The sequence below is a fragment of the Oenanthe melanoleuca genome, chromosome 1, assembly GCF_029582105.1.
Source record: "Oenanthe melanoleuca isolate GR-GAL-2019-014 chromosome 1, OMel1.0, whole genome shotgun sequence".
NCBI lineage: Eukaryota > Metazoa > Chordata > Aves > Passeriformes > Muscicapidae > Oenanthe > Oenanthe melanoleuca.
The window spans coordinates 29033988-29094935 of NC_079333.1; the positions used below are offsets into that span (position 1 = coordinate 29033988).

At 46.0% G+C, this 60948-nt stretch overlaps 4 protein-coding genes across 5 annotated transcripts in view; 3 read left to right on the forward strand and 1 right to left on the reverse strand.

Moving 5' to 3' along the window:
• The window catches only part of PHC1 (polyhomeotic homolog 1), an 18458-nt gene extending 8626 nt beyond the window's left edge, over positions 1-9832 (forward strand). For both annotated transcript variants that reach the window (XM_056508924.1, XM_056508847.1), the window contains 9 exons: positions 885-1383; positions 1731-2491; positions 3970-4117; positions 4210-4418; positions 5007-5121; positions 5710-5818; positions 6484-6634; positions 7134-7365; positions 7690-9832. In XM_056508924.1, the coding sequence (XP_056364899.1) occupies positions 885-1383; positions 1731-2491; positions 3970-4117; positions 4210-4418; positions 5007-5121; positions 5710-5818; positions 6484-6634; positions 7134-7365; positions 7690-7844 (2379 nt within the window). In that variant the 3' untranslated portion in view covers positions 7845-9832. The remainder of the gene's footprint in view (positions 1-884; positions 1384-1730; positions 2492-3969; positions 4118-4209; positions 4419-5006; positions 5122-5709; positions 5819-6483; positions 6635-7133; positions 7366-7689) is intronic.
• A 354-nt stretch (positions 9833-10186) lies between these two features.
• Positions 10187-15901, reverse strand: M6PR (mannose-6-phosphate receptor, cation dependent). Its single transcript, XM_056509270.1, has 7 exons — positions 15602-15901; positions 14015-14185; positions 13650-13822; positions 13450-13559; positions 13121-13251; positions 12446-12572; positions 10187-11923 (listed from the first exon to the last, which is right to left on the reverse strand). Exons 1-7 carry the CDS (start codon positions 15664-15666, stop codon positions 11801-11803), a joined length of 900 nt encoding a protein of 299 aa, XP_056365245.1. The 5' UTR covers positions 15667-15901; the 3' UTR covers positions 10187-11800.
• A 3244-nt stretch (positions 15902-19145) lies between these two features.
• LOC130262323 (killer cell lectin-like receptor subfamily G member 1) lies at positions 19146-28373 on the forward strand. Its single transcript, XM_056509395.1, has 5 exons — positions 19146-19483; positions 23845-23937; positions 24693-24844; positions 26655-26758; positions 27698-28373. Exons 1-5 carry the CDS (start codon positions 19366-19368, stop codon positions 27804-27806), a joined length of 576 nt encoding a protein of 191 aa, XP_056365370.1. The 5' UTR covers positions 19146-19365; the 3' UTR covers positions 27807-28373.
• Positions 28374-30932: 2559 nt separating this feature from the next.
• On the forward strand, positions 30933-60327 carry A2M (alpha-2-macroglobulin). The gene is made up of 36 exons (XM_056507443.1): positions 30933-31228; positions 32887-33070; positions 34111-34270; positions 35150-35202; positions 35347-35367; positions 35711-35879; positions 37086-37170; positions 37929-38052; positions 39515-39629; positions 39870-39979; positions 40460-40618; positions 42003-42230; positions 42566-42629; positions 43114-43256; positions 43914-44063; positions 44731-44913; positions 45501-45651; positions 47302-47410; positions 47725-47953; positions 48237-48363; positions 48978-49099; positions 50361-50412; positions 50916-50999; positions 51381-51557; positions 52091-52175; positions 53343-53499; positions 53774-53848; positions 54129-54294; positions 55239-55462; positions 55828-56046; positions 56403-56530; positions 56886-56976; positions 58206-58274; positions 58683-58785; positions 59329-59370; positions 60152-60327. Exons 1-36 carry the CDS (start codon positions 31143-31145, stop codon positions 60175-60177), a joined length of 4470 nt encoding a protein of 1489 aa, XP_056363418.1. The 5' UTR covers positions 30933-31142; the 3' UTR covers positions 60178-60327.
• Positions 60328-60948: the final 621 nt, after the last annotated feature.

Consider the following 60948-nt stretch of genomic DNA (forward strand, 5'->3'; position numbering starts at 1 on the left):
AGTTGAGGATGATGTATGTCCTGGTTTGAAGGACAGGTATCTGCCAATAAAGACAGAAGCTTCTCTTTGAAATGGAGCATGTGAACCCCCTCCCTCCAAATTATTATAATTTTGAAATTAAGGGGCTCTCAGGCAAAGATATGGGAATTAGGAATAACAGTTCTTTACTAGGAAAATAGTATATACAGCATATACAGTATTACAAAGAACAATCCCAACCCTGACAGAGTCAGAATACAACCTGACACCCTGTCAGTCAGGGTGTTGGTAGCAGTCAGATTAAATGGTGGCTACAGTCCTCCTGCAGTGGCAGGTGTCGTTCAGCTGAAGCAGTGCTCCTGTAGAAGGGTGCAGTTTTCCTCTGAAGGTCTAGGGATGATGTGGAAAAGGTCCAGCTTTTCTTCTGGAATCCAGTGGAAAGAAAGTAACTTGCTGTCCAAAATCTCAGTTTTTTATCTAGGTAGGAAAGGTTTGGCTCCTCCCCCTGGCTGGAGCATCTCTCAATGGGAAGATGTAATTTTATCAGTCATACAGTGGGACTTAATGGGTCAGCAGCAGATGATATCTTCCTGGAGGGAGGATGGGTTGTGGAAAAGATAAAGATGATTGCCCTATCTTGTCTTAAAGATGGACCATTAGCAGATAATATGTCCCACGGAGATAAGGATCACTGTCCTACCCGGCTTCCACAGATGGTGATAGAATACACATTTCTGGCCACATCAACCCAACACAATGTGGTTCCTGGTGAGGTGCTGAGCTTTGCCCTGCAGTGTTAGCAGCTCTTCACACGAGCAGAGCACGTTGCTTGCACAACTCTGTCACACTCCCGGCAAGGAGCGTGTATAAAGCGAGTGGATTCTGTTTGGTGTGTGTGTCTCTAGGTGCAGAACCTGGCAGTGAGGAGCCAGCAGACCTCGGCCACCAACGCCCAGCTCCAAGGCTCTGCCCAGAAGACAGCGCTGCCAGGGAGCTCCCAGGCCTCGGGCTTGCCGCAGGCCACCAGCACGGGCCAGACCATGGCAGTGGCCCCGGCCTCCTCCAGCGGGGCGGGCCAGTCCCTCAACCTGAGCCAGGCAGCAGCGGGCAGCAATGGTGTCTCCGGGGCTGTGGTGGCCACTGGTGGGAGCCAGCCCTCGCTGGGACTGAGCCAGAGCTCCTCAGTGGGTGCTGCTGGCAGCTGCCAGAGGAAGGGCACCGGGGTGGTTCAGCCGTTGCCGGTGGCGGCTGCCCAGGCCGTGACTGTCAGCCAGGGGAGCCAGACAGAGACGGAGAGTGCAGCTGCAAAGAAGGGTGACACAGACAGTGGTGGACAGCAAACGGTGGGCATGAACCTCACCAGGACCGCTACACCAGCACCCAGCCAGACGCTGATCAGCTCAGGTAAGCACTCACCTGGATTTTTCCCTCTTCAAAATCATCGGGCCTTCACAAGAATGGCATTTGGAAGCCTGGTGATAAAAGCTTTTCCAACACATCTCCCAGCTTCTGTCCTCCCAGAGACTTGTCTCAAGAGGCTCTCCCTTTCTGTTAGCACAAGAAGTTGATTTAATCCCTTGTGTTCTCTGCAAGTAAGCTGTCAGTCATTTTGGACTTTAACATCTCAAACCAGTGCAGTGGCTACCTTATTTTTGTTGTTGTTGTTCCCACCTTATTTTTGTTGTTGTTGTTCCCAGCTGCACCGTTGCTAACTTTTGTGCTCTCTTTTTTCTTACTCTGTTTTTGTATAGCAACGTATACGCAGATCCAGCCACACTCACTGATCCAGCAGCAGCAGCAGATCCATCTGCAGAAGCAGGTGGTGATCCAGCAGCAGATAGCCATCCATCACCAGCAGCAGTTCCAGCACCGCCAGTCCCAGCTCCTCCACACGGCCACCCATCTCCAACTGGCTCAACAGCAGCAACAGCAGCAAGCAGCATCTCTGACCCAGCAGCAGCAGCAAGCTCAGCCTCCACAGCAGCAGGCTCCCCCTCCAAACCAGCAGCAGGCACAGACCCTTGTGGTGCAACCTATGTTGCAGTCCCAGCCACAGCATTTACAGCTCCAGCAGGACAGTCCGTGCCAGCCAGCCACCAAGTCACCTGTTCCTATTCAGTCAAAATCTCTGGTCACCCCCATCAAACCCCCTCAGCTTGGGCCTGCCAAAATGTCAGCAACACAGCAGCCTCCACCACACATCCCAGTGCAGGTAGTGGGCACTCGGCAGCAGGGCTCAGGCCAGGCCCAAGCACTGGGCTTGGCTCAGATTGCTGCAGCAGTGCCCACATCCCGGGGAATGCCAGCTGTAGTCCAGCCTGTTTCCCAAACCCATGCTGCTTCCCCATCATCATCTTCAGCTCCAGCATCCTCACAAGAAGCTCCCCCTCTCACCACAGGGGTGAATTTGGCACAAGTTCAAGGCACAGCCCACATGGTGAAGAGCCCAGCTTCCTCTCCAGTTGTGGCTCAGATGCCAGCAGCATTCTACATGCAGTCTGTCCAGTTGCCAGTAAGTGATACCATTGAGAAGGAGAATAGCATATGGATTCTCTTTGTTCATTCCTAGGACACCAATCGCAGTCCAGGCCCAGGTCAGTGGGATGGGATGGGTAAGGGGTTTGGGGAAAGGGATGTGGAGACTTTTTTACCTTCAAAAACACTTAATTCCAATCCAGCCCCTGGGGTTACTGACTACAAGCATTGCTCTTCCAGATTATCATTCAAGGCTTGCATGAAGTTAATAGGTGAGACCCAGAGCCTGCCTGAGTTGGGGTGGGTGTCCACATCACATACTGAGTATCCCATTTAAAGGTGGGGTTTGGTTGACCTTGGCTGGCTGCTGGATGACCACCAAGTTGGTGCTCCATCACTCCCCCTTCACAACACAACAGGAGGAGAAAAATACAGTGAAAAGCTTGTCAATTGAGATAAGGATATGGAGATCACATTGCCAATGACCACCATGGGCAAAACAAACTCAGTTTATGGAATACATTTATTTTACTGCCCATTTAGCATAAGATAATTGGAAATAAGAAAAATGCAAAAAACACCTCCTCCCTTCTTCACAGGTTCAACTTCACTCCTGATTCTTCTACTACCTCTTTCCCCTGAATGGTTCAGGAGGACAAGAAATGGGATTTGTGGTCAGCTCATAAAGTTTTGTCTTCCTCTCATAATTTTCCCTTGCTTTAGCATGGGGGAATCTCTCCCATGGGATACAGTCCTTCACAAAGGATACAGTCCTTCATAAAATTCTTCTCCAGTGTGGGTCTTTCCCACAGGCTGCAGCTTTTCATTAACTGCTCCAGTGCAGATATTTCTGGGTTACAGATCCCTTGGTATGTGGTACCAGCCATTGACTCTAGGCCTTAAAGGATCCCCTAGCAACAGGGTATGCAGAGGAGAACTCAAATTCCATAGGTCTTGTCCATGCTGTTGTGAATTGTCCAGCTAGGGCCTACCTAGATCCCTGAGACAACAGCACTTTGCCAGCTCAGATCATGGAATCATAAATAATTGGAATTAAAAGAGCCCTAAAGATCATATGATTCCAACATCCCTGCCATTGGAAGGGACACCTTTGAGTGGACTAGGTTGCTTCATCCAACCTTGCATTGAATACCTCCAGTTCTGCTCCTGGTGAATGTGTGTGTTCTTCTCTTTCAACTCTCCATTGAAACTGGTCTGCTTTATCCAAAAAACCTGTTTGGAAATTGCTGGGTGAATGCCATTCTGTTTCTTCCTGCAATAATCCTTTGAGGTTCACACAGTGTCTTGGTTTTAAACCAGTGTATCAACATGACTTGGGACACCAGATCCTAGTTGGTGGCTTCTCAAGCTTTGTTCCTTGCTAGGCAAGTGCTCCCAAGTCGAGGTAGGTACTGAGGGAGCAAGAGGCATCTTTTTTGGGTTTTTTTGTTTTGATCTTTCTTGTTTGCTTTGGAGCTTTTCTATCTGCTTGTGTGTTCCTCTTTATTCATGCAGGGCAAATCTCAGACCCTGGCAGTAAAGCGCAAGGCAGAATCAGAGGAGGAGAAGGAGGAGCCTCCCAGTGTCACCGCACTCCTGCCTGCCAGGTCCTCTCCCGTAACAGACAGCCCCAAAAACATGGAGGAGAAGAGTGGCCTTGGAGGTGAGGTACAAAGGAGCACTCTGCTTGTTTGTGCCAATGACCTGAAGTAGGTGCAGCAAAGGTAACTGACTCCTGTGCTGTTAACTTTCCAGATAATTCTGATACTGCTGCCACTGCAGCCCCAAATGCCGCATCAAGTGAAGGAGCCTCAGCCACCCCCACCTCTGCTTCCACCCCAAACCTGGCATTGGTGTCACGTCAGATGGGAGACTCCAAACCTCCTCAAGCCATTGTCAAGCCCCAGATCCTCACACACATCATTGAAGGCTTTGTCATCCAGGAGGGAGCAGAGCCCTTTCCAGTAGGGATTTTTTTTTTTGTTGTGGGGGAAGGAGGTGTAGCACTTTCTTGGGAGGGCTTCCATTTTTGCATAGGAGTATCTTTCCCTATAGTCCAATTCAGCATTTTTAGCCTGAGATATGGACAGTAAAGAGGAAGGGAAGGGGGGAGGTAGGTGTCATGAATGAATGAAGCAAGGCATTCAGAGGTGTTATTAAAGAGAAGGGGGTTGAAGGAATAAAACAAGTATTGCAGCAACTGCTTACTCCAGTAGTCACCAAAGCAATAATTAACACAGGAATTGTAAGGAGGCTCTCCTCTTTGTGGGGGAAAGATGCATTTTGAACAGGCAGCAAGTGAAGTTGAAGTAAGTAAGGGGAAAGTTACATGGAATTGGATATTATTCAAGGCAGATAGTGCTTGGGGGTCTTTAATGAGCAACCAAGCCTGTGAGTCAGGAAGCAGCAATGAGTTTTTTCAGCATCTCTCCTTCCTTATTAGGCAGAGAGATTCTTCTGAGTTGAATTTTGAGCTGCATATACCTTGGCAGAGGGTGGTGGACACAGGGAATCCTTTACTGGTGGGTCCAACTCATTCTCTCCTTACCCAGGTGGGTTGTTCTCAGCTGCTGAAAGAATCTGAGAAACCACTACAGGGAGAGGCTCCTTCTGGCCAGAATGAAAATCTGTCCAGCAATTCTCTGGGAGAGGATAGTGCTTCCATGGGTGAGTTTCAGGACCAGGAAGACTAGCTAGTGTTACTGGAAGTTTCTGCTCTGTATTATTAACTTAATGCCTTATGGACTTGTATCACTTCCTGACTTAGAGACTTGAGCTGTGGAAATAAGATCTCACTTTTTTTGAGTGCCAGAAGACTGACAATGCATTTTTTGTTTTTGCAAATATGATCTAACACATCCTGTGTCAGTAGTAAGCAGGAGATTCTGAACTGTACCTGTTTTTAATGACTATAGGCTGCAAAGGCTGTGTGGACAGAGCAGAGAGTGTAGTGATGGAGATTTCCTCCACAGCCTTGTAGGATGTGAGGAATATGCTATTTTTTACTTGTTCCATGAAGTGTTACTGACCAGGAGAAAAATACTGCTCTGTTCAATATCCTGGGGTCCTAATTAGTGGAGCTTGTGCTTCTCTTTTCCCCATTGCTTCCCCAAGCTAACGACTTAGTAGATTCAGTAAAAAATAGTGTTTGGAATTTGTCTGCTCAGAAGAAGAGCAGTGGAATGAGGAATCATTGGGTCTGTGATGTGCTTCAGTTCAGATCACCAACTGGTGTATGTCTCTGTATCTCACTAGAGCTTGACAAGAAGGCAAACTTGCTGAAGTGTGAATATTGTGGGAAGTATGCCCCAGCAACCCAGTTCCGTGGCTCCAAGAGGTTTTGTTCCATGACCTGTGCTAAAAGGTAATAACAGCAAGATGTAATATTCTTTATCTCTGACTACACATTTGCTGGAACTGGGCATGTGCCCCTTCTCCAAATCATGTCCCGCCTTTCAGTATATCTGATCCTTCCTCTGTGGCATGTACTGGTCACAGAGATCCTTTAGCACTCAAAATGATTTATAAATGCTTCTAGGTCTGGAGAGGTGGATGTGATGCTGAGTATAAACAGGATGTCTGGCTTGCTCAGAAAATGGAGGGAAGGGGGAAATTCTGGGGCTATAAAGAACCTCTCTTCAGAGAAATGTACATTTGATTAAAATGCATACTGGTAGCTGTGTGATGCATTGGTATTAGATGAAGACACAAGGGAGCATTGGGGAGAAAACTGGGGAGAAGTTAGACTAGTCATTGCTGCCTCCTGTTGATAGCAGAGTGCTTGTTATGGGTCTTTTTTCCCTTAGGGGAATGACTTAATTGACCCTTCAGATGTAAGATCGAGACCCTGGTGTCCAAATATTGCTTGTGTCAGAAGTCTGGACTGGTTTCTTCCCAGGGGAAATCTTAGAAGGAGGAGGAACAGAACTTGATGGTAAAGAGTAGTCTTACCCCATCTAGAGCAAGGAGAAGTAGTAGGTTTAGATAGCTGCTGCTTTCTAACTGCTGCTCTGCTTCTGCTTACTTGAGGTACAATGTCAGCTGCAGCCATCAGTTTCGGCTGCAGAGGAAGAAGATGAAGGAATTCCAGGAAGCCAACTATGCCCGCGTGCGCCGGCGGGGACCACGGCGCAGCAGCTCGGAAATCGCTCGAACAAAGATCCAGGGCAAGCGCCACAGGGTAAGGACACGCACCTGTCAAGGCAGGTCCGTGCAGAATTTGGCCCTGCTGGCTGTGCCACTTTGTCACAGTGGATGCAGTCGTGCAGGGTGTGCCAAGGACATGCTGACACACTTGTTACACAAGGCACAGGGAGCTGTTCTGTGTGTGCACGTTTGGACTTGTTCTGTGCGCTCTGTGTTTGCTCCCGTGTGCATCTTGGAGGTCTCAGCGAGTGAGACAAACTGACAGCCTGGGCAGAAAACAATCCACTCTTCCCATTTAATTAGCAGTCTTTCACATTAATGACTTGAATTGGGCTATAGAAGAATCAAGAGCCTCAGGTCTGATGTGAGGAAGAGAGGGAGCTCTTGTGTCAGCTGTCCCTAGACCAACAGCCTGAGACACTTGTTCCAGACTGTTGGAATGGCTGCTGTTCCCAGTGTCTTGTTTTGCAGCTTGAAATTGTGAATTTCTTATAAAACCCCTTTTCTTTTCCTTCTTTCCTATGGGCTTGTAGGGCCAGGAAGACTCAAGTCGAGGCTCTGATAACTCCAGCTATGATGAAGCTTTGTCCCCTACATCTTCAGGACCCCTGTCAGTAAGGGCCAGTCATGGAGAGAGGGACCTGGCAAACTCTAATATGGCCCCTCCTACCCCAGATCTACATGGCATCAACCCAGTCTTCCTGTCCAGCAATCCTAGTCGTTGGAGTGTGGAGGAAGTGTATGAGTTCATTGCATCATTGCAAGGTGAAGTTAAGATCCTTTCCTGCACTCCTGTGATCGAGTAGCATGGGGAGATGGGGCTCTCTTTCTGGAAAGAAAATGGCGTTAGTGGTGCCTACTGCTTTTGAACATGTTTCCGAATTGGAGTAGATCATAGAGATGGATTCTCAAGATTTATTTCTCAAGTAGCCTGTGTGCTCAAGGAGACTGTGGACTAGAGTGGGGAAAGGGGTTGGTTAGATTCCTAGCTTGTTTTCCTGTCCCTGCCGGAGGTGCAGAGAAGGAATGAGGGGAGTGCCCAATGCACACGTGTTTCTCACTGCTTTGTTTTGTTTGTTTGCTTCACAGGGTGCCAGGAAATTGCTGAGGAATTTCGGTCGCAGGAAATTGATGGTCAGGCCCTGTTGCTTCTGAAGGAGGAACATCTCATGAGTGCCATGAACATCAAGCTGGGACCAGCTCTCAAGATCTGTGCCAAGATCAATGTCCTCAAGGAGACCTAAGAACTCTGAAGCCAAAGGTCTCACTTTTGCTCTGACCCCAGGGCAGCTGCCAGTTTTGGAGCATCCTGCTGGGGCAGGGAAGAATGGGACAGTCCCCTGTGGTCTTGCATTCAAGAAGAATGAGAAGGAATTTGACTGATTGAAACTGCCGTGCACAAGCCCATCTCTTGGTCTCTTAATGGTGCTACAAGGTTGAGGAAAACTGTCACCTGGGGCCTTTAAACAACTTTCCTTCTTCCTGATTTTGAATATGCCTCCCCTGTATACACCACATAAAGATGTTAAGGGGACCTCTTTCTGTCTTAAAAGATTTCTGAAAGAAAACTGCCCTCAACCCTTTTTGCCACAGCAGGTCTGCTAGATCTTACTTTGAGTATCATTGCCAGAATTCAAGGCATAGGAAGAGCTGGCCCCACATGGATCTTGGGAGCACCTGTGCTTGGGGCTTTTATGAATGGGAACTAGCAAATTGCAAGTGACAGAGGTGAAAAACAAGAATTTGAGCAAAAGGGGCTGCTGCTTTTTCACTTTGAAAAATACCTAGGCTGCTCATGAACTGGGTTTAATAGCCATTCCAGCATGCATACCAAACTTGAAGGCCTGTGGCAATAGGAGCTGTCTTGTCTTCACTGCATGTCTACAGGAGACAGTAAAGCCGAAGTGTTGTGGCAGCTATTCACTCCAGGTGCTCCTCTCAGAACCAGTCAGAGGAATTTTCCTGAGTACTTACGACAAAGTGATGGGAAACGCAAAGGGGAGAGGATTGTTTAACATTGGGGGAACCTTCCAGCACTAGGTTTGTCTTCCCATTGTGCTAGAGCATAATTTACAGATCCAAAGCAGTCTCCAAAAGCACCAAGGCTCTTCTTGAAATGGGCTGGGGTTTTGTTTTGTGTGTTTTCTTACCAGTTTGTATTCTTTTCCTTTTGTGTCTGTCTTCGTTATCCTCAGGAGAGCTTATGGGACAAAATTTAGGCTGGCAGGATAGTACTGCTTGCCTCAGGCCTTTTTTTTTTTTTTTTTTTGTGTTGTAAAACAAGTATATCTCAGTTACAAGAAACCAAACACACACCCTACAAGAACTAATGCTAATCTTTTAATGTGACTGCTCATTGCTAAAGGGTAGAATTTATGTTATAGGCTGATTTTTCTCCTACTCAGCCCCTGCAGGTTTGGTTAGGAGTTCTTTGGTTGTTGTTTTTTTAAGGGCCAAATGTGGTATATTCTGCAGTTTTGTAGCCAAATTGTCAAAGGTGAAAACCTGGGCAGAGTTATTCTCTTCCACAAGTATCTCTGCTTCAAACAGGCAAAATACCTGAAGGAGTTACACAAACTGTGAAGAGGTAAGTGCCCTCTAGAGCCAAATACCTGAAAGCAAGATGGTGTTATAAACCATGTATCTCAGCTTTTCTGTTTGCAGAAGTTTCACGTGAATATTTGAGTGAAACAACTGTTCTGTGTTAAGAACCTACTGTTGTAGGAAACCTGTAGTGGCATAGGTAGGAAAACACTAGAGATCTTTGAAATGGGCTCTTTATTGACCCGTGTTAGAAAAAGAGGAAGGAAGGTGCTTAGATGGATAAAATGTGGCAGCAGCTTCCTAGTCTTAACTGTGCTGCTGAATCTCACTTCTGTGACATCCTTGTTTATGTGAGACTTCTGAGGCTTTCTGAATGCAGATAGGCCCAAAGGAAGCTGCCTATGCTTGCTGGCACCCTGGTACCACAGTTTGGTCTGATGTAATCTCGGGGAGGGGGAGGTTAGAATCACCAGTGAGCAGAGGAAGGCTGCCCTTAAATCATTTCCTTCTTAGCAGGCTGGGTGTGATAAAACTCCTGTTTGGTTTGACCCTTGGAAGGGGAGGCAGGCATGTAGCCTGCCACTGTTACCAGCTACTCCTGAGGACTGGACTTTATTTCAGTCAAATGGGAAGGCTTCACTTCTTCATTTCATGTTCAATGTTCTTAATAAAAAATGCTTGATCAGGCTTTGCAGGTCTGGCTCCTTTTAAACTCCCAAGTGTTTGGAAAGTACAAACTTCATCACTAAGTTATTTTTTACTGTCATTTCTGTAGAAAAATACAGAGCATAATCCATCTATCCATAACTACCTGAGCCTCTAAAGTTTCAGTTTTGAAAGATGTAGATAACCTTCTCTTGAAGGCCTGAGAGAACCTGGAGTGGAGTAATGGAGGTGGCAGCAAAAACCATGAACCTAACAAGAACATGTTCATTACCAGCAAGAGTTCAGGCACAAGGCACCATACACTAAGGACCCTTTACTTTTGGGTGAGAAAGATACTCTGGCACCAAAGTGAGCTCTTGCTACATCAGCACAACACTTTACCAGGTTTTTTGGTCACTTTATTTTTCAAAGTTGTGTTTTGTACAAAAAAAAATTACCTTAGACACCACCATGAAAACAGTAACAGACTTACTGATGTCCTATTTTTCCCATATTATGAGAGACTGAGACTGTAACCAAAGTCAAAGAAAGCAGGAATTGTTTGCCCACTCCAAACCCAGAAAGAAAGCAGGGTCACTCGTTTTCTCTCAATGTCTTAAAAATACACAAACCTTGTCTGAATTCTGCTGTTAACACAGTGGTGGCTTGCTTATTCAGTCTCTGCCCCCAGACTGAGGGCAGTTCTTTGCCAGTCCACAGAAGGGTAGAATGGGATTGCTCAGTCTAGCCTCTCAAATAAAAAGCAATTTAGAATCAAGGTGCGAAGTTCCTGAAGGTTCCCATTAAGTCTACAACTCAACTGTACCTGCTTTTCACCAGGGCCCAAAGAGGTCTTTCTCACTCCCAGCCAGTGGCAGTATGTTAAGTACCATTTGCACAGGGCATGTGTCTTAAGACTGGCCTGCACCATGCCTAATGGGACAGTGATCTATGAAAGCTGACCGTGTAAAGAGTCCCCTATGCAGTTCTCAGTGTGTTAGCATTCTTAGCCCAGGCTGCCATGGTTCCTTTGATACAAAAATAAATACTGACTGCTTCATAGGAAAACCCTCTACAAAACAAGGAACTTCTGGGGAGCATGAAATCACAATGCTGACAGTGACTGAGGTGTGTGGGCAGTCACCTCAGGAAGCTTGTGTCAGAAGTCAAGTGGCAGCTACCTGTCTCATTTTGTCTTGATGTCACTTTCAGTTACAGCAAAAGTTCCTTTTTCTTAGCAGCACATCTTTTCCTTTTGCTTCTCACTGACTGAGAAGACTGAGTCAATATTTTGACTGAAGTCATGAGACTCCATTTAACTCCTATGTTTTTTTTAGCATTGCCCCTCTCCAGTCTGGCAGGGTGGCAAGCATCCCTTTACAGCTGTTGAAGGAAACTGTTGAGAAGTACACACCACTGCCATTAGGGAAAACAAAAGATTGCAGAGGTGCTAATGCCTCTTCACCCCCAGAGTCTGGCATAGAGCACTCTGTGCCAGTTATGCTGGCAGAAATTGTTTAACAGCGCAGAAGCTAGAAAAGCTGAAAATGCATTCAAAGAAAAATAATTCCAGTGTCTTACAGATCCCGTAAACCCTAGGGAAAAAATAAAAAGACACAAAATATCCCTTTTACAGTGTCAGCTGTTTTAACCCATAGCCTTTTTCCCTTTCTGCACCCATCCATGCCTCTTTTTTCCTTAGTAGTGATTCATCTCCCATTCCTGCTCAGTGCTGAACACTCATATTGCTGTTTTCTGCTCAACTGTCAACACTTCTCCCCTGAGCTCTGTTGCACTTTTAAAACCTAAGTCAGCATTATATTTATAAGACATGCCATTAGGAACCAGTGCTGTTCACATCAGAGGCATCCATGGGACTTGACACACTGGAGACAGTGGAAGCAAACAGTGTAAAGAAAATCAGAAGTGAGAGAAGAAGAACTGGCTGGGAGGCACCGGCTAAAGAAGCACTGGGGAGATGGGGAGAAAAGATCTTGGTGTGGAAAGCCTATCACATGGGCAGCAAGTGGTCATCCCGTTCTTCTGACTCCTCTCCCAGCTGGTCGTCCCCCACGCCGCGGTAGGCGGCTGGCGCGTTCCGAGGCTTGGAGCGGCACACAAAGTCACAGCCATCCTACGGCACAGGACACAGCACCAGCGTCAGACTGTCTGCAGTTCACTCAGCATCCAAACCACAGCAGCTCCTCAGATTTCTCTTTTCCTGAGGGATTGTGCCTCTCCCTGTGCTACCTGAAACATCTCCCCAAAATTGACATAAGAAAGCTCTGGACAGTTAGGCAGCAACATCAGGCCAAGGCAAGTGTGAAGGATAAATAGCACTGCCTACAATGACCAAGGAATTTCACCAAGTCAGAAGTATGCATTTCACAGTCCCCAGGTGAACATTTCTACCTGGAAGGTGTAAACTCCTAAGGAGCAGATGTTCTAGCCTGTTATGCAGCAGTTGCAGGACAGAGACAGGGAACTGGTCTCAGCAATCACTAAAAAATGGCATACTCAAGAAAAAGGAAACACATACCCCCCTCTTCTGCTTCAAGGTACTCCACCCTGGTGGTAGGTCTACCCAAAACACAGAGTCAATGTTATTTTCTCCTAACATGGGCCAGGCTGAGAATACATAAGAATTTTTACTCACTGCCACCAAATTGCCCAGATCTTGCCAGAAGGCAAAGTGAGGAATCTGCTCCATGCCCTTTGCTCCCACAACGAGGCGCTGGTAGAGGAACCCACCAGTGATGTAGACTGCAATCAGTGACACAAACCTAAAAGGCAGAATTTAAAAAAAAAAAGGAAAATCAAAGCTGAGGAAATCCTGCAGAAAATCTCTTCTGAGCCAGCTACCTGCCTCACATTAGCATTGGAACAATTGGAACACCACTCAAGAACAGAACTGTAAACAGAAACCAGACCATAAAAGGTCCTCAAGTTATCAATTTGCTTGTATAAATCTTTTAGCAGCATTACATGAAGTATTACCTCGAAGCACAAACACAGAAAATGAGTCAAGACTCCTGGTCTGGGTTCCCAGCTCTGGCAAAGAGCCATCAAAAAATTTTAGGAAGTCAAATCTCCCATGTTTCAGTGAACATGTCTGTAAGCTATGAAGGAAAATGTTTACTGGGAACAGACCAGCCCTGCATCATACCTTGAGCAAGATCTTTTGTCCAAAATGCTCAGAGGCTTAGTAAGATCAAATGGTGGCTGTGGGAAAGTATACTGAAGTAATTTAGTCTTACTATAGCATTTGCTATGTTTCTAAATAGCACTGGAGATTATGACTCAGGCACAAACAGCTCTTCAAATGACTCACGTGATCAGCAGAATGGAGCCAACGCTGAGGTGGGAATTCTCAGCTGGACAAGCCACACTGCTGTCCATTTCAAAGAGGTAGAAACACTCCTGCTCCTTTTCCCGCTCTTCAGAAATAATGCTGAATGAACTCTGCAATTTGGGAAAAGTGAAGTCATGTGAAAACATGCCCACACACACTGAACTTTACCAGGAGACAGTTTTATTACTGTTGGTGCAGCTGGGCACCAGACACTGGAGGCCAGCTCACTGTCCCCTCAAAACCCCTCTGCTCACAACCAACCATTGGTCTGGCAGCCTCCTGATGCTCTCACCCCAGGTGCCACTCACCGCTGTAACTCCTCGCTTGCAAGAAATCATTATCACAGCTCGCCTCTTCTCACCGCTGCAGTGCCTGCCATATGAATCACCTCCTTTATAAATCAGCATGATCCAGTCACCTGCCAGGAGAGAAACAATACAGGCTACAAATCCAGATCAGGAGGTGAAAGACAGCTACTGAATAAGCAAAGTACTGAGTGGAATCATACTTCCATTGAAGACCTGGGTTTCATTGATTCTTCCTATCACCGTGGTCTTTCCATTCTGTCTGTCTACCTGCACCAGGCCACCAAAGTCGTGCGAGGTGCTGTTGACCTCCCTGCACACCCTGAAATGGTAGATGTAGTTTTCTGTTTTGCCTTTCTCCACAGTCACGTTAAACCTACAGCAGGGAGAGGACAGAAGAGACAGCCTGTTGGATAACAAAGAACACTCAGAGCAGCGGGCACTTCAGACCTGGGAGACAATCAGAGGCCATACTAACAGGGGGAGTCCATTCTGCAGTCTGACCCAAATCCTCCCTTCCCCTTGGCCCACTGTGCAGCCCCAAGGCCTGCAAGGTGCTGTGCTGTACCTCATGTGGCTCAGGGGCTCCAGTTTCTTCAGCAGGGCTCTCTCCATCTGCGACTCACTGCTCTCATCCCCAATCACATCGCAGCTCCTCTCTTCTGACTGCTCGGCCCCCGCTACAGCCAGGGCCATAAAGACCAGCAGCAAGGCAGAGGTATGGCAAGGTGGTGACATCCTGCACACAAGCCACAGAGAACACAGAGGATTCACTTTGCAAAGGATTAGTTTCAGCCCCTTGCAAACTAACTTCAGGGTCATGGAGTCAATGATTAGCCACTTCCTCAGTCCTGACTGCAAAAAGGAGAAGCTGAAATCTAGAAACAACTCACAGTTCACAAGTGACACTAAATCTGAATCTCTTGTGCAGCCAAAGATAATGCACTGGGCTGATTTGGGGCTCTTTTCTGAGTTTGCCTTGAGACCACAAAAAGTTTTGCTGCTGAGCACATTAATTAGCTGCCAGAGCAGAGTCCAGCAGGCTGAACGCTGGAGTAAATTTCAGGCATAATCCACTATTTGTTATGGCATTGCATTGAGAAGCCAGTCGGCAGAAAATTATTTATGAGGCCTCAAATCAATCATCTTCACAGCTCTCGTGTAAAAAGCTCACAGGGAAGAGCCACTGTGATTAGTCAGGCTCTGTTTGTTCAAGTGCCTTAATCTTTATAATGATCTTTCCAGTACTCCTTTAGCTGAAAATCTGAAAGACATTAATAATGTTAAACTGCAACTTCACAGAACAGTTTCTTTCTTCCTTTCCTTCCCAGTTTATGCTAGGGAAGGAGGAAAGCGAGGCATCCTATGTAAGAACCAATCAAGGAGGCAGTAATTAAGATAATAGTAGTAATAAAAATAATAGCAGTAATCATAATAGCAACAACAATAATAATTATCTACAAGATCTGGCTTTCAGGTTCATGCTAAAATCACGTATGAAACATTCAATGATGGCACCAGCCAAACAAAGCAGTGCCACATATTCCCTCCTCTGCTTCTTGTGCCGCAGATTTTGGTAAAGCTCCAGTCGCGGGTGGAGAGCAGACCCTCCATTTGCTAAGACCTGGCTGCAGCGGACACCGAGCCCTGACTGACCCTAGTGATTTCCCCACAGAGGCCGCCGCGACAGCTCAGGGCTGCTGGGCGGGGGCTCTGCTCGCCACGGGCCACCAGAAGGTTGGGAAGGCAGAAATCACTGAATGGCTACGGCTGGAAGGGACCCCAGTGGGTCACTTGGTCCAGCTTTCCAGCTCAAGCAGGGTCATCCCACAGCACACGGCACAGGATTGCGGCCAGACGGTTCTGGAACATCTCCAGTGAGGCAGACTCCACAACCTCCACGGGCAATCTGTTCCAGTGCGCGGTCACCGAAATGAGGAAGCCCGTGACACGAGGGCTCGTGACTGCTCCCTGCCGCGGCCAAAGGCAGGGCCTGCCCTCGCAGACACGGCTTCTCCCGGGAACCTGCCGCGCGGCCCTGGGAGCGGCCCGGCCGGGCTCCTCCAGCCGGGGCCGTGCCCCGGACCGCCCGGGACGGAGCGCGGCTTCGCCCCGCGGCCTCGCTGCGCGCCGCTGCCCAGCCCCGCGCACCCACCTGCGGCCGCCCCGGCACCAGGCGCCGCCGCCCGTAGGGAAGAGAGGCCCGCCGCTCACGCGCATGCCATGCTGGGCGGCCGGGCAACCACAGGCGCGGGCGGCACCGGCCTCCTCCGCGTCCCGACCGGCTCCCTCGCCCGCCCCGCGAGCCGGAAGCCGGGAAGAGCGTGGCGGAACTAGCGCCCGGCGCCAATGGGAGCGGGGGAGCGGCCGGGATCGCCCGCCCAGGAGCGCTCCGGAGCGAATGGTGCGCGGCGGGGCAAAGGCGGGCAGGGCCGGCGGAGGCCCGGGCCACGCCCACTTCCTCTCCGGCAGCCAATGGGCGATGGGCCTCAGCGCAGGGGCACCGCCCCCGCTCGCCTTTCCGCCAATGAGCGGCGAGGGCGGGCACAGGGGCGGAGCCCTCACAGCGCGGAGTCACCGCGATGCCACAGGGAGCCGCGATTCCAATGCCGAGGCGGCGGGGATCAGCCCGCGGGATGGGGATCGGCCCGCGGGATGGGGATCGGCCCGCGGGATGGGGATCGCTGGGCTCCTGGCTGCACGTCAGCTCACCCGACTGCTCTGTGACTGTCCCTCGCTGAAGCCGCGCTCTGCCCTCTGCTGTGCCCCGCACAGGTTCGGAGCAGCCGCTGGCCGCACCAGCAGGAGTGAAAGGCTTCTCGGCTGCCCCGTTCCCCTCGCTGCCCCTTTCCCCTCGCTCCCGCTGCCGGAGGCGGGAGCACTCCCTCCGTCCTTGGGCTTTGCCGTCCCCACCCGCTGCCTCCAGAGTGACTTGTGTTGCACGAGCAAGGCGTCTCGACCACTTCACAAAACTGCACTGTGGCCTTGATCCTTCTGGTTTTGTCCCCACTTTGTGTCTCTGGTGAATTCTCTCGATGTTTTGTTACACTTTGGAATAAAGGTGCATCCCCCAGCTCCTGCAGGTTTTGTGACTGTGGAGGAATTCCAGGTCACAAGGTTAGTGTGCTTGAGCACCTTGGATGCCATTAATAGAGCTATAAATGTGAAACTGGCCTGTTGAAAGGACATCTCTCTCTTTATGATGTGCTCCCAGAGCACATCCACTTTCAAGGAATCTGTTATTGGAAAGATGCTTTTTGCCGGAGTTCTGGGACTTCTGCATCCTCTAGTTAACAAACAAATGCTGCATATAGTGAACGTACCAACATGCTGGAAAAGGTACTTGTTTCAGAGAAATTTGCTGCTTCAATAGTGAAGAACTGGGGAAGAAGTGCTGCTGGCTCCTGGAAAACTGATTGGTTTAGTCCTGCTGTGATTCCATACTGATGGTATGGCACAGCTGCAGAAGTCAGATTTATTTATTCACACTTAGGTAATAACAGAGTTACCCTCACACCTTCTACAGTGTGATTCCTCCCTCTACTTGTCCAAAGAACTCAACTCGCTACTGTTATTAGAAAAAAAAAAAGAAAAAGAAAAAAAAAAAGGCAAACCACATTAAAACAGAGCTTTCTGTTCTTTCCCACTAGCTTTCACTTCTCCAGTTCTTCACAAATAGTGCTGCCTTTGTGGTTACTCTAGGCCAGCAGGCAGCCTGAGCACTTAAAAAGTGACAAAACCAGTAGGAGTTGGGAGAGATGCCTTTATTCCAAAGTATGACAGAACATGGACATACTGGAGAGAATCTACCAAAGAAACACTAAGTGGGGACAAAATCAGATCTGGACACTTAGGCTGTGTCTGAATCCTGTTAGTTACTTTTCAGATAGACAGATTATATTCCCAGATAAACTCTCCCTTGTGAGTATAGTAAATTCTGTCTGAACTTGAAAGCTCTCTTTAGACTTGTCTATTATTCATTTGAAGCATTTAGGAGAGACTTTCTGCCTCTTGTCTTGCTCTGCTGTCTTACATCTTCCCCTTCCTTTCAAGCACACACTCCCTATCTTGCTGTCCACAGGCCCTACTTAGAATTGGAAGGAATTTTGTGGGTGGGAATTTTGTGGGTGCAAAATGCCACCTTTATGGGCAAGTGGAAAAATTTGCAAAAATATCCAATCCCTTCCCCAACTTGTGCATTGTAACAAATTGGCCACTCTGTGTCAGGTAAGCATCCTCCCGTGCAATAATTTCTCGAAGTTAGAACATGTCACCAGAAGGGGGAACAGTCATCTCTGCTGGAGGGAGCAATCATCCCAACTCCTTTGTTGAGCATGCCCGAACAATTACTGGAAATTAACTGTAGGGCACTGTGTTAAAGAAGTGCAGCCTGAGCCTGACCAATATCCCCATTCTGAGCATGAAACGGAAAGGATCAGAATGTGGATTAAAACAATAACCGGCCAACCGTGCAGCTAAGAGATTTCTCAGGATACTGGAAGCATCTGTACTCGCCACCACAGAGTCACAGAATCTTTTAGTTTGGAAAAGACCCTGAAGATCATTGAGTTCAACCATGACACTGGCAAGCCCAGCACTGAACCATGTCCCTAAGCTCCACATCTGCATCTTTTTAAAATACTTTCATGCACGGTGACTCAACCACCTTCCTTTACAGCCTGTCCCAGGGCTTGATAACCCTTTTGGTGAAGAAATTTTTGTCAATATCCAATCTAAACCTCCCATGGCACAACTTGAACTCTTCTCATTCAATGGTCAATACTTCCAAAGAAAAGTAGCCTTTCTTGTTCTTGATGACCACAGAATCACTAAATGATTGAGTTGGGAAGGGACCTTTCAATGTCATTTGGTCCAAGCCCCTGCTCAAGCTAAGCCACCTAGAACCTGATCCACCTACAGCCCAGGACTGTGTGCATGCCACTCTCCATTGAGGGACACACCACAGCCTCTCTGGCCAACCTCTATCAGTTTTCAGGCACCCTCACAGTAAAAAGGTGTATCCTGATGTTCAGAGGCAACACCTTTTGTCTTTCAGTTTGTGCCCATGCCTCTTGTCCTGTCACTGGGTGCCACTGAAGAGTTTGTACCCTCCCTTCAGGTACTTATATACATTAATTGGGTCCCAACCAAGAAGTCTTTTCTCCAGGCCAAACAATCCCAGACCTCTCAGTCTTTCCTCCCAGGACAAGTCTGATCCCTTTATCCTCTTTGTGCCCCTTTGGTAGAGTCTCCTCTGTATGTCGCTGTCTACCTTCTACTGATGCTGTTGAGATGCTGACTTGAGGAATGCCAGCTCTCAGTGCTTGCCTTGTGTCTCAAGCACAGTCACACCAGTATTGGGTGTAGACAGAGATCCCAGTCCAAAGTGGAACTGTCCAAAACTCACAGGCTTCCTTTTCAAAACCATGCTGTCCACCTCTACTTCCTTTTTGACAGCAGTTGGACTGCCAGCTTGCCGTAGCCATTGCTTTTTCCACTTTTCACCTTGTACTCTCACTATTCACCTTTTTCACCTTGTGCTGTCACCATCCCGCTGCTTCTGCCCCGAAGGGAGCTCCTCAGAGCAGCAGGAATCCTTCCAATTGCTGCATCGGTGTGACCACGCCCTCTTGCATTGGCAACAATTAGAATACCTTGAACTTTGCGATTAATCACCTTTTCCATTAGCAGCTCTTCTTGAGGCATCCTCCATCAGGTTAGAAAATGAAAGCAGCTGCAGTTCCACTGCTCTCCATTCCGTTGTAAATTTGGTTTTCTTGAGCAGCTGAAGATAGAGGTAGCCGCTACATATTTCTTGGCTTCTGAATATAGCCTCAGGTTTCCTGTTTCACAGACGTTGAGCCCTGTTGTTCAACAGCCTAATCGAAACATCTTTTTGTGCACACTCCTTGCTTTGGCATGGAGGCAAGCAGATCAGAAATTTCTGCAGCTGAAGAGAGTGAGGAAGTAACGTATACCTCTGTCAAATTCTCTCAGACTCCTCCGCCAAGGGCCAAAGCTCCACAGGAAAAAAAAGGTGAGGAAAGATGGATGAGGTAGGTCAACCAAAAATTATACTTTGAGTGAAAGCAATATTTAACAGAAATACTTTGAACTGGCCACTGATTCTGAGTGCCAGCTTAGAGATCTGTTGCTTTGGTTCTAAAATTACAATGGATATTTTAATATAATAAGAGCTGATGAGTTAGACACCCAGCATTTTCCCCTCCCTCTCACCAACCTCCCTCAGTGTCTACTCCTGGGCATTCAACCCAGGCATCCTTTTCTTCAAAACTGGTTTAAAGTTTTCGGCTTGTCAGCAGCAAGAGGTTGTGAGCGATAGTTCTTTAAAGGGCAGACAAGATGCGAATACAGATAAATTAGAGGTGCATGCTAATCAGAGATCAGAGACAGAGAAAGCACATGAGATCATCCAGCCTCTCCTCTGTGGGGCTATACAGGATTCTTTTGTGCTTTTTTTCCTTTTTTCTGTGTTCTAGTGTTACATACCTCCCAGTGAGCAAATTTTCAGCTTTTGCCACAAGACAGTTCTTCAGAGCACTTTACTATCAACAAGATTTTCTTAGTGCTTCCCTTACATTTTTTTCTTTCCTTATTTCCTCTCCATTACTCCTGATTAGACCTGCAGATGTCACACTGAACAATTCCTCTGACTACTTAATTGCGAAATACCACCTTCAAAGAGTCAAACTTTGCATTGATGATCATTCTTTGTAAACACTTCCTCTATGCAAAATGGTGGAGGGGTAGGAACTAGATGAGCTTTAGGGTCCTTTCCAACTCAAATCATTCTATGATTCTATGAAATGTGAGTGTGCTTTAGATGAGTTGCATTTGCATTTAGATGTTGCATTGGCTGCAACACTAGTGGTTGACCTTACATTTTCAGAGGTGTTACAGCAAAAGGAACTCTCACTGTGGTATGCAAGATTTCTATACCCTGATCAGAATAATTCTGTATACCTGAAGTGTTTACTGCTGCCTGGTCACTTGCTTCACTATGGAAACAAAGCCAGCACAGAAACTCCCCAATTCCTATCTGGTACTCACACTCCATCTGTTTGAAAGGCAGTCGTGCTTTTGTTTTGTTTGTTTTGCATGTGTTTTCACCAGAAATTATGTTTTCTGTTGCATCAGAAAACACAGTAACATCCTTTCATTCCGTACCATTCCTGTTCACCCCCACCCTGTTGAAAGGAGATTGACCTATGCCCTCTTGAGATGTTTGCATTTTTCTTTTTAACATCTCTCCACATTCTTTTATGGAACCTCATCTTTTTGAGCTATGGTCAGACAGCCAAAAATAAGGAAGCTGATAGCTGAACACATTTTTTGTGCATATTATTTGATTATTTCTCAGCTCTCTTCAGCATGGAAGAGATCCATAAGGAGCTCAGTTTAAGTACCTTTCTTTTGAAGGACTTTATGGTCAACTCTGTCCCTGCCTCCATCACTTCTGAATGATGTGCTCTCAGGTATTGCCCTAGATGAGTTGAATTGTCAAATGCTAACAGCTTTCCGTTTTTGATCTGAATCTGGACTCCCAAGCCTAAAATATTGGGTCATGTTGCTTGCAAATGAATGGAGAGTATCACAGTCATTTCTCCAGAGCACTGAGAGACCTATTGGGTGTTTTGTACACAAAAGTGATAACACTGGATATTTACATTAAATGTCCACCATTCCACTTCTCCCCTTGGATAGACTCTTCCACAGTTCATCAGACAAATACATGGAAATATTTCTGAATGCTCCATTCAGATTTTCCTCCTGTTTCAAACTCATTTTAGGTACTTCTCCCATCTAGTCCTACAAAAGCTTCACATGTAGTTCAGGGGCTGAGGGTAAAACAGAAGCCCTTGAACCTGTTTTAAAAGTGTGAACTGCAGGGACTCCTTTTTGCAGCAGGTAAAAATCCTGATTTGTGAAGCACTTTATTCCACTTCTCTGGATTAATCTCTGCATTTCAAGTGCTGTTTAAATTCACCTCAAACACTTCCTGTTTTCCATTTCACTTTAGTCTTTTTTCCCTTCCAAAATTATCTAATGCCATATTTTTTTCATTTTTATGAACTTTAGTGACTCTCCCACTGCTGGGGTTGTGGAGGTGCCCTGGGATTTTGTTTTGATGATGAATCATTCCCTTTTTTCTGCAGTTGGTTTGAAACAATAGAGAGTAAACTTCTCTATTTATTGCTAGGAGGCACCAGCTCCGTGCCTGGTGCTGACATTTAAGGATTAACCATTTTGAAGGCTGCCATCCTGATTGCCTTGTCCTGGCAGTTTTCCCTAAAATGTAACAGTGATCTGAAGGATGCAGGAGACAGCTTCTTTGGAGAGGCAAGAGAGGAAGGAAAACAAATATACAGATGTGATCTCAGAACTAGGAGTTATGTTTCATCAGATGTTTATTCCCTTTTGCTAACTTTTCAGTTGTAATCTGCAGAGAAAAACCTCCACCCTACCCCTTAACCTTGGGCTGACTTCATTCTCTTGAGGCCTAATCTGATGACAAAACCCAAGCTGCCAGTGATACAAACAAGAGGAACAGAGAGCAGAGTCAAGTTTAAGTTCCAGACCCAGTTGAAGTCCTTCAGTTTTCCCACTGTCCCTTTGTGTGCAGCCAAGGAGCAGATTGTAGCTGAAAAGTCGTTTTCCGTAATTTGTCTCTGAAAAGAGATGGAGTTTTTCTATGTAATAATGATTTAAAAAAATAAGAAATGTCACTATTTTTAAATTATGTTCGGGACAGCTAAAAGATCCTACAAGCTTCAGGAAACGTGAGAAAACCTCTATCTTAGAAAAGATCTTTCTACCAGAAGAATGATGCTTACAACAACACTCCCTCATGATCTCCCTTTGTTACCTTAGAAACTTCTAGGTAAAACCACAGGCCTAAGTGTGTTGCTATAGATGAGAAACTGGCCTTAACATAAGTAAGTCTGCAAAAGCCTCAAGGTCAAAATTAATTAGTTTTTATTAATTTACGATCCGGTCTACTTTCTGTATTTGGACAAAGCTTGCAATGTTTAAAGGATGTGTTCTTGCTCTTAAGTGGAGTCCCTACACATTCTGTTTTAGCACTGGCTTTCTTTGTCTTATAATATTCTTCATATGTGATTTGCATTTGTTTTCAACTTCCACCAAGAGATGAAATGTGTTTCTTTGGGTCTCGTGACATGACCAAGAGAGAAGCACCTCAAATTTCATTAGATCATGGGGATTTTGTTGCTAGATTTGGGTAGAAGGCTCTGGAACATCACGAGAGCAGGATGTGGTACATAAGTTAGCTGCAGATTTACTGCTTCTTAGGAAGAGCTGTTGTCTGTGCAGCTATCATACTGAGATTAATAAAACAAGCAAACCAAACTCCCCTGGAGCTCATCCATTCCAGTAAGTGTCATCCTCTCTTCTGTCTGGGAGAGAGGAGAATTTAGTGCTGAGATTTCAAATGTTTTATGCAAAGTGAATGCCTCTCAGGTCAAACACGGCTGCAGGAGATGGCAATGGAAAGGCAACATGTAGCCTGGAGGTTAACATGTCGTGCTGTACATAAGCAGACCTCTACAGGCCAGTCCTGACCTGACCTTTGAAAGTAAGCTCTGTTGGGCTACAGTGGAAATTGCCCCAAGGACTCACTCTCTGCCACTGGCAGCCAGTGAACAGCAAACAGTGGTGGTGAAAGTGTAAAGGGGGAGACGTCCCAAAGTCTTCAAGGCTGGTTTTCCCATCCTGCCACCCCACCATGAAAGTTGAAAATGTAGAACTGCTGTGGGACTATCTTGGGAATACATAGCATGACCATGCACCTAAGCATGTGGACAGGATGATGAGATTAATCCTGTTGCTGTTCCTGAGTGAGCTGGGGGAAAACTTTGTATTTCTTTTTACATGTGAGCTGGAGCATGGTGGCTGTATCAATGCAGCTCTGTAGTTTCCACCCCAAGCTTCAATGCTGAGTCAGGAGTGGATTTGTTGGGAGGCTTCTGCCAGCATGAGGTCTCTTGTGGTGCCTAGGTGGCTCCAGCTCACTTGTGGTAGGTGCTTCCTCTGCTGGGGTCAGCCAGCACAAAGGCTGGACCAGCAGGCCCTGTGGCCAGGCAGGGCAGTGCTGTGGCTGATGTGGAGAAAGATACTGGGAACTGGTGGCCTCAAACCCAGCTGAAATGGGGCTGGTCTGATAGGCAGGGGCATGGGGAGGCCCTGGTTTAGCTGGGCAGGGACAATGATGTGCACCATGTGCAGAGTGTATACAGACACAGTGCTCTAAATAGTGCAGTTCCCTGTGGAAATGCCCAGGACACAAGCAAACTGTGTAAAACCACAATCAGTTTTCATATGGCTTCTGTTCATTATGGTTTATTTTCTCTTTTACAGCTCCCTGTCTGTGGTCAGCAGTTCTGAAGGGCTTGGCCATAGGCTTTGGGACACTGAGCATCTCCCTAGCAATTGCTTTGATTTGGAAGATGAGTAAGTGCACAAAGGGCTGCTGAGCATGAGCAACCAACAGCAAAGGACCAGTGACACATCTACCACATTAACTCCATTATATGGAGTTAAAACCAGAAGCTGTTCTAGGTTTTTACCAGCCTTATGTACCCACTGCTTATCCAGAATATTTTGAAGAATATATTCCTCATGCAGATTCCAGGAAACCTGTTGGGGAAGTGTTGGGGAGAGGGAAGATGTTACAGGAAAGCCTTCCCTCTCCCCAACACTTCCCCAACAGAAACCCATTTCAGATCCTGTGGCAAAGAACAGTTAAACATATTGAAAAGTCTTTGTAGACTTGCCTGGCAAATGTAGTGGTAAACTGCAGAACAAATAGGTCTGTAATGTATTTGCATGCATGAAGATGGGGCTAGACCATGTGGAGGAGCTTACTGTTAGTTGCTTAAAATCCATCCACCTAAGGTAGGGTGTGATCACACCATACCCACAGAGTGTGATCTGTTTTCTGATAGCCACTTGGGTATTATTGGGCATCTGAATGGTTCAGTGGAAACCTGAGGGTGGGGTAAGTGTGCATGCTTGCCACCAGCATCAGAGTGCATGTAACTATTGTAAGGCTTTGAAATTACACTGTTATTTTCAGAATCTTATCCTGATTTCAGTTTTCTGCATTTTAGCTATCCAAATGAGTTGTTTCTCAGTAGGTCCTTGCTGACAACTGTTTCTGTTGGTTAATGGTAGAGAAGAGTACGAGTATTTTGACTTCTTTACAGGTGACTGCCACCCACAGTGCCCTCAACAGTGGGTGGCCTACAGAGGGAGCTGCTACTACTTTTCTACAGAGAAGAAAGACTGGAATTCCAGCCAGGAATCCTGCAGGGCACAGGGAGCTCACCTCCTGGTGATCAATGATACCTGGGAGATGGTAATGGTTACCTTTGGCTTTGAAGATCTCCCATTTCCTTGCAAATACATAAGTGACTGACATACATTGCTGTCACTTCAGCAATATTTTGGTTTTAAAGGAGAGGAAGGATTTACAACATGAAGTTTGCAGGAAGCAGAGAAGCAAAGGGGAGAAGGGAGAGATGAGGGGCGCTGTCCAGTACTCAGAATTATCCTATGAAGGATGGTCAGAGACAGCCTTCTCCACTGCTCCTCTCCACTTTCTCTCCTATTCCCAATAAGGCTGATATGAATGATTACAGGAAATGACCGTGGCACTGAGCACTCGTACTCATTGCCTCCAAACTAATACATCCCCACTCTCAAGGAATGCTTCCTTTGCAACAGCAATACTTCTCCTCCCTGTACTGCTCCATCTCCTCCTGCTCAGTGACCCATGCCATTCCCTGTGTTCATGCTTAGGTATTTCTTTCTCAGTCTCTTTTCAATGCTTACTTCCTCTCTCTGCCGAAGTCCCTCAGCTGTGCTGGTGAAATAAGGAACCACGTGTTCCTCTGCAGGTGCTCTCTGGGGGCAGGGGCATGCATGGTCACTAGAGAAATGAGTAGTGCTGGTTACTGGGGCGCTGAGGCACAACTGCTTTAGTAGAGCAGAAACCTTGATCCGGGCTTGATCAGGGCTTATTAGCTCAGGTCCAATGAACGTGGACAGCTTCCAGTCCCTGGACAGAAGTTGCATTGTGTGATGTTCTCTGGAGGATTACAAAGCCAGGTCTCTGCTTGACTAGGAGTATGTACAGGCTCTCACATTTGCTTAGACAAATCCTGAGTCCTTGAGAAATAGGTATCTTCCCAAGACTACCCATTTCTCAGCATGAAGAAAGCCTTCCTGTTCCTGCTGCTTTCTTACTACCATCCCTGCTCAAACTCACCCATTTAAACAAGACTTTCGTAGCTGTCATTGCCTTGTACTGCAAGGTCTGTGATTGCTTGACCTCCAAGTGCTAGGGAAGCACAGTCATCTCCAAACCACCAGCAACACTCCAGTGATTCCTCAAGCTTCTTCTATTCCCACAACTTTACCAAGCCAGCTTTGTTAATGCTTCTCTCTGAAGATGTCTTCTCTGAAGATTTGTTTATGGCAGCAGGAGATAAGGATGGAGCCCAGCCATACCCCTGAAAAGTTGCTCTTCTTTGGTTGCAAAGGTGGACAAGACAAACTTCCCTCTCCTGGCTTTGTCTGTCTTTTTTGTGGGGAGGAGGGTTGGGGATGGGGACTTTACTTCAGATCAGAATTTCTGTTGCAGGTTTCACATTTTAGTAATAATCAGAGCTTAAAACTTAGCTAAAAGGAAATGAACATTGAAAACACATAGGAGGAAAATGTGTATGAAATTTGAAGAGCTTTCGTACTGGGTTTGTTACACATATCTGTCAGTGCCTGCACTTCCTGCCCTACCCTGCCCTGATTTTACCTTTGTTAATACTTCATAGCTTGCTAGTTAGCTATATGGTAAGGTGTTAATATTAATAATAATAGCATACCTTCCTACATAAAGCTCTGTGCAGGAAACTCCAGGAGACTGGGGTGCAGTTCATAGAATCATAGTCATAGAATCACAGGATATGCAGAATAGAAGGGACCCATCAGGATCATTGAGTCCAACTCCTGGGCCTGTCATTAGAAGGTGTGGGGAAGCAGTATTGTCAGTCACTTAAGGAACAGTGAGGTGAGGGGATGTATCTTGCTCCCTGTTCTCTTTACTTATCCTTACCTCCATTTTCAGGCTGGCTTTCATTAGTCACTTTGTGATTCATTGTCATTTCTAGGATCTGTTCAAGCGTATTCAAGCAGAATGTTTCTGGATTGGACTGAGGAACAGTACAAGCTCTGGGTGGATTTGGGAGGATGGCTCTGTATTTGATGATGCCAAGTGAGTTCCATTCTGTTTTAAAAACAATAGTACTTATTCAAGTTGCCTGGTGTTCCAGAACAGCCAGAGTTCCTCCTCCAGATGTCAGGAGTTTTTTTCCTGGGTAGATTTTCTCCTTCCTGTCACCTGTACTGCACTAAGCTCAACAGGGTTTACTTTTTACTGCCCTGCACTTTGTAAGGGCATCTACCTGTGAAAAGCAGGTCAAGTGTATCTCACTCTCTACTTCCCTCCAGCTGCTCAGACCAAGGACTTTTTTACCTGCACCAGCACACAGATGCTTGGTCAGAAAGGCATTTGGCTTTACTGGGTTTAACCACCTTGCACCCATTCTGTTGAACTCTGGTGTCACTAGGTCATTTCCTGCTCTACTGTGTCAACCTAATCAGAACCTTAATTTCATCTCAGTCTTTACTTGGACTAAACTCAGTGTTTTCCATGAGGGAAAACATGTTTTTATCCAGTGACTTTGCCTGGCCCTTTCATTTTTATGGCAGTTAAGGCAATGAGTTAGTTTCTAAAGCCTCTCCAACATGGAAAGTTTGTCCAAGATCTCACTGTCAACAGGTCAGTACTCTGAGCACTTGGCTTAGTTCCCTGAATAAATCCAGCTTTCTGTTCCTACAAACTCCTTGAAGGCAGTGATCATTCCATGAAACTTTCACCATTGCCACTCACATGCTGGTGAATATCTGCCTGAACCCTGCCACTGCAGGCCTGTATTGTTCTGATTTAGGTTCTATGATGGCAAAATTACTTAGCTGTGGCGGGTAGAAATGTTCTTTGGAGTACATTTTAGTTTCTAACAGCTGCCTTTTGGAGGTTGTTTCTCTTCCTCTGGGCTACACCCTTCAAAATCAGATGTTTTTAATTTCTTGTCTCCAGGAGACAATCTCAGTATTTTCTTTTGTTCTCACTACTGTTTCATGTCTCTTGCAGGGTCCACTCTAACAGCCCTGTGCAAAATTGTGCTGTCCTGATGAAAGATCAGTTTCATGCCTCCAGCTGTGAATTTTTGGCTCCACGGATCTGTGAGAAAAACCCTTAGATAAATCTCATGTGCTTTTTCATCTCACAACAACCTCATCAGTGGTATGAGTTGATCATTGTCCTGCAAACTGAAGCTTCACACAAGAGCAAGGACTTGCCTTTTCCATACCCTCACTAAAGTGTTTTACAAGGACAGGTTTTTTGCCCATAGCGGTGAGTTACTCTTAGCAATAGATCTATTCTCAGTCCACAAGTGTTGGATTGCTGCTGTTTGTGACCAGATGAGACCTGGGACATACTCCCTGGCCTAGTATTTCTCTTATTTGTCCTATAAGGGCAAATAAAAGCTTTGTCACAACAGGTGTCTTCAGATCACTGAGGGGGGACCTAGTAATTTTCCTTTATTTTTGACCATCAGATTTGTTTTCCATTCCCTGCATCTCCATTGATATCAGAAGGACTGGGAAAATGAAGCCTGCTGTTCATTGACAAAAACATATAAACATATTTCTTCCAGTGGCAGCTTCTCCTTTTGCATCCCAGTAGTATGAGTGGGAGAGAAGAGGGTGAAATGAAACTACAGCTTCTGTAAATCCTGCAATGAAAATAAATCTCCAGGACTGAATTGGACCAAAAGTGTGTACCTGTGCCATTTCTTCTCTCTGTTGGAAGGAATTAGGCAGGTTTAACCAAGCTAGTCAAGAGACTGGAGTTCTAGAATCAAAGGAATACTGCTAATTCTGTGTAATTATTTAATCCAGCAAGAATCTGTTTTCCTCCCCACCTCTGCCTTTTCATACTGCAGATAGAGGAAGCAGTGGATAGACCCTTAATGCAATGATCTTTCAATTCAAATAGAGCAGAGACAGGCTTAGAATTTGAATGCCATAAAAACACAGTGAATATTTGGGAGCACTGTCTTCAATTCTGGGCTGCTTAGCACCAGAGAGACATGGACATACTGACTGGAGAGTCCAACACAGGGCCACAAATATGATGAAAGGACTGGAGCATCTCCCTTATCTGGTGAGGCTGAGACAGCTGGGATGGTCTATTCTAAAGCAGAGAAAGTTGAGGAGAGATCTTATTCCTACAGTCATAGAAGTACAATAACCAACTTCAGCATTTCAATTCAGACTACATATATTTGCTTCAAATTGTTATTATAATTGCAGGAAATCCTTACCAGCTACCAGAGGCATTATCTTCCATCTGTTTAGCAGGATGCTACACATGAAGATGTCAAGGTGGATAAAGACAAAATTACAGACCTTAGCATGCTTAGCTAAGTGGATGTCTACTGAGCCTCATATAGAGTTCACTGAGATGAATGTCTCGGGTGAGAACGTTTCACAGCAAGGGTGGGTCTGCTTTTCAGTAACTGTGACTGCAACAGGCAGACCTGGGGAAACTGCAGTGTGGTAGGAGGTCAAAACTTTAGAGTTTTCATCTTGGGTTGTCTAGGTTATTTTGGGTGAGTCATTTTATCTGTGCCAGAGTTCACTCAACTATCAGAAGTTAGTTGTTCTACTAGAAACTCCTAGAAAGTTGACAGACACTATGAAATAATGCTGAACACTTTGCTTGCTTTGTCAAAATGGTGGTAGCATCTGTAGAAGGGAACCTACTAGTTACCACTGAAGAAACAGCTTTTTATATTATCATGGTATGTAGGTGGGATGAGCATGGTGTCTCTGAGGTTGCCTAGTTTACCTTGTCTGGATGGATTGAGAACATTTCAGTTTTTGGCTACAGGGCACATTTTGGACCAAGGTCCTGGTGATCAGGAGCTGGCTTGGGAGCCCTGTGAGCTGTTTGGCTATTTGACAAAAAGGGTAGATCTAGCTTCCTCTGCCACGTGCAGTTCTGCATCTCATCCTGTTGGGTTTGTGTTCCATCGGTCCAGCTCCTGACTTTTACCACTGTAAATTGTCATCTTCCAAAAGGCTTTGACAGCCCATATGTACAAATTCTCTTCTCTGTGGGTGAGGCAGACTTTCCTGGGTGACATTTCTTCTGGGCAAGCAAAGCCATCTTTAGGTATCAGATGCAGAAGGAAGAGCACAAATCTGGGCTGTCTTTTGTGCAGTCCCCAAGGAAATTGCACATGCACTATTATCCTCTTTTTTTCTATGCAGGTCACTGCAGGGCAGAATGAGGTCTGTAATGAAGGCTTGGGTACTGCACTTGGATTTCTTAACTCCAGAGCTGCTGAGCTCACAAAAGTTTTGATGATTATAGTAGGAGAAGAGTAGGACAGACAGAAAATAATTTTATACTGCACACTTTTTAATCTGAAAATTATGTTTTACATCCTCTAACATAGATCTGCATTCTTTGGAGTTTGCATTAGAACTATAAGTAAGACAGATATTCTACTTCCACTTGCAAGGGTAATTATTACCAGAGCTATTGATCCTCCTGCTTCAGACCAAGTAGAGACAGTGGTCTAAAAACCCCATTTCCGTCTGTGGTACAACATTGCCCATCACAGTGCACTACATTAATTTGCAGTTAATTAAATCAGGATGTCTCCATCAAACAGCAATAATTTGATCTAGATGTACCAATAACTCGACCTGGAACAAGAACCAGTAGAAGGAAGGTAAGACCCAGGCCACATATGTTCTGCTGTGTGAGGGCAGCTGCTGCTCTGGGCAGCTGGTTAATGTGTTACATGCTGTTAATGGGTTGAACTTTTGGCAGCTTCCCGTCATGTCACTGTCCCTGTTTCTGTCAGGGTGAAGGCCAGATCATTTTAGATGACTTGACTTTCCAGGCATTTCCAGGCCTCTTTTCCCGGTATTAGCTTTGATGGGATCAGGAACAGTGAGCAAAAGGGAACAGTGTGGGTGGAGATGGAAGGTTTTTTGAGTTTTCATTCCCTGTTTTCACAACCTGTAATGGGAGTTAGACATATCCACTCTTGTTTCCCAAATCCTGGCTCAATCTCCTGCTCCCAGTTTGAAGGGAATCAAACAGCTCTTGCTCTTCCAGCAACCTCCATGACCCGTGCTATGTCCAGCTCCATACAGAGAGCCCTGCCAGAAATGGAGGCTTCTCCCTCATGCTCTGCTGTTAGCCCTTCTTGCCTCTTCCATTGCCTCTGTCCTGCCCCAGAAGAGACACAGCTCTGGCCTGCCAGGAACCCTCCCCTCCCTCTCTCCCCCAGCACTGGCCTTCTGCCCAGACTTGGAGCTGCTAGTTCCAGCTCCTCCTTGCTGCCTCTCCCTGTTTCCGGATGGGCCCTGGCCCCCAGCCCTTATCTCCTCCAGCCCCCGGGCTGTTTGCAGAGGAGGGTATAAAGGGGTTGTCTGGGAGAGCAGAGGGGGAGTAAAAGCAGCACTGGACCACACTGAGTGTCTGCTTGACTCACCACGTCCTGCTGTGTACCATGGAGAAGAATGGGCTGCTTATCAAATCAAGCATCTTCCTCCTCCTCTTCTTCCTTCCAGGAGACACCTCACCCATCACAGAGCCGTAAGCTATGCTGGGGGGTCTCTGGGCAGGCAGGAGACCTTGGCTGTATTCCTGTGTCTATTTCTTTGTCCCTTGTCCTCTAACTAACTTCTTTTATCCAGGTATAATGACACCAGGGCTGGGTAAAGTGCCTTCTACAAACAGGAACTCTAGTGCTTGAGAGAGATGCAAAACAAGCTGAGAAACTGAGTAAAACTTCAGGGGATTAACTGGGTTTCAACAAAAATTTATGTACAAAATTGGTTCTTTTGAAAGACAACTTTTCATAAATGTTTGTTCAGTGAGGTCTTCTTAAGAGACAAACTGTTTTGAAAGGACAACGAAAGGTTTAATTTTGGGTTGACTGTCCTACTCCCAGGTTCAAATGCCCAGGAGTTGGAAGTGGCTTTTTTAGATTATAATGAGAAGAAAAGAACAAATAGCTCATCTGGCATGCTCAGAAATGGCTTTGTTTTTTAATTCACATTTTTTAGCTCAGCCAATGGAAGGAAAATTCCCTTCTCACTCAGGGTAATGTGACAGTGTAAGACTGTGACTGTCCAGGTCTGTGAGAGTATATTGTCGTGCCTCCTTCTTCACCCTCTTTTGCCCCGTTTGTATGTGAAGGACATTTGTTTTGTGTGCATGTGTGTACGTGAGTGGTAGGAGCAGCACATGAAGGGTCCTCACATCCCAAAGACTTTCTCTTTTGGCTTTTTGGCAATGTCTCTTCCTCCCCTGCAAAGCACAAGGCACCTCACCCATGACAGAGCTGCACAGGGTGCAGGGGAATTTCTGAGCAAGGCTGTGCTGTAGTGCTTTCACCAAATGTAGGGGAAACAGACAATGGGGTCTGAGGGCCCAGAGCTTGATTCCTGCAGACCAACTAATGGGCAAAAAGGTGCCAGAGCCTCTGCTACTGCTAAAGGGAATGCCTTGCCTTACTGCTGTGGTATTGAGGGCTCTTCTCCCATCTGCTCGCTGCTCTGAGTATGCCCACTGGAGGCCAGTCCTCATCCACAAAAATGGGAGCATGGTTAGCATTAGGTGGAGTGGGCTTGATTCCCAGATGCAGTGCTGGGCACCGGGACACCACTGGTAAGTTGCCACGCTGGGAAGGACAGAGGCTGTGCAGGGCTGAGCAGGGATCCCCTGTTGAGCTGAGACAGTGGGGCTTGCTTCCCTGAAAACCTGAAACTTGTTTGTGTTTTTGCTTAAGATCTGGCACCACACTGTGGCAGTTTTGAATCTCTGCGAGGAATGAGGGATGCTACAGACACTTTGTAGTGTGTAGTCAGTGGAATTTATTCACTGGGTACTGGCATTTGTGTGGCTCCTGAGTGCTACTAACAGTGTCTAGCAAAGGTGACAATTGAGTTCCCCCCGCCTTTATTCAGGATCCCAGGAAGAAGTGCTGCTGTTGTGCCAGAACTTAGAAAAACATATCTTTTCCAGATTTTGTGTGGAGGATTTTCTCTGGTATTTTACATTTGAGACCAGCCTCTCTGCTTTCCCCTGCTCCTACAGACATCCTGGAAATCTTGTTGCACTCTTAGAAAATGCACCCTTCTCCCTGTGCAGCAAAAGCTGTAGTCATCAGATTGGTTTGTTTGTTCTTTATACACAGCTCCTGTTACCTGTTCCTCCTTCTCTGACCTATCATTCTCCCTTGTTCCTAGGCAGTACATGGTGCTGGTGCCCTTTCTGATACACACGGATTCTCAAGAGAAAGTCTGTGTTCAGCTGACCCACCTGAACGAGTCTGTGACACTGAGTGCCACACTCGAGTACCTTGGGGAGAACAGGAGCTTGATTGATGACGTGGTGTCCGAGAAAGATGTGTTCACCTGCATCCCTTTCTCCGTGAGTATCTCATCCCTGTGGGATGATCCTTTGTGCCAGGTGTAAAATGTAAAGGCACTGAGAACTCGTGACCAGAGTAACACTGTAGATACTCACTTGCCTCTTGGCTAAAGGTGTGTTTGTGTCCATGCTCAACATCCTCTTACGGCTGAGATCTCCTTAATATGCTAAATGACTGTGAGATGCTGAATCCTAGAAAGCCACCCCCTTTCTAGGACAGGAGAAGAAAGTGGGTTTAGTATACTGACACTCCTGATGGCTGTTTGGTGAAAATTGCTTTCCACACCATCCTTCAACATCCTCAGTTTGCCACTTGAGTGCCTTCAAATTGCGGTAGAGCTTTTGGACCTCAGATGCTTTTCACCTGGTATATACTGAATTAATGTAAGAACATAGAGCTGTGATTGCCTGTATCTGAAAAAAAAAGACAGCAAAGCAGGAAATTTATTTAATGTAATTGAAAGTCACAGAAACTATAATAAGTTGTAGGCAACTAGGAAACCTTATAATTTAGCTCAGAGCCTAGATTTTGTCTTTGGCCTAAAGAGTGAGGAATTGGTCTTCAGGACACTGAAAAGGTTGGCATTTTTGCCTTGGTATCTCAGTTGTAGTCTGAAGATTGTCTTGGTCGTTTGTGAAAGAGAGGTATAGATGTCTGGCATGTCTGGTTTGGAAAAGGAAGTGTTTGCGAGGACTAGGGACATAACCTGAAAGAGAAGTCAGATTATTCCACTCTGCTTGTGAATGTCAAAAGGAAAAGACTAGAAAGGTTTGGTCAGAGCAATAAGAATTTTTAAAAATTGGGTGTTAGGGCTAGGAGTTCCTTTGCTGCTCAATACTTGCACAATCACTGCACAGCAGGAGGAATGGGTAGGAATATGGGACAAATAAAAATCAGTCTCTTGTTCCTGATTATAGTTCCTCTCACCTCTATGTTGAGTCCCTCAGGATTACATTAGATCCTTTTTTTCATGAAGGCTAGTTTAGTTCAGGAAGCCTTTAAAGATGGTCTGTTACATACTTTCCTTCTTACTTTCCAGCTTCCAAAATCAAGAATCCCGTTACCAGACATGTTTCTCACTGTGACGGTGAAAGGGAACACGCTGCAGTTCAGCAGCCGCAAGTTAGTGGCAGTCCAAAACTCTGAGAGCTTGGTCTTCATCCAGACAGACAAACCCATCTACAAGCCTGGACAGACAGGTACCAGGAAGAGGGTGAAGATTTGCATTTGAAACAAACATTTGTACTAAAACTGTTGGGTCGTGCTGGCCAGATATTGGTTGCTTTCAGTGGGGGTCAGAACTGCAACCTCGTGGCTGAGACTTGTTTTATTGCTCCATATAGGGAAAAATTGGAGAATCTTAAGATGCACGCACATGTCTGGGACACCTGCATACTCTCCCTCTCTCACTGTGGGCTCTGTTGTTGTGGTCCATGCAATTAGGCTATCTGTATTAAAAACAGAGAAAGACTGGATGTTTGTCCTATAGAGAAGAGGGCCAAAACTCAGACTAAGTCATGAAATAACTTCCAAAGCAGCAGCTGATTTTGCTCAATGAAGACAGAAAGAATTATGTAAGCTATTTATTTCTTCTGGGCCAGTGATCTCCTAAATTTGGCCTGGATAAAAACAAATGTCCTAAAAGACGTACTGAATTCTCTCTCCATCTAGAGCCAACACAAACTTGCAGCCAAGTGCTGAAGTAATTTGCTTGCATTCATCCTTCTTAGGAAGTCAGTCTAGTTATAACAAAATTATGAGACCCACGTGAATTCTGGTATAAAAATGCCCCATTGCAAAGTAGACCAAAGGCAACTTAAGTTTAACTTTAGTCCTGATTAATGAGATTCTGATGGCCGTGATCAATAAGGTGTTCACACTGCCATGGATTTGCCCTTAATATCCTCTTATTCATGTACCCATAGTAGATGGGTGACTTTCTAGCTTGACCTAGCATTCTAGTAAATGGTATTTCCTTAGAAGAGAACAGCTCTGTTGTCTGTTATACTATTTGTTTTTGCAACTGATTTTTCTGGTTACTGATTGCACTGTGGAACCTCACTGTCTTTCTCCATCAGTCCTGTTCAGAATTGTTTCTCTGGATGAAGAGTTCCGACCTGTGAATGAAATGGTAAGCATGATACTTGTTTTTCAACTTATTGAGCCTTAAGTCAAACATGGGTAAAGGAAGTAAAAATAGTCTCTGACCCCTGGTCATTTGACTATGTTGCTTGCACTCTGTCTAAACATTCTGCTTCCTTTCTTCTTTTTCTAGATTCCACTGGTGTATATGGAGGTATGTACAAACATTTAATTCACATTTACATCTATTGCACCTCAATCTGGGCAGAATAAACAGTTGCCTCGAGATGATTCTTGTTTATTTTTTGTATTAAGCTGGTCCATTACATTAATTCAACTATACAGAATTTTAACTCTTATAGTGGCTACCATGTACCTGGGCCCAGGTTACAGCTCCTCTGTCATCCTGATGTGTAGTTCCCCCAAAACTCTGCTAGTGCCCTCCACTCCTGGCCTGCCTGAAACACAGGGGCTGTCCCTCCCTTCAGTGCTTTTGTTAGACCTCATTGCAGACTCTCATTGTTCTCACAACCTCCTTGTGATCACATTATCTATAGGACCCAAAGAAAAATCGCCTGTACCAGTGGACAAATGTAGAGTTAGAGATGGGATTTATACAGCTGTTCTTCAACCTCACCTCTGAACCTCTCCAAGGGACCTACACAGTGGTGGCACAGAAGGCCTCTGGGAAGACAGTTCGGCATTCTTTCTCTGTGGAGGAGTATGGTAACTATCACTGCAATTTCAAGTTCCTAACAGCTTTATGTCATGGGACATAAAATGGGACATCAAATCTGAATTGAACATAGCAGATCTGACCAGGATGTCCAGCATCACTGGAAATTTGTTTCTGCGTCCTTCATCTCCCAAGAATCATCTCTTTAGGAGGAGAAGACTGAAGGACTTGAGTGACCTATCTCCACTCCTCCCTAAGCCCCAGACCATGGAGTGCAGCTCTTCAGAATGCTCACCTCAGGGAAGCTCCTATCAGGAGGAGGAAAGTGCTTGGATCAGTCTGTGCTGACAGTCACGAGCTTTCCTCCTTTCAGAGGTGCTTTTAGGCCACAGCCTCATCTCCAGTTGGCAACATACCTGTCAAGTGTCACACCATAAGTCTGGGTCTAGGCTGTAAATTAAGATCTTGCCCTTCTGCCCCAAAAGCTAAGCCTTGTGTGATGCCATAGTGCCTTAACCTCAGTTTGGTGATCTCACCTCTATGCCAGTTCCATCTCTTTGGCTGGAGAAATGGTATCCCAGTACACACCAGCACATAATCACAGCCAGCATATCTTCCCACCCCAGCAAGCCAGCTGCAGCCCTTGTTACATGGTCTGTCATGACCTGGCTCGTGCAGCAGAGATGTGTCCTGGCAGATGAGTCTTGAAGTGCTTTGACCTCAACTTGCACAGTTGTAAGACTGTGCTCTGTCCTGTGCCCTAAATCTTCTCCTAGTTCTCCCCAGACCATCACCACCCACTTACCCTCCTGTAGCTGGGTGTAGATGGGATGTAGATCCTGTATCACTGGAGAAGCCAGGGTGTCTTCCTGTTTTGAACATTGATAAGATCTACATGCTTTGAAAATGCAGAGACCAGGCTGCAGTTTGCATATTTGTGGGAAACTTCTACTGATTTATTTCTCTGTTTTACTGTATCCTACTGATGTGGGACTGATAATCGATGTGTTACCTATAAAGCTGCTGTATTTTAATAGCTGGTATAATAATCTTGTCTTCTTACCTGGCACAATGCTTGGCTAAAGGGTTTTCAACGACTTCAGTGGGATGTGCAAATGACAGAAGCCTCTAAAATCTGACCATTTAGATGTAAAAAGTTTTTAGGTAATTTGTAAGAACAGCCTCTGAGTGCCTTCATGTGTCATTCTGATGTTATTCCCTATCACATAGACTGTTTTCCTTTGGTTCTGCTGCAGTGCTGCCAAAATTTGAAGTGACAGTGAAAATGCCCAAGATGATCAGCATTCTTGATGAAGAGCTGAAGGTGACAGTTTGTGGACTGTGAGTGTCATTCTTGCAAGTCCTTCTTGGTTTCAGTGTTTTTTTGAGTTGCTGATCAAAGTTCAGTTGGGAGGCAGAGAGACAAAACTTTATTGTATTTCTCAATCCTTTTGGCGTCCCTGGACTAAGTAGACTATGTCTACTATTAGATAAAAGACAACAATTACTGTTTGATGCACTGTACATAGCATATAGAAACATATTTTGGATCTGTTTGGGTTTTTTTTGTGAGAGTGTTTCTTGCATATATTTTGTCATTGAGGATTTCACACCAGCTTCACTGCTAGGAGTGAGGTCTTTAGTTCAGTTTACCCAGGAATGATGTTTTAACTGTATCTCCTGATTGTCTTTGGAGAGGAAGCCCTAAGAGATGCACCTGCCCTCTTTCCCTTGGGCCACCTCACTGGATTCCACCTTGCAGTGTTCCATAGACCCTGTAGGGAGAGCCATGGCTTGGGCTGAAGAGTGAGAGCAAAGACCCAGTGCTTATACATACATAAACCAGTTCTATCACATTTGGGTGGTTGGGTAGATGCTTGCAACGTGTTCTCCAGGATGAGGGGGACTCTCAACAAAATCAGCATTATCATATGGTACCAGATTCCTTTCTGCTTTTTATTTCCTGTGATGACCCTATGTATCCTGGAGGCAGCTCTAGGGAAGAAAGCTGGTGTCAGTGGGGATGAGCCCATAATTTTTCTACATCCCTCTTACATTCCCAATGTCTCTGTTTTCCTTCCAATCCTCCCTGCTTGTAGATACACGTTTGGGAAGCCTGTTCCTGGTCTCGTGAGCTTCCGTGTCTGCCGGGAGTATGAACGTGCAGCCACATCTTGCTATGGTGAAGAGGCTAGAGCAGTCTGTGAGGAGTTCTCTGGACAGGTGAGTCAGGGTTACTCTGGTGGGTAGAGTGATTGGAGAAAGTGTTATTGAGCATGCCTTGTAGGCACAGGCTGGCTCTGGGTATGTACAGACACAGTGTTAACGTGTGGTGAGGCACTGGCACAGGTTGCCCAGAGAAGCTGTGGATGCCCCATCCCTGGAAGTGTTCAAGGCCAGGCTGGATGGGGTTTTGAGCAACTCAGTCTGTTGGGAGATGGCCCTTCCTATGGCAGGGGAATTGGAACTTAGATGGCCTTTAAGCCCCATTCCAACCAAAACCATTCTGTGATTCTATGATTCTGTGAAAATCCGTATGTTTAAAGGACGGCTGGAGAATGAGAGAAGATTGAATGCAAGATGAAATGTGAAAGGTAAAATCAGGGGGAAGGTCTGAGCAGTAAGAGCAATGTGGGTAAAGGCCAGAACTTGATGGAGAATTAAGAGATGAAAGAAATAACAGAAAGGTCAGATGGAGTGTAGAGACTATAAGAGCAAAGTGAGATAGAAAAGCCATGAGCAATGAGAACAGAGTTGAAGTTGGCTTACATTGGAGAAAGTGTATGAGGATAGAAGCTGGTGTTAGAAGAAGGAAAGTAGCAGAAACCCAGAGAGAGGCTAATGCATTTTGAGCAAGAAGGAAAGAAACATGGGTTTTGCAGCAGTGCTTAAGACAGATAGAAAAAACCCCACTTTCTTCACCTTTTAATTGGCGAGAGCTGAAAACTGAAAGGTGTTAGGAGCACAGACAGGTGCAACAATACTGGGTTAATTAGCAGAAGTTGGAGTAATAGCAATTGTGGAAATATTGTGGAGAAAAAAGCATACAGAAGATGTTCTTGTGGTCCCCTGGGCTCTGCTACAGCATGAGCCACATGGTACCACAGCTACCCCTGCCACTACTGTTGTTACCCTTGTCTAAAGAAAATAGAAATACTGTGGTGCAAACCTCTGTTCCAGGCATCTCTTCTGTGGAGACTTGACTTGTACATGAGTTTGCTGAAGAGAGGTGGCAAGCTTTTCCAGTACTTTTTCCAGCTGTCATCTGCTTTCTACAAATACACAGGCTTTGGTTTATGTATCACTCATATGTTTACACATTTTAAGTAAGCAGCTCTATTTTGTAACGAGCCTGATGCCTGACAACATTTCATATGTTGCATACATTGACTAATTCTCTATGCACTCATACCAAGTGTTGGCAGCTTCAAACTTCACAAACATACACAAAAATTGTCTAGTTTGCAAACTCTTTTGCTCTAATGTTGCTCTAAGTACCTCAATATGCTTTTTCTAAGTTATTTATGTCTTTTTCCAGTTTTGATAAAAAATAACAGAGGTAGATTATCTGTGAGGTTATGGGCTTCTCTTTCAGTTCAGAGCAACACACAGTGATGGATTCATTAGGTTGAATAAGCATTGTATAAATGAGAATATAATGGTCTTGTTTGTTTTCATCCAACAGACAGACGTCTATGGCTGCATTTCTGAAGTGGTAAAGACGAAACTATTCCAGCTCAAGAGACGTGGCTATATGAATAAGCTCAATGTGGAGGCTAAAATTAAAGAGGAGGATACAGGTATGGATCATCTGGATGAAAGAGCCATGTAATGGGCCCAGGAGAGGCCAGCAGAGGGGCCTGCCCAGAAGGATTGAGGGATAAATGCAGACTCTTGGCCTTCTGGAATCTTAGAGGTTTTCTGCCTCTAGTTCAGGACCATCAAGAAAAGAGTTTGTCTCCAGCAAAGGAGATCTGGCTAGAATAAAAAGAATTCTGGTCAAGAAGAGGCAAATTAGTTCTTCATGCTTCTTTCTGCAGGAGTGGAGTTGACTGGAACAAGCTTCTCTGAGATCACAGCCACCATTAGCAGAGTCACGTTTGAGCTTTCAGATACTTACTACAAGCAAGGAGTCCCCTTCTTTGGGCAGGTAGGGAAACCATGGGAATGGAATGCCATGAGTGCCTGAACCTTCTGGTCAGATACATGCCCCAGCTCTGCAAGGATGCTGGACCTCACTGCTTCTAATCCCTGTGAGTCTCCTTTCCTCTGAAGGCTCTCAAACTGGGGAGCAGCAGCTGAGAGCACAGCCCTCATTCTGTCCTTATGCTTCTGCCTCTCCAGTCCACTAAAATTCTCCTTCTACAGTCACCTGTTTAATTGGAGGCCTCAGGCATGTGAGTGCATGTTATTCTCCATATCCACTCCTCTGACCCAGTGGCAGAGATAAGAAGGAGGCAGAGAAAAAGTATTCAGAAAGTTTGCAGCTGTTTCTGAAAGTGATACATGTAAAGTGCTGTTGAGCCTTCCTTGTCTGACATGGGCTCAATGTCTTTACCTTGGTGTTCTTCCAGTCTTGTTCAAATGGCAGCCATCCCTCTCCTTTTAAATACTGGTTTTGCTCTTCCAGGTGAAACTAGTGGATGGGTCCAATGCTCCAATTGCCAGTGAAACTGTGAGAATTTCTGTTCAAGGAGGAGAGGAGCAAAACTATACAACAAATGAAGAGGGCATGGCAAAGTTTGTACTAAACACTTCCTCATTGGCCCTGGAAAATGTTGGAATTAGAGTAAGTCCTTTGGGCAGAGAAGGTAATGAAGTCCCCCACAGGGCTGGAGGAGCTCTAAAGTTTCTGCTATATGTGCAAAAGTAGTCAGATTATTGTTCCTTGTTGTTTGTGTGAACCTTGATACCAGTTTGGAGGAAACAGTCATACAGCAGACTGAGATTGCAGGTCACAATTGCACTTATCTTGTAAATATTTGATTTCTGCTTGGCAAATGCAATAGAGGGTTAGAAGAAACATCAAGAGATCAGATTAGTCCATTCTGCTCCAAGGGATCACCAGCCCTACCTAGCAAGGGTGGGTCTATCTCCCATCTGCACATCTCAGAGTTTAATTTAGGTTTTCAAGTTATTAACTACAGTTCCTGGGTTTTTTTTGGGAGGGCTTGGGGGTTTTTTGTTTGTCCATTTGTTTTTGCTTTGGTTTGGTTTGTTGTGGAATTTGTCTGGGATGAACAGGTGCTGCTGAGCATCTTTTTGTTAGGGGGAAATGCAAGTTGTTGTGTAATAGACATATTTTGTAATATCACATCCTGGAGTGGGGGAGAATATTTATGTCTAGGATTATATTTGCTCTTCTCCCTACAATTCCCTTGTCACAGACTAAAAGCATTAAAAATTTTCCAGAAGTTACTACTAGACACTTGAAGTTTTCAGATTTTGGCAGGATAAAGAAAAGTCAAGAATTCCCAAGTATAATAAGAAAGATAAGAAAAAAGGGCATGTGAGGCACATCAAATGCTGAAATAGTGCCCTTCTAAATGGGAAATATCTTCCCCTTCCTCTCACTTTTAAGAGGACCTGGACTCTCTCAGCTCCTAAACTTCTATTCAGTTTAGGTCTTGAATTATTAGTTGAAGATTGTCCTACTTTTCTCTAGCATCTGTAGCTTATTATTGACACTGGTAATATCTGAACTCAACAGCACTATCCCTTCTTCAGTGCTGATGATAAGGAAAGAAATGAAAATTGGCTTTTTTCCCCCTTTAGACTGACTAGAATATTAGAGAGGGCAAGGCATTAGTGTAAAAGGCCCTTAAAGTGGCACTGTTAGTAAACAAAAATCTGATAAGATTCAGCTTGTTTGGCACAAACTCCAGCTTTTCTGGGAGTGAGATCATTCCCAATGATTTGCTAAAGATACCATGATCCTGTCTTGCACTTTCCAAACTCATATGTTGGGGTTTTTGTTTGGTTTTTTTGCATTTTTGGGGGAGATTTGTTTTGTTTGGTTTTTATTTTGTTTTGTTTTTATTTTATTTTGTCGATTTCCTTGTTACTTCAGTACCCCCCCAAAAATACTAAAACTTTAATATTAGGCCATGAATTTTTGTCTCCAGTTTGTCTACGTATTTGAGGATTTATGTGTGTATTTTCTCATTTTCCAGGCAGTTCATAAAACAAACATCTACTGCTATGAACGTTCCTGGATTGTTCCATATTATGGAGAAAGTTATCTCCAGCTGAAGCGCTTTTACTCTCCCAGTAATAGCTTCCTCAAAATTGAGCCCAAGTCCAAGCCACTAAGCTGTGGCTCCTCCACAGAGATCCAGGTGCATTACATCCTTACTCCAAAGGCTGTAGGAGAGCAGAAGAAAATCACCTTTTACTACCTGGTAAGTTTGCACCTGCCATACAGTGAAGTTGTCACTGGCAATTATTGGGATACTAGAAATGTTAGCTGTAGTTTATGGCAGAAGTCTCTAAAAACTTTCTTGTCATCCTTCATATGTTCTTTAGAAACAAAAAGGAGGGTCTGAGCTGGGAGTAAATAAGTAAGGATGTCCCTGTGCTCTCTGGGTGAGCACAGGGATTCTGCTGCTGAGGGGCAGAGAGCTGGGTGTGAGCAGCAGATGTACAGCTCAGTTGCTCTCCTTGCAGGATCCTTGCAAACCTTCAGGTTTGGGCAATGCAAAACCACAATCACAACAAAGCTTCTCCTTTCATTCAGGTGATGGCCAAGGGAAACATTCAGCAAGGAGGCACTCACATTCTGGATTTGGACCAGGAAAGTGGTGAGTTCCTCTCCCCCACCAAATTGTCACTCTTATGGGGAGCTAGACAGCTGTGGCAAACATACACTCTGCTTCCATGTAACTGTGGGAATCGACATCTACATATCCTCTAAGATCTAGAAAGAGTTTGGGCTTTATTTTCCTCTGCCTTTAGGCTTTTCACAGATTTGGTCTAATCCCTTGTTCCACTGTCTTTCTCTTGACACTGCATTTTCTGGGGCTCCAGTACTCCTCAGAGATACATTTTGATAATCTGTTTTTAGAAGCTGAAGTAAAATTCAGCATACTTATGCACTGAAAAACAGGCCTTTTCAGTCAGACAGGGAGACTTACACATCTCTGTGAGCACCAATTCATCCCACTTGGATGCCTGGAATTTCATAATGCTAAGATAAAGTTCAGCATAAAGTCAAACCTAGAATTTTGGCTGTTCCAAGAGAGAGTTTTTTGCACCTTAACTTTTTGCCCTTGTTTTTTTTGCTAGACAATGGGGTCTTCTCACTACAGCTGTCTGTACAAGCTGATATTGCTCCAGTGGCCCAAGTGCTTGTCTACACCACGGTCCCCAGTGGGGAGGTGATTGCTGATTCAGCCAAGTTCAAGATAGAATTATGTTTCAACCATAAGGTAAAGTGTCCACTTCCTGAGGGAGCAGCCACGAAACTGCAGTGTGTTCAAGCTCACTTATTTAGATTTAGCCTGGTTAAGTTAATTTATTTAGCTATACTAACAGCGGACAAGCAACATATTGATTGTTGTAGGGTAGCATCATTGCTTACTGGTTTGTGCTAACCTGGAGGAGATCAACTGCTGGAAAAAAGTGCTAGCAGGGGCTACACTGATAAAATCCCCTTTAGCAACTGGTAAAAGCTGCTGATCCTGCAGATGAGAAAAAGCGAACAAGAGCAAGGTCTTTGCAAGCTGTTTTTCTCTCTACTTAGTTTCTGGGTATGGTACAGTGACTGCTCCTAGTTCAAGGACATGCTCCACTATCTGATCACATCTAGCTCCTATGTGGGATGGCCTCATCACATTCACAATGTCCACAAAACCCAAAACCATCTTAGAAAATTTTATGAGCGATTGTGATACTTAAAGCTGCCAAGAATTCTTGGTGCTGATTTCCCTGGGACTGCTGGAGGGGAGCAGTAGCCCAAAGGAAGAGTAGAGAGAAGTGTGCATGTATATGGGGACCTTGTAAAATTAGAAGTGAATGCACTCAACTGGAAGGAAAAGTCCTGTGAGAGTAGGGCACCTGTGACATAGCTTTTCCTGTGGTTACAGGTGGGCTTAAGCTTCTCCCCCTTGGAAGGTCTGCCTTCCTCAGATGCTCACTTGCAGTTCCAAGCCTCCCCAAACTCCCTCTGTGCTGTGCGTGCTGTGGACAAGAGTGTTCTCCTCATGAAGCCAGAAGCTGACCTGTCACCCACCTCTGTAAGTTCTTGGTCTGTGGAGCAAGTTGTAGCCTGGTTGGAGCAAGAGCAGCCAGTGCTGGAGTGGAAACAGGGAACAGTCCCTCTTGTCTCCCTGTGCTTCTTCTCATCTTCTTCTAGTGGGCAAAAAGAAGAGAACTGACTAGCAGTTGTTTCTGTGTGATTTTAGGGATGGCAATTAGAAGGCCCTTTTAAGGGACCTGTTTATCTTGGCCAGACCCTAATGCTGTTGTGTGTTCGATGATAATTTTTCAGTTATTCTCCTCACGCATGGATTAATTTTCTTGGGGTAGCATCTGGAAGTGTCAAAGAATTTATTTGCCTTTTGCCAAGCAGAAAATGATAATCCCTGTGTAGGGACAAAGTATTACAGATGGATTGGTCAATGTAATTTTTTTACTTGACGTATGTAATACGATGTATGTAATTTTTTATTTGAGCCATAATAGCCAGAGTAACATGCAGAGCATAAAAACAAAGAGGCAGTATCTCCAAATTTTGATCCCTTTTTTGATTCCCAAACACTTATTGCTTTCAGCACAGGGAGGACCATGGCAATATGGATATATGTGCCAGTGATGTGACTGTTACAGTGCATTCAACTCCCTCAGTTGTTTTTCATAACAATGGACACTGAAATGCCAAATACTGTCTCTCTTTCTGCCAAGGTGTATAACTTACTTCCAGTGAAGGAATTCCATGGCTATGTCTATAGTTCAAATGTAAGTTCAAATGTACACTTGGAGGAGCCCCTGTGGGATTGTATGACCGTGGAGCCGATAGTTCGGGATGGGATCACCTATGTTCCAGTAACGAGGGTGAATGAAGAGGACACTTACAGCATCCTAAAGGTATAGCCCCCCTGGCCTGATTAGGGACTGGAGTGGGAGAATGATTGAGAATGCTTAAGCCTTCTGTGGCATGAAACTTAAAAAGGGTTAAGGGTTTGTGCATCTGAAGGGTCTGACACTTCTTTTTATCCAGAGGCATATTCAGTGAGGGTCATAAGCTTTACTTGTCTTGCCAGATATGCTTCATGCTTGGTGTAAAAGGGATCAGTCTCAAAATTTTCTTACAGGAAAAGGTTTGAGGTTGACTTGAAGTGAGGTTCTAATTGTTGGTAAATGATTCCATGCCATTATAGTTGCCTCATATAAATCAGTATGTCCTTGAGCGGCGAAAACTTCCTGGATAATCCTGAAGCCTATGCTGAAATTGGACAGGAACCTGTGTCCAAGAAAAAGAGGGGATATATCATTTGGTCTCTCTGAGGCACCCAGGCACTCAGACCCAAGGATCGGGGGATCATCTCAAGGTCTAATCCACACACAGTAACAACTTCTCCATTTTGAGGCTGTAAAGTGCCAATGTCAAGTCTGCTGTGTAAACCTCAATAGAATTCAGTAATAGAAAAACATGTTTGGTTTTTCTCCCATAGGAAATGGGTTTAAAGGTTTTCACAAATACCAACGTGAGGAAACCTCGGTTTTGCAGCCCTGGTAGTCACTTCTATGCTGCCCCTCCATCAGTTGGCTTAGGAGCACCTGCAGCCATGGCTGCAGCACCCATGAGTGCAATGAGGACAAGCGGTAAAGGAACTCGGTTTTGTTATTGCTTCTGCTCTGAACAGAGATCCTGTTTGTACTTTGGGGTGAATACTTAAACAAGACCTGGGGTTGTGAATTGAAACCTTGGAAGCAGTACTGATTGCAGCTTCTGAATGGGTTGTGTATGTCTACAGACAAGCTTTGGTAACTCCACATAAGAAATCAGCAGAACCAGACAGTGCTCAAAGACTGGAGGAGCAGAGGATATTATCCTGCTGATAAATTCTCTGTTCATTAGGCTTTTACAGTAGACTTCTATTCCTAGATTACTGCTTACAGAGTCTCCAATACCATTTTCAGGCTGTTCTTATTGACTCAGCCAGTCTTATGTACTGTCAAAACCATGAAGTGGGTGACAAATTTTTCAGCGAGGAGTTGGTAGACTTTGGGAGCTTAGCATGATAAGACATACATGGTAGAAGTCCAGTCTGAAATGGACCTATCCTATTATCCTATTTTTAAGGACTGTCTCAACCCTTACACTGTAACAGTGTGGGCAACAGAATGGGCCCTATCATCCTTCAGTCTCACATTAAGGAAAATAATTTAGAAATTATAAGTTATTCTAGCTGGATAGCTGATTCAGAGAGTTTTCCTTTTGTATGTGTCCAGTTTGAAAACAATTTCAGCTTCTGGCAGAAGTTGCTAAGATGCAGGATAGATGCCTTTTAATTATTTAAAACTGAAATAAGCAGCAATAAGAAGACTGAAATACCACAATAGAAAAAAGCAAGCAAGCTGCCTACCACTTTTACTAGAAGCAATGTGATACAGCTCTGATAACATCTTTCACCTGTCCCTGAGACCTTCTCAGGCTCTGGAGATGCCTTTTGCACAGTTAGTATGAATACTGCTTTGCTAATCAATTGTTATCCAAATGTAAAAATTCAATTAGTCAAAGTAAAGATGACAAAAATTAGAATTTCCTTAAGAACTTTTCTTCTTTTTCTGTTTGGATGCATTTCTCTTTCTATTTGTGAAAGCCAAGCAAACCAAGTCCTACACACCCCATTCCAGTTATTGAAAAGTAAAGTAAAAACAAAAGTTTAAACAAATTTCATCCCAAACACAGAATATTTTATTTGGAATAAGTTTTATATATGAAAACTTTGTTTTAGTCAAAATGGCTCTTTTTACCCTTCCCCTATTCCAGCTGCATGTTTTTATTTTGAGCATTTTCAACCTAGTTCTTGAGGAGGCCATAGCTTTGACAGGAAGCTGGTACTCTGGGTTACAATGACCCTACAAAATGACCCTACATTTCAACAGAGGGATGTTCCATTGCTGGTTGGCCTGATTAGGATGGAGAAGAACATCAAATGAAAGCTGCTTGCATAGAAGGTCCTAAATAGATTTTTTCTCTAAATCCTTTTTTTTTTTTTTAAGCTTGTAAAGTGCTGGCTTCTAAACTTTGGGGTCTGCTGGAGACCAGCAGAAAATAATGGAAGGCTAGCTCTTTTTGCCAATAAGCCCTGGCCCTGAAACTCCACAGCTCTTGGTACTATAGCTCACAATTGCCACAAGCATTTGCTTCTGATTGACACTTTCTCTGACTGAAGCATGATGCTGATATAGGTCTTGCTTGTTTGGAATTATCAATAGTTGATTTCTTTTTCATCTCACCACATTCAGGTGTTCCTGCAGAGAGATATACTGTGCAGTCAAACACTTTTGAAGTGGTGACAGAGACAGTCCGAAAATATTTCCCAGAAACATGGATTTGGAGTTTAGTACCTATAAGGTGAGTACCTTGGGCTTGCTCATTCCTTTTCAATAAAACTGGGTTTATAAGGTGAAAGCATGAATACCAAAGTGTTTGTCCTTCATTGTTTGTAGAGACCATTTGGCAATCCTCTGAGATGAAATTACTTTCAGCCATAGTTAGGTTTGTCCAGAGTGGGCTGCAAGAAAATGTAGAGTGGTCCTACAGTGGCAAATGTACTGTGCCCCATCATTCACACAGCAAATGCTGTTCAGTAGGCCAAAATGGGTACAGGTAGTCACCAAAATGCTGTAAAATTGATCCCTCTGTCCTTGTTGTCTGTGCTTTACCAGCTCAGAGGGAAAAGCTGATCTAGAAGTGACCATCCCTGACACCATCACTGAGTGGAAAGCCAATGCATTCTGCACTTCAGCAGACACAGGCTTTGGGCTGTCCCCAACAGCATCCCTCAGAGCCTTCCAGCCCTTCTTTGTGGAGCTCACCATGCCCTACTCTGTGGTGCGGGGGGAGTCCTTCATGCTGAAAGCCACCGTCTTCAACTACCTGCCTGCCTGCATCAGGGTAAGGGATGTTTAAATTATTCTCTATATCTGTGTGCCTTCTTGTGCACCCCTTGCCTTCACCTAGCCTTCTTACTGTATCTATCAGTAGCCCTAGACCCTTTGGCTCTGATATTTTATGTTTCTGATATTATTATATTTCTCCTATATGCTCCAAAAGCAGAACCCATAACTCCAGTTCCCTGCTCCTGTGCTACTGAGCAAATAGCTATTGCTATGGCTTCCTAGCTCCCTGTCTCTCATGATCACCTTTTCTTAATTGCACCTCTCTCTACAACTGGCAGGTCAGTGTGGCTCTGGCTCCATCTACTCATTTCCAGGCTACTCTGGTGGAAAAGGAGGAAGAATCTCATTGTCTCTGTGAGAATGTGAGGAAAACTGTGGCTTGGCTGGTGACTCCCAAATCTCTAGGTAAAGGTCTCAGGGTGCTGGAAACTGCAGGAAGGATTTCTTTGTGCTGTTTTCCCTGTTCAGTATTGGATATTAGAGCAACACATTTTCCTGGGAAGCACTTCAGTTGAATGTGGGAGGCAAAGACTGATATTTGGGAGGCAAAGACTGGGGGATTTATAGGGTCCATGTGTGTCTGGCATCAGATGCAGTACCAACAAGCCTTATAGCCCTTGGACAGCATCTCCTGAGGCCAGAGATGTTGCTGGACAGCAGAGATGTTCTGTCAGTTCCATTCCACCCCAAGATTAGATGTCTTCCCCATGGGATCTTCACACATTTTTTCCACTGTTGGTGTGGTAGCAGCTGTGGTGTGCATGCAGGGCAGCAATGTGCTGAACAGCAGTGGGGATGCTGTGGTGTCCTAGGCTCTGTAAAACAGTCCCCAAAATAGAGTCACCTTTCAATGACAGCACAGCTCGTGTAGAGAGGTTGGTTTTTGTGGGAAAGAAGCAGGGCCTGGCTGTAACAGAAATCTCCATCCATGTGCCTGCAAGTTGAAACTCCTGAGAGTAGCAGTGAATCCCATTTCCCAGATCTGCCTGGCAGGGCTGACTGACCCCTGTTTCCTCCAGGGCAGGTGGAGTTCTCAGTGACCACTGAGGCCCTGCAGAACCAGCAGCCCTGTGGGAACCACATTGTGGAGAGCCCTGAGAAAGGGCGGAAGGACACGGTCATCAGACAGCTGCTGGTGGAGGTACGTGGGCTGTGGGAAGGGAGGACTGAGCTTTCCTATGGCCTTTAGCTTACACACTGATACAACTGGATGGCAGGCTAGATAACCTCATCTAGCTCCCTTTCTTGTTAAAGGTTGGACCAGGTGATCTTTTGAGATCCCTTCTAACCTGGTCTGGTTCCTGATTTTATGCAGCAATATGATGGTTGTGCATCATCTTTGTACTTTTACAGGGCTAGGTAAAGACTTCAGCTTAATAATGTGTCTTGTGTCTCCTGGTACAATAAACTTTCCCTGTCTTCTGCTGTAACAGGACTCCTACTGCAATCCATACTTCCCTTTAGCTCCCATCTGTCACCTGCTATTTCAATACACTGCCTTTGCAGCCTCTCTTCTTCTTTTGACACACCCTCAGTAAATGTGCCAGTCAGCACATGGTGCCTCTCAGCTAACTGAGTGGCCAAGCAAACTGCCTCTTAAGCTGAGTGTTTTGCAATTATGGTTTGGTAACATAGGCTGGCACTAGGACAAAGGTGAGGGATTCACAAGCATCTATGGGAATTTGATGACTGTAGAAAAATCCCCTTAAACTACATATGAAAACATGTTGAAATTTTACAGCCTACCCATTTCCTGTGGCAGGAAGAGTTGTTGATGTGATGTGGAGCACAAGGAAATCCTATGTGGCAGTAGTGGATAGCCTTTACAGGAAATTTTTAGTTTATTATATACTGAGGGTGGTAATCTGGCAGTTAGGTTCTATGTTCTGAGCTTTCTTCTATATCATAAAACCCCCTAATGTTTGCCGGCCATGTGCTATCAGTAGTGTCACCAGATACTACAGTGTACTACATCCTCCCTTTCTATGGTTAACATACACAATTTTTTCCCTAAAACATCTGCAGCATTAGAATAAATAGCACTGCAGACCTTTCTTCAGCACAGCTCTCTGTATTGCTGCAGTTCCTTTGTCACAAAGACGTTAAGTGTCTCTCACTGTGTGCAATAGTTGCAGGTCATCTATTTGATGGTCCTGCAGTGTTCTCCTCTCCTTTTTTTGTCCTTCTTCCACATATAACAACAGTCACTTAGTATCACGTTTCTTTTATTTGCTTAAATTATTTCAGAGCACTGTATTTCAGGGAATGTTTGTGGCTGCTTCTCCTTTTTCCATTCCATCACTTTTCTTTTTACACATTCCTCTGTCCTTGTGAGGATTCCTGTCTATATTTCTTGTCTCACTAATTGCTAACCTCTCTTGTTTTCCTTCATCTCATCCAAGCCTGAAGGACTCGAGAAGGAAACAACCCAGAATTCTGTGCTCTGTGTAAAAGGTAAAGCCCACTCTTTGCACACTCTCTATTTGTTCCTGTGTGTTTTGATAGGTGGGATATTGGAGGCCTGCCTCTATCATATTCCATGTGCTCTGACATTTTTGGGTAGTCAAAACATGCCCCATTGGTAGGGAGTTTGAGACATAAGACATGAGAAAGTCCTAAAGAATTGACCATCCTGCCTAAGCATCAGGGTATGAGCTAGGATGGATTTAGCATGGATGTTTGCATCTCTGCTCTCTTTAGTTCTGGCACTGGAGTTACAAGTGCTCTTGTTTTCCTGCACACTCAGGAGGAAGCTGTACACACATGATCTGCAGTGCCTAAAAGTGGCTGGGAGTGGTTTCATGCAGAGATTGTTACAGCCAGGGAAATATGAAGTAACTGAAATCAGGGCATTTCTAATAGGAAGAGTTCCTGTTGTTTCACTGAGTCCCCCTTCTGTTCCATTAGCTATTTCTTTGAACTGCATTAAAGCTGTTTTGGTCTTGTTTCTTTCTCAGGAGTGCCTGTAAAAGAGGAGTTTTCCCTGTTGCTACCTAAAAATGTGGTACAAGACTCAGGCAGAGCATATTTCTCAGTGCTGGGTGAGTTAACAGCCAGACAGAAGAACCATGTGCTGTTTCTCACTCCTTGTGTAGACCTCCTACCTCACAGCTTTTTCTTCTGGTTTCTAGCACACCTCATCCTTGTCTCTGTCCAGATAACTTTCACTTCTGTTTGTGCTATTCCCTTTTCTTTTCTGCAAGCCCTTTTTCTCAGTCTTTTCACAATGCCCTAACCTTTCTCTCATTTCCCTTGTTTCTTTTTCTTTGCTGTTCTGTGTTTTGTTCCAGGCTCTTTATCAATCCAGATTATCTTTTATTCTTCTCTGATATCTCCTGCATCTGTCATTCAGTACCTTCCTCTGATTCTGATAGCCAGCCCTAAATATTGCTAACATCCCTCTGGTGTCTCCTGCTCCCCAGGTGACATCATGGGCACTGCCATGCAGAACCTGCACCAGCTCCTCCAGATGCCCTTTGGCTGTGGGGAGCAGAACATGGTCCTGTTTGCACCCAACATCTACGTCCTGGACTATCTGAACAAGACAGGGCAGCTGAGTGAGGAGATCAAATCCAAGGCTGTTGGATACTTAGTGAGCGGTGAGCTGGGACATGGCTTTTGCTTCTGTTTTGGCTTTCTTCTAGATCCTGCCTGCTGTGGGTCTGTCAGATGCTGGGCAGATGTTGAAAGAGGTCTTCTCTCAAATACAGATGGTCTCTGCTATATGCCTGAGGGGGCCCTTTGCTGCTTCTTTCTTTATTATTTTCTGTTGTTTAAGCATTACTGTACCTGATCATTGCAAGAGCTTTTCTCACGAGGTGGCAATGCAGTGCAGAGTTGTCACTGCTACAGTGACTCATCCATTGTCATTTATAGGTCCTGCCATCCCTCAAAAGAAAGGCAGGTGTTACTTTTCCTCATGCATGACAAACAATGCATGGAGGTGGGGATGTACCAGCACTTCATATTGGTTAGGATAGGACTGACCTATGCCTCTTTCTTTTGCTTTTGCTGATGGAGCAATTTTTTTTATTTCCCCATCTCTCAGCAGGCTCTGTCTTGCATCTGAATCTTTTTCTTGCATCTGAATCTTTTTCTTGCATCTGAATCTTGCCTTATCTTTCCATTGCAGGTTATCAGAGGCAGCTGAACTACAAGCACCAAGATGGCTCTTACAGTACCTTTGGACAACGTTATGGCCAACCAGGGAATACCTGGTGAGATTTCAATGCCACCTATCCCTCTCCAGTATGCTCCTCTTTCTCACCCACACATTTATAATAAATACTGCCTGACAGTAAATAGGAAATGCTGTTGTAGACCAGCAGGTTTTCCAGAGTTGGTGTGGTCCCTATGCTGCCTCCTTCTGAATAAATAGGCTACATCAGCCAGCTGTATGGCTGAAGTGCTTCCTCCCACCAGTGGCTCCAAGGACCATTACAGACTAAAAGGAAATAGAGATAAATTGAGGAAGAAGGGAGTGGGGATTTGACACCCTGGCTGAAGAAGGCTGAAGAGTTGCAGTGGCAGCTCTTCTAGACTAGCATCTGCTGAGAAGTCTGCTGGAAATGATGGTTCCATATGGAAACATATGAGGAAACACAAGTTGAGAATCCAAGAGCAGTGCTGAATGTTTTCTTTCAAGTCTTTGTACCCTACTAAGCAAAGACAGGCTGGAGGAGCACATTTTGACTTATTGAAAGGTTTTTACTTGCCCCTGTATATCATTGTCATGTGCTTTCAATTTTATATGGGGATAATAATGGAAGAACTCATCACCCTCAGTTTGCTTTTAGTTTCTGAAATGGTAATTGGCTTTTGACAGCATGTTGGCTTCTTACCACATGCTTGCTTCTTTTCCAAAACTGCTTGCAACAACTCTTAACAAAAACTCTTTTAATATGTTCTGCTTTACTTTGAAATTCTAGAGGAGTCCTGGGAAACCCATGAAGCATGGATTTACAGTTTAAGAGTTCTATCAGCAGACCATGAACTTGTGGGAATTTAATTATTCTTCCTTGTAATTTTGAGTACTTCTGTTATGCATATTTAGCTAATTGGCATGCAGTTGCCTATATTTTTCAAAGAGATTTTTCAAAGACAGATCAACAATCGTTGTCCTTCAAACTGTAGCCTCAACACAAAGAGATCACAGGTTTTTTTGAGCCAAGGGAGAGACAAAATGAGAGACAAAAATCAAAGTGGAAAGCAGTTTTTTGACAGAATTTTTTGAGGTGAGGGTATAATATACATAATGTCTGATTAACTGGCCCACAGTTCCCTAGGCCTTCTTGCCTATTTCCAGATCAGAGAAGTGCACATGGGCCCTGTCAATTGAAATGGGCAACAGGCCTGCTCAGGCCCTTTCTTTTGCTTCCTTTCAGGCTCACAGCCTTTGTCCTCAAGTCCTTTGCCCAGGCCCGGCATCACATCTTCATAGAGGAGAAGCACATCCAGGATGCTTTGCACTGGCTGGCCTACAAACAGAAGGAGAACGGCTGTTTCCAGAGTTCTGGGACACTCCTGAACAATGCTATGAAGGTAACGAGCCTCCTAGTTGTTTCTTTGTGAGGCCATAAGTCAGATGGGGCCAGCTGAGTTTCTTCAGCATACAGGGAGATGGGATGTTCCCATGCCAATGGCAAACACTGGGGAGGGAGAAATATTGGTGATACCTTCACATCAGCTGCAAGAGGAAGGAGACAAGCTAAAGGTCTGCAATGCAGAACAGTGCATTGCTCCTGCTAGAGTGTGAGAAAAGACTGAAGATGTGAAGCAAAGTGGGGTCAGCATCTACCTTTGTGTTTACCTGCAGGGTGGAGTGGACAACGAGGTGACGCTGACAGCCTACATCACCATTGCGTTGCTGGAGATTCCACTGCCTGTGACTGTATGTTTCTGCATCCTAACTCGAGCCAGTCGTGCAATGCCAGTCTATGGCAACACAGTATTGACCACAATTTGCTCCAGACTGGAAAAATGGCTTGCTTGTTGAGCTCTGTGACACAAGAACTGTCATTTTTGCTATATCTGGGAGACATTATACCCTACTTGTTTCTAGACCTCCTTCTGGCAGTCACCTCCTCAAAGTTCAGTAGGATGATGTGCTTTGAGTAGGGCAAAAGACTCATTTCTCCCCACCCTTCTAATCACTGGCTTTCTCTCCCCAGCACTCAGTGGTGCGGAATGCTCTGTTCTGCCTGGAAACAGCAGCAAATCAGAAAGAAAACCACGTGTACACCAAGGCACTGCTGGCATACGCCTTTGCCCTGGCAGGGAACAGGGAGAAGCGCAAGGAATTGCTTGACTCCCTTGAAAAGGAAGCTGTGAGAAAGGGTGAGTGTTCCTGGTGGCATGTGGCTTTCCCCAGCCTTACACCTTCCCCTGGGAGAATGGCTTTTGTTGGTGGGGCAGTGGCTGCAGGGACTGGCCTCTGTGGGTAGGGAAAGGTGGAAGGAGAGGAAAGACTTGTGCAAAGGGATTACTTTTTTGGGAAGTCCCTCTCAGGGCCCAGTCCTTCTCTGCTCCGAGGGAGCTCACAGGAAGCACCAGGCACCATCCCCTGGGTGCTGAGCCCTCGAGTGGCTCTGCTGCCACCTCTGCTCAGCCCACTGCTCTCCACACCAGGCACTGCTTAGCACAGGCTGGGCAATGCTCAGGGACATTCCTGCCTCCAGGGCACGGGCTCAACACAGAGCACTATGCATGTCAGTCAGAGAAGAGATGGGTGTGCTGAGAGAGAAAATGAGCACACAGGGCATTTTGGAGGCTGCAGCACCAGTTCTGAGTGGTCAGGGAAAATCCCGTAATCACTTGGAACTAGTCTGCCAAAGTCAGGCTGGACAGAGGGTTTGGCCAAGCAGTGGGTAGTGGAGCTGTGAAGGGAGTATGGCCCACACCTTTTGCCTTCCCCACCTGCAGGTGACTGGTAAGCCCTGCTCACCTTCTTTGGGCCATTTGTCCTCACAGAGTTTGTCACTGCCAGCCCCTGGCATCTCTGCTCACAGAGGGAAGGAGTGGCATCCTCCTGAGGTCTCTGGTTCCCTGCAGTGCCCAAGTCCATAAATGTCCAATGATAGTGGTGTCTGGGCCTGAGGCTCAGCAGTCTCATACTCACTGTAAACCTGCAAAATGTGTAAACCTGGCCCTTCCCAGTCCAGCCTGCGTGGCAGACTCTTCCTGCAGGCTCCGTGCTGCCAGCTGGAGCGGCAGCAGGTGGAGAATGCCTTGCAGTGTGCAATAGCAGCCATTGCTGCTGTCTCTCCCCTGCTCCTGTGCAGATGGCTCTGTTCACTGGCAGCGGCCTGGGAAGGAGCCCGAGGCCGATCTCCCGCACCATCGCTCCCGAGCTCCCTCTGCAGAAGTGGAGATGACGGCCTACGTGCTCCTGGCTCACCTCACCTCGCAGCCAGCCCCTGCCCAGGAGGAGCTGTCCTCTGCGTCCCTGATTGCCAAGTGGATCAGCAGTCAGCAGAATCCCAGTGGAGGCTTCTCCTCCACCCAGGTGAGCTGCTTCCCTCTGCCCACCCCACGCACTGAGGTCACAAGATGGGACATGTCAGAGAGGCGGCTGGGAGCACAGGAAGTCTTGTCAGGAAGGTGGGAACTGGAGCCCTGCAAAGGATCCTGCAGTACCTACCAGGGCTGCCAAGGTCTTGAGAAGCTATAGACTGTTTATGTCAAGTAGTGCCCCTGGGAAGGGAGATGTGCTGAAGCTGCTCTTTCTGTGTGTCTTTTCTTCTTAACTTAAAGTGCAGAGAGTGAAGGATGGAGGGGAGGGTGCCAGCTGACAGAAGGGGCAGCCTGTGGGAGGGCAGGCTGTGCAGAGGCTGACTGCATCCCCTGGGTGCTGGGACTCATCTCTTTCAGGACACAGTGGTGGCTCTCCAAGCCTTGTCCCTGTATGGAGCCGCCACCTATGCCAAGAGCGGGGCAGCTTCCAGAGTGGCCCTGCAGTCGGGAGGGGATTTCCAGCAGGACTTCCAGGTGGATCCCAGCAACCGGCTGCTGCTGCAGCGCGTGCCCCTTGCCCAGGTGCCAGGGGAGTACAGCGTGGAGGTGTCTGGTGAAGGATGCGTCTACCTGCAGGTGAGGGGCATGGGAACAGCTGGCACCTGCCAGGGGAGGGCCTGGCCAGGCAGGACCAGGGAGAGGGCAGGATCCTAGAGTCATCCAGGCTGGAAAAGACCCTGAGATCACTGAGTCCTTCCATTGAGGTAGAGGAGAGTAAAGAACGAGAGAGAGGGGAGAGGTGGAAGGCTGGGAAAAGGGGAGAGAATAAAAAGAGCAGAGGAATGTGGAAGAGAGAGTGGGAGAGCAGGAGGGAAGGCTCTGCAGTGTGGAGGAGCTGTGAGAAGTGGGGGGCTGGGTGGGGAGAGGGTCCCCTGTCTCCCACGTTGGGCAGGCACACCCACGCTCACACAGAGCTGCTGGCTGTCCCCTAGACAAGCCTGAGGTACAATGTGCAGCCCACGCAGGAGGAGGCTCCCTTCATGCTCCATGTGCACACCATCCCAGAGGGCTGTGGGGACCCCAAGGCTCACAAGGTCTTTGACATTGGCATCAATGTCAGGTGAGTCTGCGGTTTGCTCTGAGCTTTCCTGTCGAGCCGTGGGAGCTGGGGGAGGTCTGGTTGTCCCTGTGCTGAGGCAGTCTGGAAGCCCTGGGAGTGCAGCACATTCCTGGGAAGGTGGGCAGGAGGCAGCTCTTCTGTGAGGAGAGACTCTGCAGAAGGATTTGTCCTGCTGTGTGGGCAGCCCAGGGCTGGGCTAGTGGTGGTTGCCTAGATGACTAGGAGAACGTGGCACAGCTGGAGAAGAAGGTGCTGGACTGCCAGGACTTAGTGGGGTGCCATGTGTTCTGGAATGCTGGAATTGTGCCCAGCTTTGAGTTGATGTGCACTGAATCTTTGTTGCTTGGTTCCTCAGTTACACAGGGGAGCGCAATGTCTCCAACATGGTGATTGTTGATGTGAAGATGCTGTCAGGATTTGTCCCATTGAGGTCCTCTGTGAGGAAGGTAGGAACCTGTTTGTCATACAAGCAGCATTAATTCATAAAGTCATTACAGTTGGAAAAGATCTCCATGTGCAACCTTCCACCAAATGTCACCATACCCACCTGTTAGCATACCACAAAGTGCTTTGTCTACTCTTTTTTTTAAACTTTTCCAGGGATTGTGCCTTCACCACTTTCCCACAAAGCCTGTTCCAGTACTTAATCCCTATTTCAGTGAAGCAATTTCTCCTGATTTCAGCATGAATCCCCCCTGCCACAACTTGAGAACATTTCCTCTTGTTCTATTTCTATTTGCCTGGGAGGATAGACTGTCCCTCATCTTGCTGCAACCTCTTTTCAGGCAGTTGTAGAGAGCAATAAGGTTCCCCCAAGCCTCCTTTTCTTCAGACAAAACAATCTCAGCTGCTCCTCGCTAGCCCTACATTCCAGTCCCTTTTCCAGGATCATTGTCTTTCTTTGGAGCTGCTCAGAGGTCTGAAGTGAGGGGTACAAAACTGAGTGCAGAATTCAATGTGCATCACCACCAGTGCTGAATACAAAGAGAAAACAGCCACTTTCTTATATTCAAGACATCTTTCAAATGTCTGTAGCAAACAACAGAGCTTCAGCTTGATTTTGTCACTGTCATTTCCACATTTGACATGTAGAGTGTTCTCTTTTTATACATGGCTTAAGGCCAGCACAAGGGGAGACGATGTGATCAGTCTAAGAAAAAGTAGAATAAGTAATTTTTTCTTTAGACTGGTGATGGTTTCTTGTATTTTCACTGTGTTCCTACAACTTCCCATAAACATTGTGCATAGTACATGAAAAAATAGCACTGTTTGTTTTTTCCCTTTGCTCATCTAAAAACATCTTAAAACATTGTGACTCTTTAGGTGTTTGAGATGTTGAGTAGGGGCATGAATTGGAAAATAAAGGCTATAATAATATGGTGCAGAACTAGCAAGCCATAAGAAACATATTTTCATTTGGTTATTCTATTGCTGTGCTTGATCCAGGGCTAAGGCTCTTCTGGAGCTGGGATGTACTTCCTCAGCAAGCCTGGTGAAGGGGAGGGCTGGAGACCATGATAGTTGTGTGGCACACCCAGGAGGCAGCTCTGTGCTGCTGACTTACTTCCCTGACTACTGCAGTATTTCATCCAGAGTACATCCCACCCACAGGGTTGGGCAGGGGGCGCAGGGAGACCACCATCAATGCAGTAACATCTTGGTCTTCTTTCTTCAGCTGGAAGGCCACCCTGTTATTCAGCGCACAGAGCTGAATACCAATCATGTTCTACTATACCTGGAAAAGGTGAGGATGGGGAAGAAACACAGGCACTGGGACTTTTGGCTGCATAGAGAAAAAAAATCTGGGACTCAAAGCTGCAATGGCTCTGCTAAGAATGGGACTGGATAATTTACTCTCTTTTTCTGACTGCAAACTCTAAGATTTTAGACTTAATGCTACTTCTCCCAGCCCTCAGCAGGCGTTCCCTCCACCCTGTGCACAGATCAGCCCTGCTTTCCCCACCAGCAGAGCCTCCCCAGGGGTGGGCAATGGTCCCAGGGTTTGCCCTGCCCCTCAGCCAGCCCTGCAGCCCTGTGTCCCCCCAGGGCAGGGGTGGCTGGGGACAGCACGGGGACCTGGGCTCAGCGCCGGGCACAGGGGAGCCCCTGCAGTGCAGAGCCCCCCTGAGCCTCTGCTGCTTGTCCTCCCCAGCTGGGCAGGGAGAGCCTGAGCTTCTCCTTCACGGTGGAGCGGGACATCCCCGTGCGGGGCCTGAAGCCGGCCCAGGTGAAGGTCTACGACTACTACGAGACAGGTGAGTGCCCGTGGGAGCCACGGGGACACGGCAGGGGACGGAGCTGGGGGGACACACAGCTGTCCCCAGCCTGGCACTGCCGCCCCAGCCCTGCCCTGAGCTCTGGGAGTGCAGAGGGGCAGGGCTGGGTGCTGGGGTCAGTGCTCATTTCTGCCCTGCAGTGTGGCCGTGCCTGTGCTTCAGGCAGAGCTGCTGCTCCTCGTGCCTCTGCTGTGCTGGCTGCTGGGCCAGGGCGGCAGTGACAGAGCTCTTTGTCCCCCCTCAGCCCAGAGTGCTGGGAGGAGGTGTCTGAGCAGCCCTTGGGTACACTGTGTGGAACCTGCAGGAGCTGCCTGTGCGGGTGGCTCTGCTGTGCTGCCACTGCCCCACACACGGCTGGGACTGGGGCTGCCCCACCCCAGCTGGGATCTCTGGGGAAACTGGGGATGGTGGCCCCAGCCTGCTCTGGGGGCCTGGCAAAAGCATCTCTCTGGCACCCATCCGTCTGCCAGCAGTGCCAGGGCTCACGGCAGCTCACTCTCTCCCTTCCCTTCTGTTTTCCAGATGAGTTTGCCACACAGGAGTACAGTGCTCCCTGCACCACAGGTAGGTGCACAGGAACAACTGAGATGCTCCATCAGGGACTTTTGCAAATTGTTTTGAACTAGAGTCTTTGTAGGCCTTTTGTTTCTTCCATCTGTGTCTACTCTCAGCATTTTCTTCACTGTGCCTACTGCAGTCCCCATCTCACTACAGAGACCAAAAGCAATACTGCCACCTGGCTTCCTCTGTAAGATCAGATACAGCTTTCATTTCCCTGCCCTGAGTATAGCAATCTCAGTGTTACTGCCTTCATTTGTACAGTGGCAATTGTCTTTTCCCCTGCGTTAGTATCACTTCATGCAAATAAGATTCAAGTCTCCCTTGGGATGGAATATCATACTCAGCCTTTTGTGTCTCTGCCCTTTTTAGGGCCACATCTGCTATGACACAGACACTGAAAGGTGCTGAGGAATTGTCTCCCAAATACCTTGGTGAAATGTTGATGTGATTCACATCTCTTTAACAAAGACCTTTCAAACTCTTCCCCGGGTTAATTTTGCTTTCCCATGGGAAATGCAGTTGCTGAGAGAGAATATGTGCTTGGATAGCTCATGCATCTCCAGGATGAATCTGCCTTCCCTCTCTGTAGCATAGATATTTTGAATGTGTCCAGTCATTCCCATTCTGTTATCTGTCTGCAACTGGGAAGTTTTTTTAGGTGAAGCAGTTTCTCATAGTTTAATTGGGTTTGAACTCACAGAGCCACCAGAACACAGAGATATCCAGGGCTCTGGATACCACTCACCAGAATATTTGTCTCACTTTGTCTTTTTCCTACCTCCAGTCAAGGCTGAACAAGGAAATTTCTGAAGAATGCATCTTGTTGGAGTTGTGCTGTATCAGCTCATGTGCCCCCCCTCCCAGAAGATCTTGTTAAGGGAAGAGTATTGAAACTTTAGAGGAGGACACCTCAAAAGCAAAAAGGAAGCAACACTATAAATAAATTAATTCTTGATCTCATCAGATGTCTCTGGCTTTCTTTTCTGTTACTGCTACCCTTGTTGCTTTTCCTGTCCATTTTATGGCCTGAGATTTCAATCCAGAGCTATCCATGGCAAGGTGGTATTTGGGAGCTCTTCTGGAATACCAGAAGGCAGACAGCTTTCAGCAGTTGAGAGATTTTTCTCCATACTTTCCATTCTCCAAGGAGAGAGGACATTGCATCTCATCCATTATGCACTAGAGTGTTTTCTGCAAGGTGATCCTTGCACATAAACCTCTGATGACATACTGCCTTCGATTGCACTGTGAAATCACTGCTGTGAGGTGCAAGGACACTGTAGACCTGTCCAATCTGATCTTCTGCAGCAGCCCAGATAGAAGTGAAGGGAAGACTGTGGACTTTCCCATTCTAGCAGTGCCTGCTTGTTTCTAAACAGCTGAAGTGAAAGTCCCAGAGAGTGACTGGGACCTTGTCATTCAGAACTTTTTAGGCTGGAGAAGGCTCTAAGGCCAAGTCCTACCATTAACCCAGCATTGCTCAGTCTGCTGCTGAACCACATAGAGCTGCAGGAGGCTGTTATGATCCAAGTGCAGGACCCAGCACTTGGCCTCACACCACTGGCCTTGACCCATGGATCC

Bases quoted from the DNA above. Each gene is read 5' to 3' on its own strand.
- M6PR (XM_056509270.1), bottom strand. From the start codon at position 15,666: ATGCGCGTGAGCGGCGGGCCTCTCTTCCCTACGGGCGGCGGCGCCTGG. The intron at 13,823-14,014 runs GTACAGCACAGC...TCCCTGCTGTAG, and splicing joins GAGCCCCTGAGCCACATGAG to GTTTAACGTGACTGTGGAGA. The intron at 12,573-13,120 runs GTGAGTCATTTG...TCTGCCTTTTAG, and splicing joins GGCTCCATTCTGCTGATCAC to GTTTGTGTCACTGATTGCAG.
- A2M (XM_056507443.1), top strand. From the start codon at position 31,143: ATGGAGAAGAATGGGCTGCTTATCAAATCAAGCATCTTCCTCCTCCTC. The intron at 56,047-56,402 runs GTGAGGGGCATG...GCTGTCCCCTAG, and splicing joins AAGGATGCGTCTACCTGCAG to ACAAGCCTGAGGTACAATGT. The intron at 56,531-56,885 runs GTGAGTCTGCGG...TTGGTTCCTCAG, and splicing joins GACATTGGCATCAATGTCAG to TTACACAGGGGAGCGCAATG.
- LOC130262323 (XM_056509395.1), top strand. From the start codon at position 19,366: ATGGAGGCAAGCAGATCAGAAATTTCTGCAGCTGAAGAGAGTGAGGAA. The intron at 23,938-24,692 runs GTAAGTGCACAA...ACTTCTTTACAG, and splicing joins TGCTTTGATTTGGAAGATGA to GTGACTGCCACCCACAGTGC. The intron at 26,759-27,697 runs GTGAGTTCCATT...TGTCTCTTGCAG, and splicing joins TCTGTATTTGATGATGCCAA to GGTCCACTCTAACAGCCCTG.